This window comes from Leptinotarsa decemlineata, unplaced genomic scaffold (assembly GCF_025532065.1).
Source record: "Leptinotarsa decemlineata unplaced genomic scaffold, Ldec_3_MD MMD2_tig00026330_RagTag_RagTag, whole genome shotgun sequence".
Classification (NCBI taxonomy): domain Eukaryota; kingdom Metazoa; phylum Arthropoda; class Insecta; order Coleoptera; family Chrysomelidae; genus Leptinotarsa; species Leptinotarsa decemlineata.
In genome coordinates this window covers 660027-720974 of record NW_027412690.1, presented here as the reverse complement: position 1 = coordinate 720974, position 60948 = coordinate 660027, and the positions used below count along the sequence as shown (strand labels likewise).

The 60948-nt window shown below is 34.4% G+C and overlaps 3 protein-coding genes and 1 non-coding gene across 4 annotated transcripts; all 4 read right to left on the bottom strand.

Annotated features, from left to right (window-relative positions):
- Positions 1-13660: 13660 nt before the first annotated feature.
- On the bottom strand, positions 13661-20345 carry LOC111515132 (uncharacterized). Its single transcript, XR_012467389.1, has 2 exons — positions 20187-20345; positions 13661-14078 (listed from the first exon to the last, which is right to left on the bottom strand). It is a non-coding gene; the product is annotated as an uncharacterized protein (transcript).
- A 4463-nt stretch (positions 20346-24808) lies between these two features.
- Positions 24809-34479, bottom strand: LOC111515133 (uncharacterized). The gene is made up of 2 exons (XM_074182974.1): positions 34218-34479; positions 24809-25228 (listed from the first exon to the last, which is right to left on the bottom strand). Exons 1-2 carry the CDS (start codon positions 34263-34265, stop codon positions 24845-24847), a joined length of 432 nt encoding a protein of 143 aa, XP_074039075.1. The 5' UTR covers positions 34266-34479; the 3' UTR covers positions 24809-24844.
- A 5726-nt stretch (positions 34480-40205) lies between these two features.
- Positions 40206-43544, bottom strand: LOC111511948 (uncharacterized). Its single transcript, XM_023168028.2, has 2 exons — positions 43405-43544; positions 40206-40566 (listed from the first exon to the last, which is right to left on the bottom strand). The coding sequence occupies exons 1-2, from the start codon at positions 43450-43452 to the stop codon at positions 40261-40263; spliced, it is 354 nt and encodes a 117-aa protein (XP_023023796.1). The 5' UTR covers positions 43453-43544; the 3' UTR covers positions 40206-40260.
- Positions 43545-48842: 5298 nt separating this feature from the next.
- Positions 48843-52928, bottom strand: LOC111507326 (uncharacterized). Its single transcript, XM_023162623.2, has 2 exons — positions 49926-52928; positions 48843-49665 (listed from the first exon to the last, which is right to left on the bottom strand). Exons 1-2 carry the CDS (start codon positions 50346-50348, stop codon positions 49012-49014), a joined length of 1077 nt encoding a protein of 358 aa, XP_023018391.2. The 5' UTR covers positions 50349-52928; the 3' UTR covers positions 48843-49011.
- Between the last annotated feature and the right edge of the window lie 8020 nt (positions 52929-60948).

Genomic DNA, 60948 nt, shown 5'->3' with positions numbered 1-60948 from the left:
CAGGGAACATGATTCTCGTACTCAATGATCACTTATCACACGGTGTTGGTAGTGATCGTTGGTTGACAATGCCTGCGCGTCCTCCTGAATGTATCAGAGCTTCGGGGGATAGGGCCTGACTAAAACAAACTCGGGTTAAAAAATAATAATGATAATAACTAACAAAGGAGCAAAGTACTTGGTAACTCAAACTATGCTGACATAGTGTTCGACAGTGATCGATACCCATGATAAATAATCAATCGTCAGTTATTGATCAATTATAAAATAATTTTCATATACCTAAATTGAGTTACATTCTAGAAATCATCCTATAAGGCACGCTTGATATTGCAGAAAACTAAAATTCGAAAGGACAAACCTCTTAATAACAGAGTTCTTTTGAGTTTGTATTCGAAATTAGAAATAGACAGGAATCCTTACAAAATTCTGAAAACATCATTTGTGAAAGACGAGAGGACCTGACTTAGTATGAAGAGAAGAAGCGAATCGGGGTTTAAATCGAACATTGAGAGGGTGAATATCTGACGAATTTTTTTGGCAAAAGTAATGCGTTTTCTTTTTTTGGAACATCTGTCCAAGGGCACCGAAAATTATGATTCGGAATGAACTCTAGCAACTTTTTGAAAAATTCCAAGAGGGGCTCAGAAAAATTGCGAAAGTTATAAATAATTTAGTAAAAAAAGGGTGGTTTGGTTTTTTGCAAATATCTCGGAAAATATTGTAGTTATCCGAAATTTGAAAAAATATCCTTAAAAAAGAGAAAATTTACTGAAAAAAGTCCCACCTCTCGGAACTCTATCACCAATATTTAAAAGCGAGTGATACGCGTCCCGCACGTGCTGACCGATACGGACCTTTGAACAATTAAAATTATTTTAACCCATTAAATACCATTATTGAGGAAAAAAATGCACATACCTTCTAGACTTGTAAAAAGTATATCTAATGAAATTTTCATGGGAAAAAATGTTTTCCATGTATTTCCGTTTATTCAAAAGTTTTAAATTTATATAAAAACCTCGATAATTTTTAAACTGAAAACCTCAAATTTTGTTCACTTCTTGGAGCTTTTCTTGAAAGCCTTCAAAAAAGATTCCTCTTGAAAAAATTAAAAAAAAATCATTTTCCACTTTGTTATTAATAATCAAAGACGTTAAAATGTGAAAAAATTCAATTAAAGCAATGAAAACATTTTTTTTCAATAGGTATTCGAATTTATTCGTATTCTTATTATTTAAAGTTACATGAACTTATTTCTTATAATTTTCAGCTCTATTTGTTTATGAAATTGTTACAAACTAACTTATTGTTTATGAGACATTTGAAATTTTTTTGGGGGGACTTTTATCAGTGATAAATATAATGATTTTTAAAAACAAAATCGTTTCTTGAAAAATTTGTTTCATTGCTTGAAAACGAATTTGTTAATTACACATTTTTTTGCTATCAAATATAACTATTAAGGAACGAATTTTTTTAAATCATAATTTTTTTTCTCTTTGATATTCTGAGAAAAACTTTTTTTTATATTTTCTTTATTTATTTAATAAACAATTTGTTGTAGACAAATTAATTTTTACGATATATTTTTTCAATACTACAAAAAAAACAAAAACAATCATGTGTCAATTTTTGTGTAACAAAATATTTTTTCTCCATTTCTTACAAATTTTTCAATATTTTACACAGAAAGTGACAAATAGTTGTTTTTGTTTTTTTGGTAGTGTTTGAAAAAAAAATTGAATTGTTTAAATAATTTCAAATATCTTATAAACAATGCATTTGTTTAAAACAATTTTTTAAACAAAAAGAGCTGAAAATTATGAAAAATCATTCTAATGTGAATTTAAATAATGAGAATACGAATACATTTGAGAATTGAAAAAATAATTTCATTGCTTTAATTGAACTTTTCACTTTTTAACGTCTTTGATTATTACAATCACAATTTTTTATTTTTTCCAACGGAAATCTTTTTTGAAAGCTTTCAAGAAAAGCTCCAAGAAGTGAACAAAATTCTAAGTTTTTAGTTTGAAAATTTACAGGGTTTCTATGCAAATTTAAAACTTGTGAAAATTAGTTAAATAACTAAATTATATTTAATAAAATAATCACAGAAAAATTGTGATTTTTTTTCTTAATTATGATATTTAATGTGTTAATAGTTATTTATTATACAAGGGAAAAAAGTATTAGATTTTTGCTCGAGGTTGTATTGCTGAAATCTAATATTGTTCCCGTGTATAAAACACATTATTTTCTGTGACGGGAATAACGACGATTTATTATTGAAAAATTAAATGTCTACCTTTACTGGAGAAGAAAATTGGATTGGATAATTTAGGAAACACTTGCTACATGAATAGCATTTTATAAGTGTTGTTCATGACGAAGAATTTCAAGAACGAAGTTTTAATGATGAACGAGAACGGGAATGTTTCCTACTTATTCATCAAACTCAAACAACTGTTCATGCAGCTGCAGTTTCGTAAGAAGGTATCATCTTTTCCTCTAACCGATTTCCTGGAGTCTTTGAAGTCCACTAGATACTCATCAGGACAACAAGAGGATTGTTCCGAATTCTTGGGATTTTTGTTGAATACTCTTCGTGTGCAAAACAATAGCAAAATCAATACTCCTGACCGCTCTGGACTGAATGATTCCGTACAACCGATCTCGTCTTGTGTTTGTAAATCTTTTCAAATAACCGGAAAAACCAGTTTAGCATATTCCTATCCGTGAAAACTTCAGATTTAATATATATATATATATATATATATATATATATATATATATATATATATATATATATAGAACAGAGAAATTTGTTGACAAGAGTCCATCCAACTCTCTCTCTCCCACTCATTGAGCTTATGGATAGTCATTAGAGATAACACCATCAAACCTGGTATCGTTGGATACCTCATGATCTTCCCTAACCGTTCTTGTGATAATATATAGGATGTCCCATTTGAAAATCAAAAGTTGTTGTCATTTCCGAAAAAGCCGGAAGTTGAATTTGTTTTACAAATATTTCAAAAAGTGCCGTCTAGTGATCATATTCAATGTTCCAAGTTTCAAAAATATCGCTAGAGAAATAAAGGAGAAAAAGTGGGTGTACCATAAGTGTGTGTCATACGGTATATATTTTAATATTAATATGAGTCACAAAAAGGATTTGAAGCTTTATAACTCCTATTTAATTATATGCGAGCGCTTTCGACAGCTGGTTGCAGATTGCTTTTATTGTTCCAAGGTCCGTATCGGTCAGCGCATGCGGGACGCGCATCGCCCGCTTTTAGCGCTAGTTTCGCCTCTAAATTAAAATTATAAATATTGGTTATAGAGTTTCGGGGGGGCATGACTTTTTTTTAGTAAATTTCTTCCTCTTCAAAGATTTTTTTCAAATTTTGGACATCTTCAATATTCTCCGAGATATTTGCAAATAACTAAATTGTTCATAACTTTTTTAATTTTTTCGAGCTCCTCTTGAAGAGTCCTGCAATTTTCGGTTCCCTTGGGTGGAAGTTCCAAAAAAAAATCTTGTGACTAGTCGCCTGTTCGCTATATTGAGTCAATCAATATTTTTAAGGGCCTCTTATCTCTCATGGTAATTTCGATACCATAAATAACATCTGCGTATTTAAGATGGGTAAAGACTAATGATTTTCACTTCTTTTGGGAAGTATCTTCCCTTCCCAAAGTATATTAATTTCATATTGCAGGAGGCACAGCGTAATAAATGGATGTGGGCATGAAATTTGAGTGATGAATCTGAAATGACTCTGAAGATCCTTGCACAATTGAATCAGTTGATGGTGTCATCTCCAATTTTGATAGCCAAAGAGATGCGATATCGATAGCGCGAGAGCTTTCAGCCAAACATCGCTGTAGATTTTGAGGAATTGATGGAGAGACAAAATTTTTTGGATATAGAGACAGTGACTTTCATATTTGAAATCAACTGAAGATTTGCAATATGTCAACTCGAAGATTCTCACGGACAAAGTATGATGAGCTGTTTTTCCGGGATTCGCTCCGTGTTCTGTGTTTTTGATCCTCACAAGGAGGATTTTATTTTTCCCAAGTCTTATTTGCCAGAACTAGATTGATTCCCTCGAACTCATTTCCTTAATCTATAGGGGTTAATACCATTCACCTGGATTGCTCCCAATTGTTGCTGTCCGATTATCTGTATTGGCCCGATTACCGGCTTTGTTATTATACCTGAATTATCATGTGCTGAGTTTTGCTTTTGTGGTTGTGCGGTCTGTTTGGATTTTGTGGAGTTATAAGATAGATCTCCATATTGCTGGTGGAGCGTTGGCTGTTCTTGTTGATCTTTCACTGCCTGAACCACTGTGCATGCTGTTTTTGGCGAGTGCATTGGCTTGGGATGTGGAGGTTGAGCAAACCGGCCATCGGATACCTGCTTCCACGTAGCCCAGCTGGACACGGGAATCACAAAATCACTTGTGGTTCTGTTATCCCCTAACTGAATGGCATCCCAACGATGGCCTAATCCATCCTAAGGTGTGTGTATCTGTGCCGAGAGGATGAATGGCACTGAGCCTATCAGCTGTCTCAACGGAACCTTCGAGATACTGAGCGCCCTCTCGTCGTAGCATCGCCTTGTCACGGTAATACGGGGGGGCTTTGTCATGATTGACCTTCTTTCCCTAGCTACTCGTGGGACTTTTATGGACAGAATAAATTCAAAAATTTTTTCTGAGGTTGAGTTTACAGAGGAGATGGATGTCGAGCTTACTACTCCAACTGACCTCCCTGTATATTAAGATCAGGAGCGAGAGCTTCTCAACTCTCCAACTCCTAATCCTATAACTGAACCTAAAAAAAGGTTTGGTGGTGCAGCCAGAAAACGACTGAGTCGTCTCCTCAAGAGCGAGGTATCTTATGAAATGCACCAAATTTATGAGCGACGTACACAGAATCTGTCTCAGGTGGAGGAACAAACCCCCCATGAGCAGGTTAGTAAACGTTTGCGCTCAAGTGATGATTCACCAAAACCAGAGGCGAAAAAACCCTGCACGGTTGAATCTAAGGCATCGTTAGGGGTAGCTGACGTGCAAATACCTCATATAAGAAGGTTGTCGCGGGTATCAAGGTAGGAATCTTGCACCTTGACTATTCGACTACCTCATTAACGATGAAACAGCAGAGCATATACTTTGTGTCTGCACCGCTGGGGACCGAATCAGGTTTTTAGAGTTCAGCAGGGCCGTACTCTTACCATCTGACCTGAAAGACCACTCACCATACAAACTAATTGGCTTCGTTAAGAAGCTGGGTTTATTTGGTCGTTTATGAATAGGTGTGAGCCACAATAAACAATTGCGGGTTGTGGTGGAGGGTTGAACACACCCACTCACTTTGGATCTAACCTAACCGAATCATATCGCTGGAAATCTTTGCACGTCATCCCTCTTGTTCATACTACTAGGTCGTTTTTCAATTTTGATAGCCTCTCTGATTGTTCGTGAGTAAAAGTTTTCATTGCTTGTTAGAGTTTTCGTGTTATTAGATTTGACGTTCTGTCCTGTCGCGAATACATGTTGGAAAAAAGAAAACGTGGTGACGTGGTCACTGATAATTTGTGTTTATCCTTGCGTTTATTGATTCGTCTGTTGCTCTGGCCGATGTGAGTCTTGTCACAGTCTTGACATGGTATTTCGTAAACTCCTTGGGACTTGAGTGGTATCTGATGCTTTGGATTACGGAGCATGGACCTAACTGTACGTTCTGGTTTGAATGACGTTGATATGTTGTGTTGGCGGAGAATTCTGCTGATTTTGTCTCTGGATCCTTCAATATATGGTAGTATGGTTGTTGTAACAGATGTATCTCGTGTTTTCTGTTGTTTCTGTGTGATCTTGGAAGTCGCTTTTATGATTTTCTCTGAGTAGTCATTCATTTGTAGAGTTATCTCAATGGTATTCAACTCTTGTTATCTGTGTTCGTTATCTGCCAGTCCCCTTGAACGTGTAATGGGTGTTTTTGCCACAGAGTGTATTTGTTTTGGGTGGTGGTGTGAATTTGCGTTCAGGCGTCTATTGATATGTGCGGCCTAGTGTACCGTCTGGCTTTTTCATTCTGGTTACCTTCTTCAATTTCTTTCGTGAATTTGATCCGTGGATGGATTACATTAACCTGATTGAATAACCTTGACAGTTCTTGGTGTCCCTGTGACCAAATCACGGAAATGACTTATTTCAGCCAGAGTTTTGGTTTCACTTCTGACGTTGCTACTGCTTTGGTTTCGATTTCTTCCATGGAGAGATTGGCAATAATGGGTGACAGTAGCGAGCCCATTGTTGTCACCTCAATTTGTCCGTATCGTTGATAGTACTTTATCGTTGACGAGTCATGTAACTTCAGTGTCAATTGGTTCTTGAAAATGACTTCAAAGTGGAAGTATAGCATATATAGTATTGGGGCCCATGATGGAGCCTTGTGGAACACCATTATTCGTTTCTAGAAAATTGGAACAATTCTATTCGATAGAGGTCTGAACTCTAATATTTTGTAATGATATTATTAACTTCTAAGTGGGTCTAAATTCGAGAGAAGATGATTTTTTTAACGCGTTAGACATCTTGCAAAGTTGAAATATCAGGAAAAGAAATAAGAAAATATTTCTTGCATTGACTAGCCATTAGTTAGTGCAATATTTACTTGTGTTTACATGGATTTTCTACAATTCCATCGCATTTATCGAAGATGATTTTGTATGTTGTGCAAACTGGTGATAACACATATGTGCTAGTGATGTTGGTATACATTTTATACTGTAAAACAATATAACTGAAATTTGTTTTTTTCTCTAGAAAATAATATTTATTAAACATATTTTATATTCTGCCGAAGGTGCCGGTTATTCGTTTTGCTTTACAATAGAAAAACAATAGAAAAGAGGGTCTTGATTCAACATAGCTGAGACAAATCTCAATTTGTTTGACGTTTTGTAACTGGAGATATACTTTCATAATAAGTTGAATGACCTCAAGTCAGGATATTTTGATCCATCAATCTGTTCATAACAGTAATTTCTGCCAATGAAAATCGAGTTTTCCCTTATTTGGTTTCTTATTCGTTATTCATCTTTTCAATCAATATTCGTTGAGTGAAACATTGAATGAATAGACTTAAAGACTATTGTAAAAAAGCCTTTAAGAGAGAGTATCGTCCCCATTCAAATGATGTAGATGAATTCTTCAGAAAAAATTTACAGTTTTAAAAAACTCAAATGCTGTGTGGAAGTTGGGATGAATTTTGGGACAGAAAGTCAATGCGATTCGAAAAGAGCAATTAGTAAATCAAATAGATAAAGGCCAAATCATCAACAAGAAGAATTCGTTCATGTCAGTCTCAACTCATCTATACTGTAGGTTAATGGACTGACACCTATCAGAAAACAACTACTCCTCTGGCTGATACCACGAAGAGCGTTGGATTATATCCGACAGGTGTCAGCCAGTACAGGATTCTTCACTGAAGTTGTTCCTGCATTGTTGTTGTTTTATGATAGGTGTCAGACCATTAACCTACAGTGTAGGTAAGTTGAGACTGGCTGAACGAATTTTTCTTGGTAGTTTGATTTATAGCCAGTCTTCAAGAATGCCCACTTACTTTATGTAAGAATATAGGCCGATAAACTGCAAAAAAAGGAAATAATATTGAAAATATTTTCATTTTGGAAACCTTGAAGACTTTCTGCCGAATAAGTAACTTCGAACAATCTATTCCTGCAAGTTCCACTTCTATGTAGATGTTTTCTCAAGATGAATATAATTCTGTAGTCATCCATTTTACCTCGAGACAGACAATTGTCTCTCTTTGTAACGCTAGTTGTCCTCTATCGCCACTAACCATCAAAGCAAATCCAATTTAGCAGCGAAGGCCACTTTCTTTCGACCGATTTATTTCTGGAATCGCTGTAGTTCAGGGTTACTCCTTTGATATTTAGAGTCAAGGGGTGAGAAATGTTGACACTATATCCTTTGTTTCCTTGTTTGCGGTTCAATATTGAACGTTTCGCCGCATTTCACTCTGGGGAATTTACCTGTGCTACCGCGTGTTCCAGATATATTGATCTTTTAGGAGTTTGGTGGGTTTTGAAGGTTTTTGAATTTGTACACGCGATCTTGTAAACGGAAATAGTTTTGATTTCTTCATGCAATAGCATTTTCCTTCTTCACAAAACTCGTAAAAACTATTTTCGGTCAACCTTTTTTCAAAGTTACTTATTAAACTTTATATACTCGTGGATGGGTAGGGAAGATTGAGATTTCAATAACTTTTTTGAACTGTCACCTTGCTTTGATTTAGTTTCTAAGGTGATGCGGACAACTGGAATTAGTATCAATTCTGTCACGACTTTGTATTTCAGACAATAATGTTTCAAAAAAAAAAGGATTTGGAAAAGCTGAATACACTTATTTGAATTAATGAATCGAAGAGGTTTTGTAATAAAGTGTATAATATTTTAAAATTCTTGCAAAGCGCTTTCGACTTTCGTCATCATCAGTGCTCACCTGAAAGTAAGTGATCTGGTTGAAAAGGGAATTTAGTGATAATTGAAGTTGTAAAATTTTTAAGGTTAAGAAATTTGGAAAAATTGTTTGAGATTACTTACTTGTCAGGCAACAGGAAGTATCAAAATAAGTGAATTGTACATTTGTAATATTTGAATTATATAAAACAAAATAGGCTTATAGCCAAGAAAATACATTTTTGGATTGAGGCCATGTGGTTCGGTCAAAGTATCATATGAAGAAGGACAACTTGAGACGGAATGTGTCAAGTGTCATGTTAAAATAATGGTTCCAACTTGAGGAGTGATCCATTATGGATTTGATTGAATATGTAGAGGAAAAATATTGAATAAATTATATTAATAAACTGTGATTAATTAATAATTCATAATCCTCTTATGAAGGGGAAGGAAATCTCTGTTTAAGTTTACTTGAGTATTCAAACAATGATCATTGTTGGAAAGTTCTTCAGATATCTCCAACTCTTCAAACAAGTCAAGTCTAAGGAAAATTTTATTATCTATTTTATGTAATACTTTGGAATTTCTATTGGAACTAAAGTTGTGATTGTGAAATTATATGTGGTGGCCAAAAGCAGATTTGTCAGGTTTTTTTATATGTTCATTAATACGAGTGAAAAGAGGTGTACAGGTTCTACCAATGTAAGATGCCGAACAATCAGAACAGTCAAGCTTGTAGACTCCACTTCTGTTTAATTTGTTCAAGCCTTCAAGGCTTCAAACGTTCAAGCCAGTCTCTATATACCTACACAGTAGTTTTAATGGACTAACGCCTATCAGAAAACAACTACTCCCCTGGCTAATACCACGGAGGGCGTTGGATTATATCCGACAGGCGTCGTCAGTGCAGGAATCTTCACAGAAAATATCCTGCATATGCAATTGGCAATACAACTGAAAGAGTCGACCTTCAATTATGGAACGGGCACACTTGCAGACCGGTTTCGGGCTTATTAGCCACTTATCAGTGCAAGATAGTGACCATCATCGACCTAAAGTCAATGATATTCCACAATTGAAAATCGGAATTCTTTCAGAGTATTTCATTCCTCTTCCGAAGTTGGAGCGAACATCGAAAATGTCACTCCATCTAGTGGACGAGTTACTAACCAACTGCATATCCGTAATTTGCCCGATTCCTGGCTTGAACATTTGAAGTTCCATTTGCTTTAGATTTGTTTACTGCCAGTCTTCAAGCATAGCCCATTGACTAATAAGAAAGTTTTTTTTCCTTATTCAGAGGAATCGGGCAAATTACGGATATGCAGTTGGTTAGTACCTCGTCCACTAGATGGAGTGACATTTTTGATGTTCGCTCCAACTTCGGAAGAGGAATGAAATACTCTGAAAGAATTCCGATTTTCAATTGTGGAATATCATTGACTTTAGGTCGATGATGGTCACTATCTTGCACTGATGAGTGGCTAATAAGCCCGAAACCGGTCTGCAAGTGTGCCCGTTCCATAATTGAAGGTCGACTCTTTCAGTTGTATTGCCAATTGCATATGCAGGATATTTTCTGTGAAGATTCCTGCACTGACGCCTGTCGGATATAATCCAACGCCCTTCGTGGTATTAGCCAGGGGAGTAGTTGTTTTCTGATAGGCGTCAGTCCATTAAACCTACTGTGTAGGTATATAGAGACTGGCTTGAACGTTTGAAGTTCCATTTGCTTTAGATTTGTTTACTGCCAGTCTTCAAGCATAGCCCATTGACTAATAAGAAACCTCAATTCTAATTTATCGATTTTTTGAAATATTCAGGTAACTGAATTTTTTAGGTGTACAATTTACGGTAAAGTTTTCATTGTTGAAACTCATATTCTGGTTTGCTTTCAAATAATCGAATTAGATTTTAAAATGTATCTTCCGTTTCGTTCAAAACTTTTTTCTGTACTGAATCACGGGTAATTGAAAATATTTCATCTATAGTACAAAATTTCGCTAACACTTATAATTCTTAAAATATGTTTTTTTATTTTGATTTTCTTTCGAACAACCTATCAAGGAGGTTACATATAGCGCCATCTGCCCGCGAATAGCTCAAGCGAAGTTGATTCTTACAGCTATTTTCTATCCATTCACTTTCATATTTTTATGCTTTATAGTTTTTATATTCTCATATTTACATTTATGTGTTACATGAGAATATTCATTATTATTATTATAAATAATTATTTCAATATGTAGCATATATATTATCACTTTCTGACTACTTTTTCACCCCAAAATGCTGAAATCACCAAATGTTCAAATATTACTTTCAATTTGTATAACTTATATTCTTTAAAATAATAACACTATGACAATAATATTTTATCTTCGACAATATCTTTTAAGTTGTAAATGTAATATTTCTTAGAATAGTAACACTTTGTCAATGAGATTCCATCTTCAACAATAAAGTACATTTTGATTTGATTTGATTGCAATAATTGATAGTTACGTACAGCGCCATCTGTTCGCAAATAGATCAAGCAATAATTGATAGTTACGTACACCGGCATCTGCCCGCGAATAGATCGAAAAATATCAATTAGGTTACGAACAGCGCCATCTGTCAATACAGATCCCGATCTTGAGAGTTACACACAAACATGCATACAAACAATCATACATACATACATACATACAGGTGAAGCTAATATAAAGCGTGTAAAAAAGATTTTCTATCGCGATGAAATAAGTAATATCAGTAGTGAGAATGTATACAGGGTGTTCCAATGAAAACTTGACCTCCCCTATAAGTCAGAAACTGACGTGTAATCGAAAATTTCAAAGAACACGTCAATTTTCATTTCTTTTCTAGAGGGAATAATTTTGATATGGAAATTATACCCATAATGTTGAACGTTTCATTTAAGAAAAAAATTCCGCTGTTGCTCATTTTATTGAGATAATCAACAAATGTAATATCAATGGCCACACAATCAACGGATAAAGTGTTCAAAATGACCTCCATCTAGTTCCATACTTCCACTTTCGTAAGCGTTTCTTACATTATTGAAGATGTCTTCAATTCTCTCTCGCAGGACTTCAAGATTTGTAGAATTCATTTAATTTAGTAAACGTTTTGAAAAACTGTCAGTTTTTTCTGCATTGATAGTTTTTGTTGAATCTAGTTGTCGCAGAACAAAAAGTAGATAGTTGGCCACTGTCACTTCTTCATGAATTATTATTTAGTCATCCTTGTTCACTGTGTTCCAACATGGTTTATTCTACTGAAGAAAGAATACGAATTGTTGCAACCTATTATCGAAATAATGAATGTGCTAAAGCTGCTGCAATAATTTATAATACGAATCATTCAGACCACAACGTGAGCCATCAACACGTTAAACAGAACACCTGCGACAGAGAATTGTTCAGGAATGCCGATGTCTGACTCCGGACATCTTCAGTATACAGATAGATAACTTTATTAACTACGTAATTACAATGTATATTTGTAGCAGGTCCAAAAAGATGTACATTTGTAAGGTCCTGTAGATCTAAACTACACATGGAATCAATAACATAACTATTTCAGGTATTACTACAACTACGCGTATCGCTGACAGGTGTGTCCATATACTCACGAATTGAATAGAACCCATTTTTTGAAAGAAATCTTTTTATTTTTTTTTAATAATGTAAGAAACGCTACCGAAAGTAGAAGTAGACTGTATATTTGTATGAAACTAGTCGGAGGTCATTTTGAACACTTTATCCGTTGATTGTGTTGTCATTGATATTACTTTTGTCGATTTCCTCAATAAAATGAGCGAAAGCGAATCTTCTGTTTTTTCTTAAATGAAACGTTCAACATTCAGTTTCTCAATAACGAATGAACCAATTTCGAAGAAATACCTTACAAATGATTCATCACTCAACACCCCATCCCATTGAAAAAAATAGGGGAGTAGTTACTGACCGCAGGGGGGTGAAGTTTCGGGTATGATTTTCATTATCAGAATTAGTCCCCCTAGAAATAAAAACCGACTTGTTCTTTGAAATTTTCGATTACACGTCCGTTTCTGACTTACAGGGGGATCAAGTTTTTGTTGGAACGCCCTATATAAACGGGTCTATGCAATTCATCATAATGTACTCCATCATAACATCAAAGGAGAGAAATCGCAATGCATCATAACGCTACAAAATCATAATCGTAAGCCGTCATAATCGCAATTCATCATAACGTAAAACATCAGAACGTACTTTGTCATAAAGTACAAAATCATAACGTACTTATAGAAACGTCAACCGATCATAATCGCAATGCATCATATCCACATTGTATCATAAACTCAATGTATCATATCGCTAAAGCGTAGAAACCGCATTGTACAGAATCCGTATTCCATCATAACCGTAATGTATAGAATCCGTAAAGTATCATAACGTAATCATTTTTTTCATATGGTATGGTATATCACCATTTGAGATGGTGTCCACTCCATTGGTGATTTTAATTTTTTCCTAAAAAAATCGCTGATACGATTTCTTGTATTTTAACCTATAAAATATTCGTTGCAGGCCTTGGTTTTTGTAGTAAGAAAATGATACTTGATCTCAAAGTATCTACAGTTTTTTGAGCTCTATTCAAAATCAAGTTCTTCGATATTAGAGAAAAGATGCAAATTTTAGGAGGTGTTCCACTTTTAAGTATACATTTCAATGATTGATGTATTGAATATAAATGTGAAAAACAAATTATGTTTATCGTTTTTGAGGTAAAAGCGGTGATATCTGCAGAGAACGAATTTAGTTCGGCGGTTGATGCCGAAGCTTGGTTTTGCGTACTACCTTGTAAAATCTGTTATCTTTGATATTTGTGGATGTGGATTGGATTGAGGGCCAGACTTAGTCAGACTTGTCTTTTAAGGACAGCCTTGGTTAAACCTACCACTACTGATGAGATCTAAAGCAGTCATTAACAGCTCTGTCCGGTATTGGATTACGAATATTGTGTTTTTGGGTTCTAATTTCAAACATTTTTAATTTTTTGATCTGTCTGTTTAAAAAATATGTTTAATGTATTAATGTATATAATGAATAGCTAATGACAGAGTTTTTCGCCAGAGAGAAAGACAAATCGTTTTGAATATTATTTATTTCATGAAGAAATCATTTACTCAATATGATAGCCATTAGAAAAATACTATGCGCATTATTTCCAAGACTGTAACAGGTGATATTCCCATTATGTTGCCGTCCACTTCGCAAGGCATCCCATCGTACCCATTGCGGCTTCTACAGCAGTAATACCATTTCTTTTACTGCACTCGTGTACGATTCGATCAATTTTGAGTGGGTCTACACCGGCGAATCAGGAACTTTCTGAGTCCTTCTACGTCCACGTCTCCGTTGGGTTTGAATGTTCCCATTTTGACTCCTACGCAGAGAGTGTGGGCGGCAAAGGAGTTTGGACCGGCCCCCTCACCTATCCTTGAGGCAGGATCCTTTTGACATTCTAGGTGGTACCTCTCTGCTTCCTCTCTATCACTCTCACTAGCATGGGCCTAGAAATGAAAACATTTTATGGAATTATATCCAGTTTCAAGTAAATTATCTAAAGATATGTCTCTACGATACGATGAATTCCGCTTTTCTGAGTATTTGCCAAATTTGTATATATGCTAACTCTAAATTACAAAGCGAGCAATATACAATGACCTTGACATTTTTCAATGTCAATAAACGGAAACGAAGTAACTCTGCCATATTATCTCAGATTTTTTTGAAAACATGTTCATTGAAAGAGAAAAAAAAAGAAGCCTCTTCTGCAATAGATAAGTGTTAACATCAAGAGCAAAAACGATAACATTTTATGTTAACATCGTTATTCATCTATGTATAAGACCATTCGGGAAGATGTTCAAAATGATTTCCTCGAACATTCTGACAGTAAAACAGAAATCATTTTGTAATTTTTCTGGAGTAATGCAAGCAGAATTTTCGGTAATTCTGTCTCTGAGTGCCTGTATTTTCCCAGCTTGAGTAAGATAAACATTCGATTTGATATAGCCCTGAAGGAAAAATCGAGAAAAGTTGAATCCGGTGAACGAGCAGTCCTTTCCAACTGATCCCTCACAGGCCTAAAAAATGTGGTGGCTCATCATCTTGTTGAAAAACAAATGAATGAAGTTTTGAAGAATTTTCAAATATAAAACACCAGTCAGATTTTTCTCTAGCTATATGGGACAAACAATATGTTTTCCTGAAATTTCTGACATCTTCCAAAAATATGTGGGTATGTGTTTAAGCAATATCGCTTATTTTTGTTTTCTGAGGTATTGTTCGATGGCTGTTGTTGGGCATCATTCTCACGAGCACCCGTTTTCGTGAACTGCAAGGGCTTATTTACAATAATATTAATAATATCATCTTTATTATGTAGAGATTACAAAATATTACATAATTTGAAGAAATAATATAGGAAAATCTCTTTCTTGCTTGAACATCACGAGGCGAGATTTAGCCTTCGGCTACTCTTACATCTAACCCCTGATGCTCATCTAGAGTTGGTAATACCCTATGGCTCTATAAATTACAAAATTAAAAATATACTAACTAAAAAATCAGACATTACTAAGTTTGTTCGACCAACATTCACCTACATTATTCACTGTGCAGATAGTAAAGATTCTTTTATAAACTTTTTAAATGCTCTCAATAGACACAACGATTTCTATTTGTTTCTCGTCTTGCCAATATCTTCGCCTTCGTCCATGTTATCCCCCCTTTTCTTGTGTGTTGCGAAATGTCACATTCCACGTTTGCCAATGTATTTTTTCTTCCACATCTATTTTTGCTGCCCAAGTCTTCTTCACCTGCCTTTTATTCTCAGTTGCATTATTTCGATAAAATCCACCACTGATTTCATTTCCAGGTATTTCCTAACTTTTATTATTTCCCAATCTTTCTCTTTTCGTGACAACTTCAACTCTTCTAAGATACACAATTTCTACCGCCTGTAGACAGGTCTGTATATTGACTTGGATACATTCATTTTTGTTTTTCTAGATTTATTGTTCAATTGCTTGATATATCAATGTTTATTGTCTCTACTCGATTATCAACTTCTTTCTCTTGTTATCCATTGTGATCTATTTCTACACTCAAATACCCGAGAAAGTTTCTACTTTTTCAATGTTTACTTACATTCTCAAGTTGCATATTTATATACGCCTACTCGCCATTTCATTTTTTTAAATATTCCGTTCTGTACTTCTGAATTTTCCTGTATTTTCATTTTATTTTCTGTGAACAGAACGTCATCTGCGAAAGCTCCAACCCTTTGTATATTTCTGTATGCAACATGTTCGTTTTGGCCGAGCACTCCTTTATTTAAAATCTGTTTCAGCCTTAGTTCTTCCTGTGTCGAAAAAGTTTCAGATTTTCTGTTATGACTTACAATACAGTTGATGTTATCTTGATGAATGTGTTCTAATATTTTTATACTAGCGAGCCACCCGTCTCCGCACGAGCGAAATGCTGGTACTGAATATAAATTCATCCACCGAAAATTTAAGGGCATGCAGAAACAGTGATGAAAAGGTAACTTTTATTTATGAACGTTCCTTTTCCCTTCCCGGCTGGCTCATCAGTTGGAATATTTAAGAATCCTTTTTGCACATCTATAAGATAAAACAAACCTACATACAAAATTTCAGCTCCCCAAATCAAAGTGGTACGTAGAAACAGCTATGAAAAAGGAATGTTCATATATAAACGCGCCTCTTTTATCCCCAGTGGTGCCCCAGTTGGAATATTTGAAAATCCTTCCTCATTACACATCGACAACATAAAATAAACCTACATACAAAAGTTCAGCCTCCGAAAATATAGCGGCCCGGAGAAACAGTGATGAAAAGGTTACTTTTCCCGGCGGCTGGCGCCCCAGTTGGGATATTTAAAAATCCTTTCTTATTGCGCTTCTACAACATAAAACGAACCTATGTACAAAATTTCAGCTTTCAAAAATATAGCGGTACGAAGAAACAGAGATGCAAACGACATGTCGACATGTCTATTGGTCTGTCTGTAGAGTAGGGAGGGTAAGTGTAAGCTCACAGCACTTAGGCCACATGTGATCCATTGTACATCCTCCCGAGGAGTTGTCCTCCTAGGTCATCGTCCATCCTGTCCTTTCCAGAAAGGTGGACAGGTCACTTGGAGGCATCTCCTTCATATCGGCAGGTGTAGGCCAAGACTCGCCGAACAAACACTCTCTTAGTTACGATAACTCCGGGCACTCGCATAGGATATGCCTGACAGTCTCATCTTCCTATTCACACATCCTGCATAGGGGTGAGTCCACTAGCCTCATATTATGGAGGTGTTTCCTTAGTTGACAGTGTCCAGTCAGAAATCCTACTGTTTTTCCTGGTCACCGCCAGATATTTGTTCGGCGCCAGCTTCCCAGGGTCGCCTAGGGTGATCCTGGCAAGATTGCATCTTTTGATTCCATCCCATCTCTTTAGGGATTTAGCATGGGTGTAACATTTGGCTAGTTTCGCAATTATCGAAGTCATCAGGCCGTAGGTGCCACTGGGCTCTAAAATTCTTAGTCCAGCCGCTTTCTTGGTTAAAGAGTCGGCAATGCGATTACCTTTATTTCTGTCGTGCCCTTTAACCTACTTCAGGATAATGTTAATATCTACCGAGGCTTTGGCTTAATCTTGGTGGCACTCTAGTACTAGCCCTGAGGTAACAAGTTGTCTGTTCAAGGCTAATAGGGCTTGCCTGCTGTCAGTGCAGATTGTTTTTGCCAGAAAGTTCTTTCCTGGTTATTTCTTTTGTGGCGATTGAGATACCAGCTAGTTCTGTTTGGACCACGCTGGTATTTTTTCCCATTCCCCACTTAATCCTCAGGCTCAGTGATCTGGAGTACACTCCACCTCCTGAACCTTCTTTGTTTTTCAACCCTTTCGTATATATGCGTATTGCATTTGTAGCATGTGACTCTGTGATCTGTTTTATTTGTATTTTGTAAGGTGTATTGAACACAAACCTGGGTTCAATTGCATCACTGGTTGCCTGCAGCAGAGGTTGCGCAGTAAGAGCTTCTCGCCATAGGCTCAGCCTCAATTGACCCATTCCTACTTCGAGGTCTAATGATTTTTAAAATAGTAGAGGAAAGTCGCCTAATATGGGGGTAGTGCCTAACATGGGGTAGTTCAATTTTAAGCAAGTAATTGTTCCGATACCTATTGTGAACATTAAAAACTAACCACCGACTTCCTAGAAAGCGCCCATTCACGTTTTGGAGCAAACTGCATTTCGATAGTTTAGGTTATGGTAATTTTGTGTATATTTAAGAAAACTCAAAGGTAAGTTTTTAACGAGCGTAGAAAGGTACGTAAAGATGAAGGGAGCGCCTGAAGACATTGTGAATTCTTGTTTAGGATGAAAGATAGTCTATCCAAAAGAAATGGAGTCAATTCTCGCAAATCACTGCTTAGAAATGGAATTTTTTTTTTGAATTACTCGAAAAGACGTGTGCAGATCGGCATACAGCTTATGCAAGGCTAATAGTATAAAAAATCCATTTAGCGTAGCAAAATAAAGTGCTGGAAAGAAATGGTTTTCTGGATTTAATGCAAGGCACAAAGAATTATCATTGAGAACGCCCCAAGGAATATCATATGCGCGCATTGAAACAGAGAAAATGTTGCAACATTTTCTGATTTGAATGATCCACTTCTTAAAAAAATAAATCAAAATCCAGCCATGATCTTCAACTGTGATGAAACTGGCCTAACCATAGTTCAACACAAGCATATCAAAGTTGTGGGAAGAAAAGGAAAAAAACAAATTGGGGCAATTACATCAGCCGAGCGCGGATCTTTGTTGACCACAGTTATGTGTTTCAGTGCAACAGGCCAATATATACCGCCCCTTTTAATTTTTCCACGTCACAATATGCGTGTCACATATCTGGTTGGATCCAAAAAGATATATTTGTACAATGGCTTCGCCATTTTATTAATATAACTAAGCCCAGCGTTGACGATCCAGTGGTGTTAATCCTGGATAGTCATTACTCTCATACGAGAAATTTGGAAGTCGCAACTGAGGCACGAGAAAACCATGTTAACATAATATGCCTTCCACCCCATTCGACTCATCGGATGCAACCTTTGGACGCGCAAGAGATCACAAACTGGCTTGGGCTTAACCCAGGACGTGTTGTATCAGGCTATCAAGTGGGAGAACTTTTTGGGAAAGCCTATATAAGAGCGGCCACCATGGATACAGCTATAAACGGGTTTAAAAAAACTGAAATGTTTCCTCCTGATAGAAACGCATTCAAAGAAAATGATTTTGTGGCAGAAATGCAAGGAGCAATTATTGAAGAAAAAGTAGAGGAAGACACAGTAGAGGAAGAACAATCAGATAACAACGAGCCAAAAGAAAAAATCCCTGAAAAACAAGTTACCCCTCCAAGACAGCAAACCGCTGAGAGACAGGTTACCCCTTAGAAACAGATTACCCCTGTAATCTTGATGCCTGTTCCAACTGCTTCAAAAGTTATTATTAAAAAAAAAGAGTTCAAAATGTGGAAAAGCTGCCGTTGTAACTAGCACTCCATACAAAGAGGAAATAGAGGCCAGTATAGGAAAAAGAAATTTACCTTCAAATTCGGGCGTCAAAAGAAAGATTGAGGATTCAAAACCAAGTTAGCAGAAAAAAAATCAAACACACCCAAAAGAAAAAAAAAACAGTCAGTTGCTATAGAAAAAGCAAACAAACGCAAGTTGGTATCCTGGAGTTCTTCTTAAGATTCGGCCCTGAACCCGAGTATCAAGATTCAAATGACCAACAGGTAGAAAACTTTGAAGAAGATGCTATTTGTGTTTTTTGCGTAAATCTGTACTCCGAAGATGTCAGAGGCGAAGATTGGGTAATGTGTCAAAGCTGCTTCAAATGGGCTCATGTTGAATGTGCTAATTGTGAAACAAATCCGTATATTTGTGACTTTTGCATTTCTAAATAATTTGTTGTATTTTCTTTCTAGATGAGAAATTTTTTATGTTCATAAGAGACGAAACTTTTCATTAGATATACTTTTTGCATTTCCATAAATAAATATTTCTCAAAAAAAACAAAATAATTTTACTTATTTTCAAATTTTACATATTAAATGAGGTACCTCATATTGCGAACATAGTGTACCCCATATTAGGATATCATATGCCTCTAATATGGGGTAGTGCACTTTTTTTTTAATTCTCTATATTTTCATCTGCTTTTTTTAAAAACATGTTTCTTCTTATTGAATGCTTGGTAGTATAAATTTCAAAATTTTGAATAACCGAATATGATATCATCATTCAATTCAATGAATCAATAGTAAATTGAAAGGGGTATATTTTCAGAAGAGATTTTTTTTATAAAACGATGGCGAAGTAGAAATCCAAAATCTTTCTTTCCAAAATATATCGTTTTTCTATTATTTTCAAAAACAAATGTAGAGTGGCCAATGGAACATAATTTCTATATAGATCAATGTCCAGATTATTTCTTTGACAAATATTACAAAGCATCAATTTAAAATTATTAGATAAAACAAGCAACAATTGAGAGCGATTTGTTATTGTTTATTTCGAGCACTGAAAACTCACCAAAGCCAGGATGACAACAACGAAAACTGCAATGCACTTCATGATTCACCTCTTCTAAAATGAATCCTCTACTCAGAGATTTATTATATACCTACCATCGAACGGGTTATTCCCTGGACTGTGCTGTACATTGGAAATTACAGTGTACAAATATGCCAGTCAACTTGTTTGTGGGACATGATCTTTGATTAGAAACAAGAGAAATATGTCGTTATCAAACTTTTTTTTAGTTTCATTTCAGTATAAGAATGAATAATAAATAAATCTATAATTATAAATGCGAAAGTCACTCAACACTCATTCATTTATCTCTGTTTCTCCGTACTGGTAAATCCTAGGAAGCTGAAAGTTGGTATATAGGTGCTCCTTAAGTCTTAAATCCGCACTAAGAAAGGATTTTCAAATATTCCAACTGGGGAACCCCTCGTGGAGGTAAAAGGGGAGCGTTTACATATGGGACGTCCCCCGTAGAGGTTAAAGGGGCGCTTTACATATGAAAATTAATTTTTCATCACTGTTTCTCCATACCACTATATTTTTGGGGGCTGAAATTTTGTAAGTAGGTTCGTTTTATGTTGTAGATGTGCACCATGGAAGGATTTTCAATTATTTCTACTGGGGCGTCCCCCGCTGAGTCTAAAGGGGCGCTTCACATATGAAAATGAATTTTCATCACTGTTTCTCCATACATATTTTCGGAGGCTGAAATTTTGTATGCAGGTTCGTTTTACGGTGTAGATGTGCAATAAGAAAGGATTTTTCAATATCCTAACTGAGGCTCCAGCCGTGTGGGAAAATGGCGCGTCCATAAAAAATTGTCTTTTCATCACTGTTTCTCCCTGCCCTTAAATTTCTGATGGGTGTAGTAGTCAGAAATGAGCTGGGATCAAGGAAAACAAATTGGTAATTTGCTTGAAGAAAATTCATTCGAAAACTTTTCTGGCTCCGAGTTTTCATTCTGAATATTTAATTTTCTTCATTATTTGAAATTCAAAACTTTTGAAAGCAGATTCAAAATTATTTCAATACAATATAATACAAGTTACACACCAATTGCTAATTTATATATATAATATAATATATATATATATATATATGTATATATATATACATATATATATATATATATATATATATATATATATATATATATATATATATATATATATATATCTGAAGCAGATTCAAAATTTCACCAAGTGAACGACATATTGAAAAGAGCTATGTTGTCAGCGGATGTTCCTGCAATTCTGGAACCCTTAGGTACCAGTCGAGATGATGGTAAACGACCAGATGGCATGTCTCTCATACCATGGAAGTACCGTAAACCTGTGGTATGGGACTTTACTTGCGTTGACACGGTCGCGGCTTCCCATCTAGCCGAAAGTTCCAAGTCTGCTGGAACTGCAGCATTGTCTGGCGAGAAATTGAAAAGGAAAAAATACCAAAATCTTGGAAACAACTATCTGTTCCATCCAGTAGCGGTTGAAACTTTTGGTGTTTATGGCCCGGAGTCTCTGTTATTCGTTCATGAACTCGGAAGGAGAATAGGCCAAGCAACGAAAGATCACCGTTCTACCTCTTTTTTGATAGAAAGAATTAGTATTGCTATTCAACGTGGCAATGCTGCTTCAGTACTTGGAACTATTCCTCCTTCATATAATTTTGATGAGATCATGCATTGCCCTAATTTCAGTACGGAACTGAAACCTCTTCGAAACAAGCCAAAATATGTGGATATTTATCAGTCTCCTATCAAGGTTAATTCACAAGTGATTGATCCACCTTCTTCTTTTTCAGTGCGGTCAGTGGACTCAGGTCATTCTTGGCCCCAAAAAATGAGCTGCATTCCTCGTAGAATTGGTACCATTTCAGTGGAAGCGCTTCTTAAAGCAAGAGCCGAATCAATCCCTCTACGAAACCCTTTTTCACTTGGAAGGATCGATCGCAGCTTGAGAAATGGTTCTTATGGAGATTCTGTGAAACGTGTTCTTCCTTACGAATCAGTAGAGAGTTGTCCTGAAAATCTAGAGAAGAAAATTGGATTGGATAATTTAGGAAACACTTGTTACATGAATAGCATTTTACAAGTGTTGTTCATGACGAAGAATTTCAAGAACGAAGTTTTAATGATGAACGAGAACGAGAATGTTTCCTGCTTATTCATCAAACTCAAACAACTGTTCATGCAGCTGCAGTTTCGTAAGAAGGTATCATCTTTCCCTCCAACCGATTTCCTGGAGTCTTTGAAGTCCACTAGATACTCGTTAGGACAACAAGAGGATTGTTCCGAATTCTTGGGGTTCTTGTTGAATACTCTTCGTGAGCAAAACAATAGCAAAATCAATACTCCCAGCCGCTCTGGACTGAATGATTCCGTACAACCCATCTCGTCTTGTGTTTGTAAATCTTTTGCTGGAAAAATCCTCACTTGTTTACTTTGTGGTAAATGTTCAAGAAGTACTGAATGTGAATTTCTGGAACTTCATCTAGCTTTTCCTAATACGACTAATTACCAGTCCGTGCAAAGCTTATTGTTAAATCATCTGAAAATGGAATTTTTAACAGGTGATGATCAACTGTATTGTCAAACATGCGCCAAACTAACTGACTGTTATAAGGAAACAAGTATAGCTGAGGTACCAGTCAATCTAATAATAACACTGATGATATTCAAACAAGACTCAACCTCTAACGGAAGCAAGAAACTCTTTGGAAGGTTCGAAATAGATGAACATTTCAACCTAGCAGACCACTGTTATAATATTCATGCAGTCATTGTTCACTGTGGTTCTGGCGTTGAACGTGGTCATTATTACGCCTTGGTCAAAGAAGAAACGGACTGGTTTAAGTTTGACGATAGTTGTGTCACGAAGTGTTCTGGCGATGCATTGAATTTATTGGAGCCTCTGGAGACACCCTACATTTTGTTTTATGAGAGAGAGGACATTGTTGGATCAAGATCTTCAGATGATGTGGTGCTGCAGGTTTTTCCGGGTTTTCCCGCAGCTGAAAAAGCAAATGCGCCACTGGAATCAATGAAGTCGCCCCGGAGCGCCAATTAATTTTTATTGTTGTATTTATTTAATTTTTAATGTCATAAATTAGACTTGAATGTTTTTAAAAATCATATATTTGATATTTGATTTGAGGGGTATCTCAGTCAAAAAATCAAAAATCAAAACTCTGCTTTACTTTGCCAAGCTTTCGCATGGGAAGCTTCTTCAGGCCCTATAAATCATTGAGTTGTGAATTTTTTTTGGCAATGAATAACATTACAAATCATACTTATAGTAAAAATGAGTTAAAGATAATGAATTGAATTTATAAAAGTGACGAAAGAAAGTTATACATGTTTAACTTTCTCTGCACGTGTGTGGTTTCAAAATCACCATGGAGGCAGCTATAGCTACCTATAGCTACGGTTTCAGCAAATAATACAAATACTAAGGTTATCGAGTGTCTTGATGTGAATAAAGAAGTTATTAATCGGATATAGCACTCAAAAAAGTGGCAAACCATAGACACGTGTTTCGAGCTTTTGTTTTTCTTTCTTCTGGTAACCAAGTGTTGCCTATCCTTACATTTGGCTGCACCATACTGATGATGGGCCGAAACACGTGTATATGGTATGCCACTTTCTTAAGTGCTATGTCCGATCAATAACTTCGTCATCTATATCGTATATATATATATATATATATATATATATATATATATATATATATATATATATATATATGATGAGCTGTTTTCTCGGGTTTCGCTCCGTGTTCTGTGTATTTTCTCCCCATAAGGATTATTTTCACAACGTTTCGGCAAAGTCTCATTTGCCATCTTCTGGTGATGTCTGGTTTTTTCAACTAGACTGATTACTTCGAACTCTGTGTCTCAATTTATAGTGATGGATGTTTCCCTTTACCTGCGTTGCTGCCACTACCTGTGTTTGTTCGACTACCTGTTTTGGTCTTATTACCTGAGCTGCCTCTCCTGCCTCTGTTATTGTACCTGTATTGTCACGTACCGAGTTTTGCCTCTGAAGTTGAGCGGTCTGATTGCTTGTGCGAAGTGATAAAACGGATCTCCATGTTGATGGAGATCGTGAGGATGACACTGTTCCATGTAAGTGAAATTTTACAATTCACTTAGTATATTGTGTAGAAGTCTTGTGAATGATATCTGATATAATTCCATGTATGAATACAAACTGAATACAAACTGAGAGGAAAAAAGTATTTTTTGTATAATTCAGAGTTCATATGAAAGTATATGTTTATATTCAAGTAGCTGTTTCAGGAGGGCTTTTTCTTTCAGTTTGTGCCTGAAAGTTACTTCTTTGCATGATCTACACATCCATGTATAGAGTTACCTATTTTGAAATTGATTACTTCCTTCCTTTCTTTGGAAGATTCCCACATTTTTTTGTATCAAGATGGAGTAGTAGGTAGCCAAAAATTTTTTCCCCAAAAATCAATCACTCCTAAAAATATAACCCTTTCAATATAGAAATGACATTGTTTTTCGAATTGTCCATTATTTGCTAAATCAATGCCAATATCAAAAGTTAAAGGTCCTAGGATTCCCATCACTATTTGAATGTTACGGAGAGTAAATAAGCTATCGATGGAACAACATATGTTTAATCAAATAAGACACTATCAATGCTGATGATGATGATGATGATGATGATTATGAGTGTCAGTATTCGGCCCCTCATATTTTCTGAGACAATTTTTCAGAGCAATCGCCGCTTCAACTGGAGTAGCCCCCTCGCGCTTTCCGCAATCATTCACAATTTCATCCACTTTAGCGACGTCATGGTGTGAATTTTTTCTGATATAATCCTTAAGAATGTCCTTTTGGATGTCTCCATTGGCTGTCATGAGTCCTGATTTAGAAATCATACAGAAGGTGTGTGGGCCCATGTTGGGTGAATTGTAGCCTGACCTCAAAGCGGATTCATCGATTCTAGTATCAGGGTTTGCTTGGCAATCATCGTGGATATTTTTCATTTCGTCGTGGTCCAGAACCCTGGCATGAACCTGGAAATTATTTGAAATTTCAGCAAAATAGTCTTAATTTGAATGGTAGTGGCAAATGTTCCAAGATTCGAATTCCAATAATACTTTTATGACGCTTCCATCACAAAAAAAACAAAATAGGTGTGAAATATGAAATTCATTAGTTGAGACTTCCATTGTCTAATATTATACCAAATGATTTGTTGAAATCTCTAAAAAAACAATACAAACGAAAAATTAAAAATAGTAACTGAAAATAACAATGTTATTAAGCAAAAACCCCTTAACTGAAATTACCTACAGTGAAATAAAATACCAAAAAAATAGAACAATTGAACAGAAAAAAATAAATAAAATAAAGAGATTCCAAGCCATTTTTCGATTGATTATGGGTTTTCATATGTTGTGTTCCTCTACGCTAGCTTGGCTGAATACATTATTGAACAACATGTATGCGACTTCTTTGAATTTCCTCCTAGATCAGTGTTCCTCCCTGTGTATGATCTCAGCTTTCGACCACTCGATATTATGTTGATGGGTCCAAGCATGCTCTGCTATTCCTGATTTGCTGGTTTCTCCTCGACGTGTGTATTTATTGTGCACGGCAGTGCGAACTTTCAATGGCCTCTTAGTTTCGCAGATATAGGATTTTCCGCACTCACAGGGTATCCGGTATATGCAATTCTTGGAATCGCAGTCCGCGATTCGTGGTTTTCGTGAGTCTGCTACGGATAATGTTTCCGGATATGAAGCAGGTTTTGATGTTGAACTTGGACCCAATTCTTCTTATTCTTTCCGATAATCCTCTGATTACAAGTATTGTTACTGGCTGTGACGGCTTCTCTTCCTTACGAGGCTCTTGCTGTCTTTTAGCCAAAGTCTGTTCCACCATCGCTTTGAAGTAGCCATTCCATTGAAGATCAGTTTCGACGTTGTCTAGTTCATTGTCGAGACCTTTCTTCGTATCACAGAATACGAAAGCACGGTCTAATAGAGCCTTGATAATTCCTCTTTTAGTCGATTGATGGTGATTGGATTCGTGATTCAGATACTGTCCCGCGTGGGTGGGTTTTCGGTATACAGATGTTTCCCATTTAGTGTCGGTCCCCTTCACCAATACGTCTAAGAATGGCAATTTGTTGTGAACTTCCTTCTCCATTGTGAAAGTAATGGAAGGTATCACGCTGTTGATGTATTTCAGGAAGGCGTCTAGTTCAGTATTCCTATGGTTCCATATCGTAAAGGTATCGTCAAACGTTTCTCAACCAGACTCGGGGTTTCTTGTGGACTTCTTCAATGGCCAGAGTTTCAAACCACACCATATATATTGGCTTTAACTGGTGAAAGTTGTGAGCCCATTGGCAGTCCCTCATCTTTTGTAAAGAATTCGTCCTTCAGTTGGAAATAACAGTTTCGTACACATCCTCCTAGTAATAATATCGAGAATCATCAAGTCTCTATCAGACCGTGCTTTCGGGCTCTGTAATACGAAGGAAGGTCTCGAGAAGGAACTAGACAACATCAAAACTTATCTTTAACGAAATGGCTACTCCAAAGCGATGGTGGAACATATTTTGTCTAAAAAAGAGCAAGAGCTTCGCGAAGAAGAGAAGCCGTCACAACCAGTGCATGCATTTTCCTACATCAGAGGATTATCGGGAATGATGAAAAGAATTGTATTCAAGTACATCAGAACCTGCTTCAGATCCGAAAATACTATCCGTAACAACCTCACGAAAACCAGGTTAACAAACACGGACTGCGATTCCAAGAATTGCATTTACCGGATACCCTGTGAGTGCGGAAAATCCTAGATCGGCGGAACTAAGAGGCCATTGAAAGTTCGCATTGCCGAGCACAAGAAACCAGCAAATCAGGATTAGCAGATCATGTTTGGACACATCAACATAAAATCGAGTGGTCCCAAGCTGAGATCATACACAGGGAGGAATACTGGTTTAGGAGGAAATTCAAAGCAGCCGCATACATGTTGTCCAACAATGTATTCAGCGAAGCTAGCGCATAGAAACGCAACATATGGATACCCATAATCAAGCGAAAATTGACCAACTCCCGCCAAACAGTCATCTTCTGCTGAACCGGTGAAGAGTGAAGAGGAGAGAGGAATTAGTCTAGTCATCACCGGAAGACGATTGTGGATATTGTAGTAACTTGACTTGGAATCTCTCAATTTTTTATTTTTCATTTTTTGTTTGATTGTTCCATTTTTACTTGTATTTTATTCCTCTGTAATTTCATTCCAGGTTTTCTTTGCCCAATATAATTGTTATTTTCAGCTATTGTTTTTAATTTTTCATTTGTATTGGTTCTTTCTGGGATTTTAAATCATTTTATATATTAGACATAGAAATCCGAACTAATGAAATTCATCATGAAACATTGTAATTACATTCAAACAAAGGTGTGAAGATAATCTTCGAGGATATTTTTTAAACAGCCGTCTTTTCTGTTTATCGAAGGGGAAATATGAAGGAAAAAGGTGTTTGTAATTTTTGGGAAAGTTTTTGGCTTTCTACTAAGACGGAGTAGTAGAAAGCCAAAAAATTTCTTTCCCAAAAATTAGTCACTCCCACAAATGTAACTCTCTTAAAAGTATTTGTGATGTTCATGATGTTCAGTAGTTTTTCTGAATTCGATAGAAATTTCTGTATTAGATACATTAGACACATTACCTTTAACTTCGTTGCATGTATCACACATAATGTCTCTGATACCTTCGAAAATAGAATGACAAAATTATTCACAACCGAAAAAATTAAAATATAGTAATTGCCCAAGTTTTCGAAGTATAAAATTTCTTGCAAGTCAGTACAGAAAGAGGTTAATTTTTCGAAGACGTATGATTGAGTAAAATGTAAGAAAAACACAAGTAGAAAGTGAGATCTCCGGAAAAAAAAACAAGAGAAAATAAAGTATTGAATGCATTTTCATGGTTTCATAATAATCAAATCGAATAATTGGATAATGAAAGCAATTTTTGTTAGTGAATAATAAAAAATCCATAATTCTCTGAATTTCATTAGTTCGGACTTCCATTGGTATTATATATAATTATTCCAAATCCCTGAAGGAACTAATAAAAACTAAGAATTAAAAAAAGAATAGCTGAAAATAACGATTATATTGACCAAAAACACCCGGAAATGAAATAACTGTGAAATAAAATACAAATAGAAATAGAACAATTAAACAAAAAATGAAAAATTAAGAGATTCTAAGCCATGTTTGGGCCCATCAATAAAACATCGAGTGGTCCCAAGCTGAGATCATACACAGGAAGGAACATTAGTTTAGCAGGAAATTCAAAGAAGGCACATACATGTTTTCCAACAATGTATTCAGCCAAGTTAGCGTAGAGATACGCAACATATGGAAACCCATAATCAAGCGTAAAATGGCCAACTCCCGCCAAACGGTCATCTCCCACTAACCAGTGAAGCGGAAAACGGTTAGCGGAGATAAGTGAAAGTACTCGAATGACCCATAAATAGTCATTTCTCGGAGGAATTAGTCCAGTCGTCACCCGAAGACTATTGTGGATACTAACAATCGAAAAGTCGTGAAGTAACTTGGCTTGGCTCTCAATTTTTTGTTTGATTGTTTTATTTTTACTTTTATTTTATTTCACCGTTATTTCATGTCAGGGTTTTTTTGATTATTGTAATTGTTATTTTCAGATGTTCTTTTTTCAATTCTTCTTTTTATTAGTTTCATCAGGGATTTCAAACTCTTCTATATAATATCAGACAATGGAAGTCCGAACTAATGAAATTGATTATGAAACATTGTTAACCACCTTCAAAACATCATTCTCTATATTTTTGTAATGATAATAATGTTTATTCATTGAAATACATAAATTTAAATGTAGTTCAATACACTGTTATTGAATTAACAAAGAGGGATGTCACAGAATTATTCTTAACAACTTGTAGCAGTGGATTTGAAAATAACGAAAATATCATTTTCAACGAAAGTCATTTTTTTGTGGAGGAAAATCAGTTTTTTATCGACCTTTTTTGGGTATTTGTTACCTTCCACAATCTGAAAAATATAAAAATTATAATGGAGAACTTTATACAAGTGTAGAAGGGCAAACTTTTTAGTTAACCCCGATAAGTTACTGCGTAAAAATCAAAGTATTTTTCACAAAGAAAAATCTTTTATTTATCAGTAACTTGTCGTATTTAACAATTTTGCCTATCAAAAAAATTTTAATAAATAATACAATACTTATCTTAACGTTTCGGGGGCAGTTATTCCTTTTTGAATATTTATTCCTTTACTTTTTCGACAGATGTCAAAGGAGTTTTGAAATATGAAATTATGTCAATGTTGTTGATTGAAAACTTATTTCTGAATCTGATGTTTAGCATAAACGAGCTATTTCAGTCATATCGGTCATGAGATGTCATTAGATGGAACTTGAACCTCTTGCATAGAATAAATCCAAAAGCAAGTACATTTCCCTCACCAGAAGTTCAATACTCTCGTTTGGTACGTCAAAAAGACAAATTTCGGGTGACGAACTCAACTATTTTTGTTCATCTGAAGACGCCAGCCAGCTTGGGTGATGAAACTCGTGTCGAGAAGAGTATTGAAGTTCTGATAATTGGGAAACGTGCTTGTATTTGGGAAATACTTGGAAGTTGATTAAAAGAAAATAGAGTACGTGTATAAAACAATCAGTGACATTCAATGACAATGACATTCAATACACCGAAAATTGGTGATCCAAATGTGTTTCTGTTATGGCATAAGGATTTTATTCCCATGAATGATTGTTGGGAAAATTCTGTATGGCATTTTTTCAAAATTAACTTTGTTCGTGAACAGAATGTAAAATTCAAATTGGGAATTCTGCATAATATTTTAGAGATACCACTGACAAAAGGAACATGCATTTGAAAATCCCTGAACTATCGAAATATGGAAAGGATGTGACAAGGAATCCAGTACAATTCTCCACATAATTTAATGGCAAATATTGAACTGTCTAGCGATCTTGCTCGTACTTGTTTCAGTACTTGTTCTCCAATTTGACGTAGCACCGTTTCCTCAAATTAGGCTGTTTCAACCTTTGAGGTCTTTCTTCAGTCTTGTGGATAGTACCAGTTTCCACAAGACGACGATGAAGATTGTAAAAGGGCTGACTACTTAGCAGAGCACGATTTGGATATCTTTGGTGATAAATGCATCTAGCTCTCTCTCCATTACTTCAATTATTTTTGACATCAGTTGGGTTTTGATATTTTTACTCAAAAACAGCATGTCATAGAAAAAACTCAAGGAAAACTGTCTGGTTCAATTGAATAGAACTGGCCTATACTTGATGAAAATCCATATTGAAACTAATTAATACAGTTTATTGTATTATTTTCACAGATTACCACTTTTGAATTGGAGAATTATTTTGTATCGAAAAATGTGCAGCTTTATTGAGCGTCACAGTTCATTGATCAAAAACTGAAGTAGATCGAATTCAATACAATTAAATTTTTTAATCATGTCTCTGACATGATTAACTGAAAAACGACGTATTGTAAAAAAATATGGGAACTTTTTTATCTCAAATTGAACGTAGAGTTCAACTATGAATTTTGTTTGAGAAAAACCTACAGGCGTATTATTATTTTCTTCAAATATATCGAAGTCAATTCCTGTGCCTATGCCACTATTGAAGTTGAAAATTATTTTTTCACAGAAAAATATTAACTCTTAGAAACTGTCCCTGCTTACCAAATATCATTGAAATATCTCAAACCGTTTCGGAAATGTTGAATAATTTAAATTTTATTCAAAAACTTCACGTCGTATTTTTGTAAGGGAACATTTTTGGACACTATGATTATATTTTCAGGTGGATTTACTACTTTGAATAGATGCATACCATTAAGGAATACCCATCATCATGAGGGAAGGGTTTGCTCTTTGTTTATTGTGAAATTCACTAGTTCATAAATACAGCGTAACTTGAAATTTTCAAAAAATAATAAAATTTTTATTGGGAGTTCATGCCTTCGTATTGAAGCTTTCAATTTCTCAAAAAATATTTTGCAAAATTTTCTGAATTGATGGTACTTCATTATCGAAAAAAATTAATATTTCTGATTCCCCTGTCTGCTTCATGACTTAAAGCAATATCATAGGTTAGTGCAACATGCACTGTCCTATAATATTGCTAACTAACCAATGATAATATCCTTATGTTGACAAGAAACATTTAAAAAATGTATGAATCATGGGAAAATTAGAGTAAATTCAAAATAACTATGTTTCTACATTTATTTCAAAGCGGTTGACAATGTTTCATGGAGAACTTTACTAGTTTGGACTTCTATTGTCTAATATACCAATTTGATTCAAAATCTATGGAAGAATGAGTAAAATTAGAATGAATTGCTAAAATATCAATTATATGTAAGGAATAAAACCTGAAATGAAAAAAAAATCATATGTTGACTATTCTATTTTATTAATTTTATTTCACGTTTCATTGCTCATACATAATTGATATTTCACCATTTATTTTGATTTTATTCGTTTTTCCATAGATTTCGAAACATATTAAGAATCATATGAGGTAATGGAATCTGAACTATTGAAATTCACCTATTTTTTTCATGAAATGTTGAATCATCCAATATTAACTTTATTTCACAACCTGTACACAAAATATTCATGATAAAACTGTTGTACTACATTAAAAATGAAGAGTATTTGATATGGAATCCCATATAGAAACTTCTGGATAATTGCATTGGTTTTCCCTTCAGCGCCCAATTCATACAACATTTTCCCTAATTTCTAGAACTATACAGGGTGTTTCAAATTCGATCCTCACCAGTGAGATCTCGGAAACTATGAGAGATACGAAGATGGTTAAATTGGGGTAAAGTTGCAAATTTACCTGACAAACAATATGCCGTTGACAATGTTCTGAAATTCCGCGTATATCCGGATATATCCGGAAAAAAACAGAAATTTTGGAAAAAGGTTTTAATTTTTTTCTGGATTCATTTTTCGAAAGATTCAAAAATGAATTGCACTTTCACATTGCCACTTTTTTCCTGTTACATAATGGTGTTTTGAGATTTGCCATTTAAGGTTTGGTTTTTCGGCCACCATTATCAACTTTATTTTTTCTTATGGGCACTACATTGGATTCTTTCTGTTTTGAATAGAACCAGATTTTACCAATGATGTATAATGAGTTATCATTTATTTTCGAAAAATTGGAGATATTGAAAAAATTAATTCTTATCATAATAGGCTTTGACGTTTCTAAATTTGCCTTCCAATTTGTTACACTCAATGAAATTTTGTTATTGTACAAGTCATTGATTTTTTGTCGAAAAATGGGTTTCACGAATGAAGAAAAAACAGAAAAAACAGAATGATACAAATTTATTACAAATACGATAAAAACAGTGTTAGGACTTCGGAAATGTATTTAAACTTGTATCCTAAAAGACGACAACCACATCAAATTATGTTCGAGTTATTGGATCAAAATCTCACCGAATTCCCTATCCATTTATCACCAAACTTGTCAGTCAGGTTATTAGATACTCGTCTGGTAGTGTTCGGTAGAGCACCATCAGGTTGAAACTAGATGTTGTTATAGGTAACCAAACGTAGATCATCCAAATAGTCTTCGAAAATCGATATTAAAAACTGGTTTCTTCATTCAGAATTCCGTCAAATGAATGAGAACCAAAATACTATCTTTGTAAATTCCTGTCCACACGTTAATACTAAATCGCACTTGAGGTCGAATTTCTCGGAACTGCCTGGAGTTGTTTATGCTCCAAATGTGTTCGTTATTTCGGTTGAATATCCCTCAATTCGTAAAAGTGTTTTCATCTGTCTAAATTACATTTTCCAGGAAAACAGGAAAATCAAGTCTTCTTATTAGCACTTGTATGACAATCTACAAATTATTAATTTTTATTGAAAAGGACACCATGTCTAACTTACCTCATACATACCTCATTTTCTTTAGTTTTCTGGTCCATTCTGTCTCCGTATTTTTTTCTCCGCTTTTCAAATGAACCAAACTTGGTGAGATTTCGATTCAATAACTTGAATATAGTTCGATGTGTCGTCTTTTGGGATACAAGTTAAAATACATTTCCGATGTCCTAATACTGTTTCTATGGTATATGTAATAAATTTGTATCATACAAGATATGATGAGAATTAATTTTTTTCAATATTTCCAATTTTTCGAAAAATAATGATAACTCATGATACATCATTCAAATGTAGCGCCCATAAGAAAAAATAAAGTTGATGATGGCGGCTGGAAGATGAAACGTCGGATAGCAAATCTGAAAACACCATTATGTAGCAGGAAAAAGTGGCAATGTGGAAGTGCAATTTATTTTCGAATTCTTTGAAGAATAAAGCCAGAAAAAATAAAAACCATTTTCGGAAATTTCTGTTTTTTTCCGGATATACTTGGAATTTCAGAACTTAGGAATCACACGTTAAAAGGTAAGACCTCGTTAATCCTTAGCTCGCACAAGTTTCGACTTCTGAGGGTTGTCGTTCGTAGGGGTGCGACAGCTGGTTAACGGAAAAACAGATTTTAAAACAGATTTTTTTACTCAAAGGTATAATGTTAGTCAGGTAAATGCGCAACTTTGCCCCGATTTAACCATCTTCGTATCTCTCATAGTTTCCGAGATTCCAATGGTGAGGATCGAATTTGAAACACCCTGTATTTAGATCCCAACTCTTTGCTAGGATACTTCAGGTCAATGACATTTTATACACCATCAGTTTATCAATTATATATTGATGGAATTGAACAAAGCAAAATTAGTTGTTTCGTAACCAGATATAAAGTCAGGATTGTAGTTGTTTCCGGAAAATATACTGCTATTTTTGTATTTGCATTTTTTCTGTTATTTACAAGTTGGAAGTCCGAAAGTTCTCCAGATGGTTTAAACGTGAAATGTAATAATCTTTTTGAAAAACTCACCAGGGCCAAAAAGGCGACAGCCAAAACGAGAACAGCACTAGTCTTCATAGTTGAAACTGAAGAAGATCTTCAGAGCTTTCCGTATATATGATGAAGTAGTCACCCGCTATATCCAAGTATTATCTAACTAGGAAACAACGATTTCTTTCCTTCTTCTTCTAGGGTCTTTAGATTGAAATGGAAAAACTTGAGTCTTATCCAGTGGTTTGTTTAATTAAACGGAATCATTAAGGAAAGTAAACTAAGATAGCTGGTCTGGTTAGGTTCAAATGTTCAAATAAAGTTAGAACAGATATCGGCCTGTTTTGATTTGTTGAATGATGTTTCTAAAACATTGACATGATATGAAGTTCTCATTGGGATTAAAAAGAAAACATTTTTTTCTGAATTTGTTTAACTTTTGATATCAATAATTAATCAGTTTGTAAATCGATACCATTGGAAAAGTTTTTTGAAGTTTTTATTATATTTCTCAATATTTGATATTGGATATACGAAGTATCAAAGGTCAACATACCGTGGCAAGATTATGTTTTTTTAAACGGATAACCATTCAGTCATGAACCGGGTAATGACCATAATGGTGATAGACGACATGTCGATTTGAAACTTGTAATCATTCATCTAATTTCTATAATATATTCACAGAAATCAATCAAAAAAAACAAACTTTTCTCCACGAAAAACTCTTTCAAACTATATGAAATATGAACTTCATGTAATAGTATTTGACAAAAAAAATATATATTCCACCAAGCCTGAAACGGCAGTGAACCAGATGATAATCGAATGAACTTTCAGGATTGAAGAGCAGTAATTATGAAACACTCAACCAATTGTTTTTCATATATTTAGAAGGTTAATAACGAATTAAGATATACTAGCATTTCAAACATTAATTTACACAAGATCATAAATGCAATATTTCATTTGAATGTCGCGGACGGGTCCACATATCTCAAGCATTTAGTAGTTATTTTGTCGATTCAGTGGAGTCATTAGTAAAAAAAACTGCACCTGGTGGCATTGAAAATCGTTGTGTAAAAACTGAGAGTATTTTCCTCTATCCAAAAGATGAAACTGAACTCTTGGAACTAATTAAATTCGCATGTTCGAAAAATTCCAGTGGGGTTGATGAATTGCCAGGCAATGTTTTATTAAAGGCTGCTTCGAAAATAATGGAACCTCTGATTTATCTAATCAATTTATCTTTCTCTGAAGGTATTTTTCCTTCTCGGCTTAAGCAAGCAATGGTCGTCCCAGTCCATAAAAAAGCGATAAGCATGTAATGTCGAACTATAGAGGTATTGCTTTACTATCTCCATTTTCGAAAATATTTGAAAAATCATATCAAAATAGACTTGTGTCTTTTTTAAATAAATACAATATCGTATCTGACAACCAATATGGGTTTCAAGTAGGCTTGTCAACCCAGGATGCCATCCTTTCTCTACATAATCATGTATTATCAAACTTCGACAACGGTGAAAAATCACTTGGTGTTCTTTTCGACTTGACACGGGCGTTTGATACCATACATCATGGTCTTCTTCTTGATAAACTGTTTGACATGGGCGTCCGTGGTCCAAGTCTGAAATGGATTGAAACCTATTTAACTGGTCGTACACAGGTTGTTGAAGTTAGGCTTCAGACTGGGTCATTTGTCTCTGAATCTCGAAACGTTGTTACAGGTGTGCCCCAAGGTAGTGTTTTGGGGCCTACACTATTAATGACCTTTCAAAAATTAATCATCCACAGTGCTCTATACAATTTGCTGATGACACATCTTTTACTGTCAGTGGTTCGGAATGTGAAACATTGTCAGTAAGAGCAAATGATGCTGTATCCAACATGCAAAATTATTGTTCTAAAAATGGCTTGATTCTAAATAATCTTAAAACCAACACCATTCTCTTTACAATTCAGGAAACTGATTGTAGTGTATTGGTTGTATCTAGTTTAGAGATTAAAAGTATTGAACAGGTAAACTATAAAAAATTTTTAGGAGTTTTCATTGATTACCAACTCAATTGGAATCATCATGTTGATTTCATACTGAAGAAATTAGCGACACACTGTTTCGTTATATGGAATCTGCGTAATTTTGTGTCTATTGAAATTCTTAAAAGTTACTATTATGCATATGTTTACTCTGCCCTCAATTACTGTAGTATTTGTTTTGGCAACTGCAATAGAATCAGTGACTTATTAATTTTCCAGAAAAAGATTATTAGAACAATTTGTTTTAAAAAACCACTCGATTCCTGTAAACCACTTTTTGCAAAGTTGAATATATTAACTGTTACTTGCATGTATATTCTTAATTGCGTAATCTACGTTAAATCAAATTGCTCCAAGTTTCAGAACAGAGATGATACATGTCTTCTTTCGGGCTTCTCCCTGAGAAAAAACTATAACATTTTAATTCCTAGTCATAAGTTAGCCAAGGTCACTAATGGACCTCATATCATGTCAATAAAACTGTACAACAAGCTCCCAATATCCATTAAAAAAATAACTAGTGTAAAGTTCTTTGAACAAAAAGTTCGGAAACTATTATGTGAAAAGGTATTTTATTCGCTTGATGAATTTTTTCAGTCTGATTTGGAATTTTAAATTTTAATTTTTGTATCCCTTTTATGGTCTAAATGTTATATAGTATAACTTATAATTATGTTGTTTTATGATTGTGACCTCATTGTAATTGTACTGAGTAATGTGATTTTTTCATGCCTTCCCTAGGTCTACGGAAATAAAGATTTTTTGATTTTGATTACAATATCCTTTCCATTGAAGTCCTCTGGTCTGGATTCTTGGCCATACTGGCGTGTGAGGCAATGATGCTGCTCACTCCCTTGCAGAGGAGGGTACTGGAAGCAGCGTCATCGAACCAGAACCTGTCATTGGCATCGCTTTAGGCTTTGCCAAACAAACATTGAATACCTGGATGGCAAGAATATTTATGGACTTCTGGCAAAATCTTCCAGTATTAGCTCACTTTGAGGCGTTCATTCACCCTTCGAAGCTTGATACCAAACAGTTGTTGAACTACAGTAGAGATCAACTACGATGTCTAACAGGCCTTTACACAGGTCACTGTCTTCTGAATCATCAGTGGCAAGACAGTGTGTGTCGCCTCTGTTTGGAAAATGATAAATCAGCAGAGCACATACTATGGAATATTACTGGAGCTTTGCACAACACCAAATCGTTATTTCAACACCTCGACACGTGTTTCGATCATCAAATGATCATTTCCAAGAGGGAGATCAAACTATCATACTCACCAAGCTCTCCTTATTTATACCTTACAGGTATTCACGTATACCATACAGGTATACCATATATAGACGCAGGTACCTGTTAAAGGTACCTGCTTCTTTAGTGTCTTAAATTGATTCCACAATTTGCCTCATCTACTCGTCTTGAATTAATTCTACAATGTGTCCTTATGTAATAGTCAGGTAACTCTAAAATTTGAAATAATATAAAAAAAATATATTTTTCCGTTAACAAGCTGTCCCACCCTTACGAACGACAACCCTCAGTAGTCGAAACTTGTGCGAGCAAAGGATTAACGAGGTCTTATCTTTTAACGTTTCATTCCTAAGCTATATAAAATCAGTTGACTAGTTTAGCGATCCTATAATTTTTTTTCTGAAAAAGGGGTTGGTTGGGTGACAGGATCATTTTTTTGCCGATCAATTGTATTCTTGCCGACGTTTCGAATTTAATTAAATTATTCTTCAGGGCTCTGTAAAAATGAATTTTCATAATTATACCTTCCATACCTTATACGATTATTATCGTCACAATTTCACAAGAAATAATGAGTTCTTAATTAATCTGCGGAAGCTGACACAAATGCTTTGTTGGTCAAACCGGACGGAATCTTAAAACACGAGTTTCAGAAAACATGAGAGACTCTAAGAAACTGAATATAAAAAACCCCACGGCTCTCGTTTTTACTTTGATCATACATCTATTCTGGATGTTCAACCATATTTATCCAGATAACTTTTGAGCGAAATGATACATATCCTCAAATACGATAGTGTTAACACTAGAACCGTTTCGATGGCCTTAATACTGCATATTTCAATTTGATATGTAAAATACCTGAATAAACCGTTACCGTAACCGAGAAACCGTTAGTGGCTGCTATTTCCTGTATTGTACGTTTTTCTTTCGTGAACCTCTCATGTGTTAGAGGGAAAGTCAATAGACGATGCACTAGAAAATTCAGCCCAGTACGTTTGTGCTGTCCACAGTGATGTGAACTGTCAGAAATATGCCTGCTCGTTCTTGTTTCTTTTCTAGTCACTAACTAGCAGTCACTAATGGTTTCTCGAATGGCATAATAAGGAAGAAGAAATTTAGATTAAGAATGAACGAAATCTCGACTTTTAGAAAGGACAAAAACCAAGATAAATATATCTCATTTCCATACACCAACTTTGGAAAGATTTTCAAGACCCCAGGTATGAAGGTGGTTTTCGAAACAAGCTATACACTATAGAGCCTTTCGGGAAGTCCGAAAGACAAAGTCGGGAATTCGGAAAAGTCTGGAATTTACGAAATTGAATGCAAGGTCTGCGATGCAAAATATTATGGACAGACAAAAAGATCTATTAAAATAAGATATAAGGAACACTTAGCACACTTGAAATATGGAAGATCTGAAAAATCAGCAGTCGCCCATCATATTATGCAATAAAACCATTTCCATAGACTTCTGTTCATTAAGATTAGTTAGAAAAGTCAACATCAGGCATCTAGATGCATATGAGAGTGTAGAAATAAGCAAACATAATAATATTATGAATAACGATGGTGGACCAATACCAAATAGTGTACTATATAGCATGTTAAAATAATATTTTATTATTAGATTTACCTGACTATTACCTAAGGACACATTGATAAATTAATTTAAGACAAGTAGATAGGGGAATATTGTGAAATTAATTTTATATAGATTATAACATTTCAATTATTAGATTCACTTAACTACTACATAAGGACAAATTGTAAAATTAATTTAAGACAAGTAGACAAGGCAAATTGTAAAATTAATTTAAGTCTCTCAAGAGGTACCTGAAATAGGTAGGTACCTGCGTCTAGGTATGGTATACCTATATACCTGTATGGTATAAATAAGGATAGCTTGGTGAGTATGATAGTTTGATCTTCCTCTTGAAGATGATCCCTTGGTGATCGAAACATGTGTCGAGGTGTTGAAATAACGATTTAGTGTTGGGAAAAACTCTAGTAATATTTATTACTACACGAAAGATTCCAAACAGTGCATCACAAGCACATACTTTGGGCCTGCTCCGCGGCGGACCGAATCAGGTTCTCTGAGTTTGGCAGAGCCGCACTGTTACCATCTGACCTGAAAAATCACTCACCATATAAACGAATCGGCTTCGTTGAAAGGCTGGGTTTATTTGGTGGAGTGTGAATAGGTGTGAGCCACAATTAACGTTTGCGGGTTGCTGTGGAGGGTCGAATACACCCACTCATTTCTGACCCAACCCAACCTGAAGTCGGTTTTCTTGCTCGAAATATGATATATAATTTGAAATTACTAGATTTTTTCTGAACCAAGTCTTAATGCTTTTTCCGATTGTTGGCCTTTCTAATCTACTGTTTGACTATTATTTTCTTGTACATCGTCAATAAGTCTATTGAAAATTCTCACATCAGAACTAAATTACTGTCCCTCAATATGCGTTTTACTAAACAAGTAAGCATTATAACTTTCTCCTAAACCGAGTTCATTTCTTATTCAAGACTGTTTTTATTCAGTTCAAACTTTGTATTTGCTAGATCTCATAGAGAATTGTGATGATAGTAACATAATTTTGAAGAACCATAACAGAATTTCAAAAAATTTATGTCAATGTTCAAATTCGTGTTGACACTGGTTGATACTTTCAAGATGTTAACACGCAATAGTTCTTGTTCAAAAAGGAAACACAAAAATTATTGTACTTGAAAATTCCTTTATTTTCTGAGAACAATTGAGAAGTTTGAAAAATTATTCTACTTCTGAATATACGGGGGCAAGATACTTGCGAATGCACTGACTCAAGGCATCTCCAGCTTCAGCAGCAGTATTACCTTTTCTGACGCTACATTCATTTATCATTTCGTTAAGTTCGTCAGCACTTATTTTGAGATTTTGACCGAATTTCGCTCTCAAAACATCTTTGTCAATGTCTCCGTTTTCTTTCTGTAAACCAAATTTGACGTTCATGCAAAGGTCATGGGATTTAATTGCATCTGGTTTCTTGCACTCGCTGTCGAATCTCAGATATTTTTCCTTGGTGGTTTCAGCATTGGCCTGAAATTAGAAAACGTATTTACCCATTGCTTGAGAGGCGATTTATTCATTTGGGTTTCTTCGAAATGGGGGATTTTCTAAATGAAATGGCGAACATTATAGAGACATCGATAATTTTCCACAGATTATAGTACTCATGATTATTAGTTGAATAGAATAAAATCCGTCTGTAATATTTTTTTTTTCTGAGAAATGAAATTATCACCATGAGAGAGAGAGATAAATAATATACTTCATTGTCATAAGAATAATCTTGTGGACAAAGTTTAACTTAATCTATGATACAGTTTTTATTTAAAAACAAAGTGCATTTAAATTGATCAATTTTCACTTAATATATAAAATCAGTTTGTATATATAAAAACATATAAGTCATACAGGGTACTGGCAAATAATAAATAAAATTTAAAAAAAGTTTTTATATATAAAAACATATACATCTTACAGGATTCTGGGATATAATAAATGAGTAATTTTTTTGTATATATAAAAACATATAAGTCTTACGTGATGCTGGTAAATGATAAACAAATAAAATATTTTTTTAAAGATTATCATTATAAAATTCTTGTATATTACAGTATGGTCTATCACTTAAAAAACCTTCCTGAAGCATTGTAAAGACTTTATTTCTGTTACATTCTTTGGCAAGTGGTTGACCATTTTATAACGATTATAGACAATGGAATAATTTATGACTGATGTTATTGGTATTGTCAACTTGATGTTGTTGGATAGCGTTGTCACATAATGAGTTGGTGAGGATTGAAATTTGTTCAAATATTTCTTAATTAAACACACTGTTTCCAATATAAAGAGTAATCTGCAAGAGTCTGTACTTTTTAATTTGCACATACATCTCACGGCTCGTTTATGCAAAATTAAAATATTTTGTAGTAGATAACCGCTACATACGCCCCAAAATGGAATTTCATATCTCAGGTGAGATTCCATCAGAGAAAAATAAACAGTCTTAGCTGCTGTTAAACCAAGTTCATTTGCGACTACTCTGACTGCATAACAACCACTGTATTACACAAGGCATAAATATGGTCTTCAAATTTTAGTTTTTATCGATATGTACTCCTAAAAATTTCAAGCTACTTTTTTTTCTCAATGATGTCATTCCCAATGGGTAAATTGTCAAATTCACATCTGAAAGTTACTATGTTAGTTTTCGAAATATGGATTGAAATTGAGTTTTCCTTCATGAACAGACAGAAAGTGATAAAGAGCAACTGGCGATATTTTCCAATGAAGACCTCGAAAAAAATATTTGTCAGTCTACTCATTCTGACATATCGAATAGTTTGACACTAAAGTTGCAAATAAATTCGAAAAATTAAAAATGTTCAGGACATATTTCCAATGAATGAGGTATCATTTACAGGAACGCTATAAAATGTAATATATGAAAGAATCCGTGTTGGGAATTACACGTTGAAAGGTAAGACCTCGTTAGTCCTTAGCTCGCACAAGTTTCGACTTCTGAGATTTTAAACTCAATGTGGGACATTGAATTCGATATTTTTTTCCTCCAATAACCTTAAGTTTGAAAATTAAAGGCAGGTATTTCCGATTTATCGAGATTTTTCATTTGACGAGACCTACTATCAAAGAGAGAGTTCAGAATGATGAAATTTTTTGAAAAATTCTGTAACTTGTAAGTTTGCCTGTCTGTTCATTTGTGTTTCTGTTGTTCACAAAGGTATGGCCAGAAATATCGACTTGAAATTTTCAATATTCATTGGAATCGTAATAGACTACAGGTGGATATATTTTGAGCAGAATCTGAAGACGGAAAACTCAATTTTCCAGTACTTTTTCGAAAACCTTTATACTTCGCATGAAAGAATGTTACGGAGAATGTTCGATGATATTTTTTGATACTTTCACTCGTACGGAAGACAAAGGAGGAAATGACTTATTTTTCGAGTTCCTTTGGGTAATCCAAGAACAAAAAAAATTACTAATTATCCAGAAGTTGATACCTACAAAAAAGTTCTATGAAAAAATAATGAATATGTTTTTATCACCACAAAAGTTTTGAGATAATTTGAGTAAAAGAGAGTTTATATACAGAAGTCAAGTTAGAACTAAAAACTGAAAATATCTAAAGACTATGAAACATTTTTATTGTATGTTAAGAAGGTAAATACTTCAATTAAATGATATAGATAAAATACTTTGTCTAATTTCCACTTACTTAATGTATTGATATTAATATGACCAAGATTTCGGTTTTTACACCATTCTCAAGTATCTCAACTTAAGATATATCGTATTAATATCAATATATTAAGTAAGTGGAAATTAGACTAAGTATTTTATCTATATCATTTAATTGAGAATGAATTTACACAAAATAAATAAGTCATCAATATCACAAGGTAAATACTTCATTACATTTTTTCGACTATCACTATAGTTTAGGAAATATTGAAGACATTTTGCATTCACGGGAATTGTCTTAGAAATGATTATGTTCATCTATGAGAAATGTAAAAGTTTTCCTCTATTACTTATTTCTTTTGATATTATCGACTTAGAAAGTTTCGTCGATAGGAAAATAGTTGGACTGATAACTGAGAAAATCGCAAATATCGAAAACTACTATATAGCATATAGACTTTTTCTTAGCCTTTCTTGAGGATAAAAATCGAAATCCAAGCTCTCATGAAAAATGAATCTTTGAAACATACTCTCAACTTTGATCCTTCACTCCGAATGTCCCTATATTGAATGAAACATTACAAAAACCCACAATGGAAAAATATAGTTCATTTCAAAATACAATTAAAAAATCTTTCAGCTTTGGGAAATAATTTCAAATCTTACCAAGACCAAAACTGTAATAGCCAACACGATACCAAAACAGAGCTTCATGATTACAATGATAACGAATATGCAGAACCAAGAAATCTGGCTCTTATATACATAATGAGAAGGGTTATCTGATAGGTCAAATTTCAATTAAAAGAATACTGATTGGACTTGTGTTATATAAGTGTTCATGTTATCAAAGATGCTCCTTAGAAGACTTTTTTGTTGGGGATTCAATATTTTTTACTGTTTTTTTGGGCTCATAACCTTCCTCAATCTGAAAAAATATTAGGGTAAATCAATAAAGAATCTGCTGAAGTATAATAAAGAGCAAAATGAAAAGTTCATTCCGAAAAGTTACTGCGTAATATAAACCATTGGAAAATCCAATCAGCCAGTAACTTGTCGTATTTATGAATTTTGCCTACATATTGAAAAAATTAACTGAAAAATTCAAATATTGATACTTAGCTTCCTGAAGTGATTGACGATTCAGAAAACAATTCTTTCCTATTTTCAAAAGCTCAAATTCACTATAAAAATCTCGCCCCAAACTGTGCTAGCTTCAATTTCTTTTGACACAAGTCAATAGTGAATTTCAGATTTTCAAAACGGAAAAAAATTGTTTTCCTTAACGTCAACTACTTAAGGAAGCTGAGTATCATAATTAATTTTTTCAATCGATTTTTTCAATTTGTAGGCAAAATTCATGAATACGACCAGTTACTGACCAATTGGTTTATATTACGCAGTAACTTTTCGTGGTAAACTATTCAGTGTGCCTTTTATTACACTCAAGCAGATACTTTATTGATTTATCTTTTATTTTTTCAGATTGTGGAAGGTTATAAGTCCAATTAAACAGTAAAAAAAAATTAAAGATGCACCTAATTAAATTATTACCATTGTTGCACCTTATTTTAGTAGTGTGAAGTTACCCACAACATCTTATCCACAGTTTATGACGAGGGACAATCGAACAGGATTCAGAATGAAATTTGCCAACAGTGTTGCCAGATTGCAAATAACAAAACTTTCACCTGTATTTCGATGTTATCATATTAAAAACACGATATATTATTGAATCATGTCGAATAAATGAGTCAGCATTCTACATAAACTCATTATATCAGCCAACTGTCCCAATACAAGCATTAATACCAAAAAAGATGTAAAATATGAATACCTATAATTGTCAACCACCTTCAAATAAATGAATATGATACCATTCAGGAAAAATTCATTTGTACCGAAACAGGTAGTATGGAAATTGGAAAATTGGTTTCTCGGTAAAAATTTTATGACTTTTAACTCAACATATCCTGCGTTGAACAATATCGAATGTCCAGGAAAAACTCATCAAAAAAAATCAAATTTCTCCCTTATCGAATATAGTTGACGTGTTTGAACAGATTTGCATACCATACGTTCCCTTCGGTGCGAAAAAAATAGTTCCTTATATTCGAAACTTAATTATTGAAAGAAAGCCAAATTTCTTACTCATCAAAAATAGTTTGTTGATGAAAATTTCAGAGTAAATTCTCCGAGATTATGTCTATTGATGTGTTCGAACGAATTTGCGTACTATACCTTCCTTCCGTGCAAAAAAAAATTCCCTACATTCGATACTTATTAAATCTAAAAAAATAAAATTTCCCCCTCATCAAAAATAGTTTGTTGATGAAAATTTTAGAGTATATTCTTCGAAAGTGTGTCTATTGATGAGTTTGAACAGATTTGCGTACCATACGTTCCTTCGGTGCGAGATAAGATACTTCCGTATATTCGAAACTGAATTATTCAAAAAAGTCAAATTTCTCACTTATCAAAAACAGAATTCAAGGAAATATTTTTTTTCGCACCGAAGGAACGTACGGTACTCAAATCTGTTCAAACATGTCTTCGAAAAATATACTCTGAAATTTTCATCAACTAACTATTTTTCAGAGAAAAATTAAATTTTTCTGGATGAGTCTTTCCTGGGCATTCGGTATTTTTCAACGCAGGATATTCCAAATGACATATTTTTGAGTTACAAGTCATCAAATTTTTTCCTAGAAATTAATTTTCCAATTCCCCCTATACTACCTGTTTTGGTACAAATGAAATTTTTCTGAGTAATATCAACTATACTGTTATTTCACATATTTTTTGGTAATAATGCTCGACTGATGAGTTTATGCATTCGACATGTTTCAATAATATATCGTGTTTTTAATTTGATAACATCGAAATACAGGTAAAATTCTCATTATTTACAATCTGGCAACACTGTGCGCAAATTTCATTCTAAACCCGGTTCTATTGTCCCTGGTCATAAACTGTGGATGAGATGTTGTGGCTTACTTCACACTAATCCTTATTTTTATATTGCCGCATCCAGATTTCAGTTCATGAACTGACGACTGAAAGGTTTTTTCCAAAAAACTGATCTCCCGTGATCACGAAGCGATCTTTTGTGATAATTCATATATTCATATATATTTATTTTTGCAATTTTAGGGGTAATGGTTACTAAGGAGCGGTATGGAATTGTAGAAATATGTTCTCTTTGATTTGAAAATCGACCACTTTTCCTCTTTTTCATTCAACAAATGTGTGCAATATCCGGGAGAGGTTGAAAATAGATGTATGAACTGAAACTGAATTGAAAAATGAGAATTAAAACTTCCTATGTTCATATACCACTTGTATTTGTAACTGACGTTACTGTAGTTTCGTCCTACAAGGACGTTTTTGAACGAATACAATAAACTTATTGTATTTGTTCGAAAATGTCCTTGTAGGACGAAACTGCAGTAACGTTGAAAGTAGTATAAAAACACTCTTCATGATGATCTCTTATCACTTAGTAACGGCGACATCCATCAATCTATCAAACTGAATTCTCGGAAGACATCCTGCATGTGTATTCATGTCGACTATCGAATGTGACATATGGGCATTTTATTTTTTTGACATTCGTTGAAGGAAATACACCTGTTTTTGGTCTGAGGTGTTTTTAGAAATGAATGTTTTGAGAATGTAAAGATATTCCTTTTCGAATCGTCATTCAAGTGAAGAAACTACTACACTACTTACTATGTACTACTTACATAAATACAGCTTATACATTGGAATAACAAATAGGCTACAATTCACAAAGGTATTGTGTAATTCTGGTCATAATATAACGATATGTATTAAGGAAGTCGTGAAAAGTCTTGCTGCCTGCTGCGCTGCCTATACCGTTGGAGTTACATGCAGATAATGTAGATACCGTAAGAATGTTTATCTTAGATAGTTCTAAATAAAAGTCTGCGATAGCATATATCTACCTCTTATGAGGTTGCCTTTTATATTTCGGGAATAGAGAACAAAAACAAATATTAATCATAGAAAATAACTTCATTGTTTTTCAAAATATTCCCAATGAAGATCTATACATTTTTGCATGCGTTTGAACCAATTGTCTAACACTTTTGCCACTCTGTTGGAGTATCTAAAAAACATGCATTCTGAATGCAGCAACCGCTTCTTCAGGCGTCGAAAAAAGTTGACCTCTCAGTATGTTTTTCACGTGCGGAAATAAAAAGAAGTCATTCGGTGCCAAGTCAGGACTATATGGCAGATGACTCATCAAATCGATGGTTTGGGTACTCAAAAATGCAGTTGTTTGAGCTCGCATTGTCGTGGTGAAGAGTGATCCGTTTTTTGGCGGTCGGTTTTCCTGATTTCTTGGAAAACAACTGGCTAACAAATGGTTGTGTACCACTCAGAATTGGTTGTTCTGCGTTGTTCTAGTGGTACGGTTGCGACATGTCCAGTTTTTCCGAAAAAACAGGCGATCATTTGCTTGGAAGTGCTTCGTGCGCGAACAACTTCTGTTGGATTTTTCTTATATTGAAACACCCATACAGTCGACTGCTGTTTACTTTCGGGCTCATACGCGTAAATCCACGATTCATCACCTGTTACGATGTCATGGACATGTTTCGAAGCACCGCGATCGTATTTTTTTAGCATTTCCTTCGACCAATCGACACGAGCCTTTGACAAATTGTGTGGGATCCAACGCGAACAAATTTTTTTTACAGTCAAATGTTTATGCAATATTGAATGTATGCTAGTCCCGCTAATGCCTAAGGTTGCCTCATTCTCACGATAGGTCAAATGACGATCTTGCAATATCAGTTCACGCACATCATCAATGGTTTTCGGAACAACAACTGATTTTGGACGACCTTCACGAAATTCGTCTTGGAGTAAACTGCGACCACGATTCAATTCATCATATCATCGATAAACACTGGTACTTGATGGAGCTTCATCGCCAAAAATTGAATTCATCCATGCACTGTTGCTGAGTTAATCCACGTCGAAAGTTAAAAAAAATAATCGCACGAAAATGTTCACGATTTAATTCCATTTTTGGGAAGAGATGAATCTTTTAAGTTACTTTAAACATCACAAATAGCGCGCGTATGTCAAAACATTCTGAGTACGTATAGCTCAAAAATATCCAACTTTACGATAGAGCTGTCAGTTGCCAGATTGCAACACTAGGGTTTCCAAATCCCGAAATACAAAAGGCAACCTATCGTATGTGGAAGCCACTATATGCAAAATACTGAGCCATCAATACAATTAAATTCGATACTTTTTTTACAATGAATATCAGTCAAATTCTTATAAAAATTGATACAATTGTCGTTTTGAATATTCAATATAGATAAACTTTGCGCTTTACACTGAGTAATTTCGACAAATCGTTTAAAAGTTATCACGATAAGATTAACTTGACGCAACGCAGTGAGCCATTACGCGCCACGTCTACTGTAAGACGACGCGACGGGCGTCGATGCGCAGGGGAAGATGGGCGGTCTGAGCAGTGAAGGGCCATCGCCGAGAACGTGACCCGAACGTGGGCAGACGCGTGAGGGCAGACGTCGTTGACGCTTGTGTTGGTTTTGCGAATTTCTTTATAGGTAACATAATTCGATTCTCTAAGCTATTCATTACTTAGTGCAGTTGGCATATTCTTTTAGTTACTGTATTTTCAAAGTAAAAATATAAATTACTAGCTGTTGCCCGCTCTGTTTGTAAGTAAGTACATGTACATGTAAGTAAGTACGTTAATGTATAAGTTTGAAAATGTCCTTATAAGATGAAACTGCAGTAACGTTAGTTACAAATAAAAGTGGTAAAAAACATAGAAATTTTCAATTCTCTTTTCTTCATTATGATTTCCTACCACATAGTAACGGCTGCATCCATCAATTGAATATAGCTATTTGTATAACAAGGGAGGAAAGTGTTACTTTTCCTCCCGAGAATGAAGTTTACTGCCCGACGCTTAGCGGAGGGCAGTAATCATTCAAGGGAGGAAAATTCACTTTACCCCCATGTTATACATATGATTTTTCCGCCTCCCTCAAATTTTCAAATAATTCATTTATGAATGTTCCAAAAAATAATTTATTTATGAAACTTACAAACAAAATTTATTAAAGAACTAAAACTGAGAAGTAGGTACAGTATAACTCATAGGGACGGTATTTTCATACTTGCATCCTACATATTTTCAATTTCTGCTAGAGTAATTATTTATAGTGATGTTAAACGTGCAGTTTTGAGCAGTGGTTATTTGAATACCACTATAGAACTGAGAGCTGGATCCAACGCAGTTTTCGTGATATTTTCACTAACTATATTATTACACAGCTGGTATCCCTCGGAAATACTCGTACTTAGCTGATTACAATCAGTTTCATTAACTTTAGTGACTCCCATAATTAGGTTCGAAATTTTTTGCTTTTTTGCAAGAGATTGCTGCACATATCCTTCAGCGATATTTGTAGACTTCCAACCTCCGTGTTGCTTTAAAGTAAGAATGTCTCCTCCAGAATTTGCAAGTAAACTTGCCGAGGTTCTTCTGAAACTATGCCCGGTATAATTTATGGCATTAGGCAGTTTTAAAAATTCTGCAATTTTTGTAGGAATTTTAGCTATAGTATTTTTCCCAACCATTTGGTTGATACATTTTCCTGCTCTATAGCAGACAAATAAACGTGTCTGATCTATTTTACGGCGTAACGATATATATTTTCTATAAATATCAATATAATTAGGGCCATTCCCCAGTGAAGCATTGATTACAAACGTTCTCTGAATATTTGTTTTAGAATTTGGTATATTTACTATTAATATTGAACCTTCATCTTCAATATCTGTGGTGGCCATTTTAAGGAGCTCGTCACACCTGCATGCTCCTGAAATTCCGAAAATGAGGAGAACCTACAAAACAAAGAAAAATAATTTAACAAAAAAAGAAAAAAAACTGTCGACGCTGGAATTCGAACCAAAAACTACAAGGCCGTCAAGAATAAATTATTCATGACTGATTATTCAGAATAATGAGCGGTGCACCAACTCACTGCGCTACTGAGCCTAATGAACTAATTATGCGGAATCATAAACATAGCGTAAAACTTTAGCTCTATTATAATATTCAACTTTTATTTTTTAAATATATTTACTTCTCGAAAATATCTTACCTTCATTAATAAATAATTATTATCGGGGGCTTCTAATAAAAATTTATTTAGTTCCTCTCTTGAGAAGGTTTTTGCCTTATTAGGTTTATATCCTTGGTTTTGCCTTTTCAAGAAAGCAATTAATTTTGGGTATTTAATATCCATATTTTCTTTTATTTGAAGCATGGTACGTAGCATCGAATTCTTGGACCACAATGTAGAGGCTTTTAGTGTATTTGCTGATATCGAAAAATATCCCAACATAACATTTTCTGAGTAAATACGAATATGCTTTTCTTCGGCCCATCGCTTGAAATGTAAATATTGTTTTTCGTATTTATCTTTAGATTTTTGGGGCAATAAAGATTGTACCGTTACATTAACTTGTTCCAAAATAGCCGGTGGTGTATTATTTATATCTTCAAAATCCATTGAATCACTCATTTTTGAAATATTCTTAATATTTTACAGATATACCTATTATGTATGGTGAATCACACTTTGAAACTGTCAAACGACCATAGCATGCTATAAAATTTGTCATAAATTATCAATGAAAAAATCGTTAAATTACAATACTTACTAATTTGTACCATATTGCAAAATACCGGTTGTTCTATAAATAAACGGTATACTTTATATTTATATAATAGAATATAGTTTAGGTTGTCAATGCCTTATAAATTATTTCATTGATTATGTACCATGACGTCGCTTTTCCTCCCTAGTGAGGAAAAGTACGACTTTGCTCCCAACAATGAGGCCAGGAAATGTATACTTTGGATAGAGGTAGGCGGAAAAATTATTATCACAGCCCAGTTGTATGGTATGACAAAAGTTCAGGTTATTTCGAAACTATACGTCATCAGAGCTACTATCGTTGTCAATTTCTTCCGCTAGGTCAATTGGAGAAGAATTCTGGCAGTTGGCCACATAACATGTCCCACATATTGCGTTTCAATATAATACCCCTTTAGGCAAAACATCCATTTCAACAATTGCAAATTATCATTCTACGAGTAATTAACTCTTCTGAAATACACATTTTTTAAATTTTAACTGTATGTGAAGCTCTTTCAGTTTTGGGAGGAAAAAATTCTTGGAAATCTAGGATTATACATACAATATTATTTTAGGTTATGGATGCAAATCCATAATATATGTAGGTTATGTATGTATACAAGTTTCCTGATTCCTTTAAATTTCTTTTGTGAATCTATAAGGATCTAGAATTATCAACGGTGTTCAACATCAAGTGTGTTTACCATTTTGTGTGTCTTGCGAATGAATTTTATCCATATGGGAATAATGAAATGAAAATATTTATATGACGGTGAGAAACACGTTTGCTTTTCTGTTAACCTATGAAATGAATTACCTAGATGCAATCAAACAGAAACCCATTCAGAAAGTTAGCGAGATAAGGGATTTGGGAATCATAATAGATGACATGCTTGGTTTCAAAGCACATATAAATAAAATTCCAAACGAAACAAGTGAAATGATGGGATTTCTCATCAGGAACAGCAAAGATTTTAAAAACCCCAAATTATTAATTTCGTTATACAATGCATATATCCACTGTAAATTAAGTTTTCACTCTATCATCTTGAACCCAATATATGCAATAGATATCAATAGACTAGAAAAGAACCCAAAACAAATTTTCAGGATTCCTGGGAACAAAACCAATTCCCCTGTACAGGATAGCGACTATGATATCATCAGGAGAAAAATCAATAATCTCCGACTGGCCGATAGAAGAACTCTCGGTAACGTATTATGTTCAAACAAAATCATTAAAAACCAAATTGACTCGCAAGAATTACTGTCACCATTACAATTCAATGTTCCACCAATATTGGTACAAACACCTCTCATACGATCGCAAAAAGAATTTAATCTATGTATGCAAAAAACTATGTAAATATATTTTCCAAAAACTAATTATCACTAAAAAAATTATCAAATCTTCATATTTTTAACTTTGGTACAGCAACATCATAACTTATGTTTGACACTCGTCGGTTTCGTTGAACTTCGAAAATTTATATTTTAAGATATTTGTATCAGTATCTCTCTACAGTGTGCTTGAAACTGTTTCTAGGATAGTAAAGGGAAACTAAAGTGACATGAAAGAGAACTCACCCCCATCAACCCCCTAGGCCCCACCCACCAAAACACAAAAAGTTAAAATAGCAAAATCTTACTAGTGATACATCATTGAAAAGACTATAAAAAATGCTATCCAATGGTTTAAATAATAATTGTACAGGGTGAAGCAATAATTGTGAAACGTTGGCTTGAATGGAATATTTAATGAGGTTTAATGAGGTTGGAAGTGCAGCAAAGTACATACATCACTGAAACAAATATTTTTTAACATTCTCGGTTCAACGCGAATTCTTTCAGCCATAAGTTCACAAAACTCAATTCGTCGGTCTGGATCGTCATCGCCTAGTTCTTGAAGAATTTGTGTTTTGTACGGGTGAAACTTATGTAATTTCAACACCTTTCTAACCGACTCATGTGAAAGTCCTGTCACTGCAGATACTTGACGTGTTGATGCAGTAGGACCTCAATTTGGGTTGCTTCATTCAGTAATCTTGGGGCATTTATTTTTTTATTTTGCACTGATCCCGTTTCTCTAATTTCACAAACTACACCTAAACGATTTGATCTCCACAGACTTTATTAAAAAAATATATCACAACATGTTTCGCAAAACATAGCTTTTTCAAGTGATTAATCCGTTTCTCTAACTTTTCAACTAAATCGCGGACGTACACGTGACTTACATTTTTGTCCGGATGCCTTTCATGACACTGCGGTTCTGGGAGGCAAATATGAAAATTATCTCCACGCGCTCAGGTATACTGCAAACCATCATGACAACTACAGCTTATGGAACGCCGTTTTACTTTTTATTTTCAAAAATATTCATTCCTCAATTTATTCACCTAAATGACACTTGATTTAAAATGTTACATGAATAAAATTGTTATATGAATAAAAAAGACCAATGAATATATATATATATATATATATATATATATATATATATATATATATATATATATATATATATATATAAAAGATAGAGGGATATTGAGTGAAATGGTATTATCAATGGAAAAAGGTTATTGGACAAAGCACTCATAGGAAGGTGGGCAAACCGCAGACACGTGTTTCTGGCTATTTAGCCTTCGTCAGTACGGTACAGCCAAGTGTAAAGGATAGACAACACTTGGTTGCAAGAAAGGGGTCAAACAAAGCAAGCGGATTCATTATCAGGGGCCAACTGCGATTTCATGTCATCGTTGGAAGATCTTCTGATGACATGAAATCGCAGTTGGCCCCTGATGATAAATCCGCTTGCTTTGTTTGACCCCTTTCTTGCAACCAAGTGTTGTCTATCCTTTACACTTGGCTGTACCGTACTGACGAAGGCTAAATAGCCAGAAACACGTGTCTGCGGTTTGCCCACCTTCCTATGAGTGATTTGTCCAATAACCTTTTTCCATTGATAATACCATTTCACTCAATATCCCTCTATCTTTTTTTTATTTATTTTGGACCCGGATGTCACGCAGGTTGCTATAGCTGCTCCCGTGACGAAGTTGGGAGTTAGTCCTTGTAATCACAAGATCTTCCAACGATGACATGAAATCGCAGTTGGCCCCTGATGATGAATCCGCTTGCTTTGTTTGACCCCTTTCTTGCAACCAAGTGTTGTCTATCCTTTACACTTGGCTGTACCGTACTGACGAAGGCTAAATAGCCAGAAACACGTGACTGCGGTTTGCCCACCTTCCTATGAGTGCTTTGTCCAATAACCTTTTTCCATTGATATATATATATATATATATATATATATATATATATATATATATATATATATATATATATACGTTTTCCTTACAAGATGAGATCTTATTAAAATTAAGACAACCCGAGATCTACCTGAAAGAGTGTAAATTCTGAAGTATATTTATAATTAGTAGCATTATAATGACTCATCAAACCTCTATCCCTTGAGAGGGGAAACAGATTTGAATTTTGGGTTTTTGTTAAAAAAGTTTCGAAACGAGATCCATAGAAAGAGTTATCCACGTGTTGTATTAGTTTTGTATGTTCTGTAAACTCACACCAACGTGAGATCCGTCGGTAGTGCGCAGCCATTGTTGAATTTGGCACTAAAATGCGAACCCTTAGCAGATGCTTGATAAAAAGACCACGTGCTAGACATTAGTTCGCATCGGAACAGGTCAATTTTAGTTGCCCTTAAACACACAATTGAATTTAAAGATATATTGAAGACAAATGCGAAATGTCGCGGGAAAAGTATATAGTGAAGTTGGTGGAATTACAAGTGGAAACAAATAAGGAAATTGATAGTTTCTATAATTTTGTTATTCCTTTTCACCAAGGACATTATTACTCCGTTACAGTCTAGAGAATTATTACCATTTCATCATCGACTAAAAGACTTAACCTTTCTACTCTACTTTTACAAGAGAACGCGAGCAATAATATGAAATGTGTCTAAATAAGGATTTCTAACATTCAAGAAAAAGTTTAATTATGACTGCAGTAATATAATCACATTTTGTTGATTTCATAAAAGTTTACGCTATTATTTTCCTGTTGACGATGTGCTACTCATTATCAACCCATGCTAGGTGGCAAAAAATTATTTCTTTTTTTAACACGCTTAATAATGTTGAGAATTTTGAAATTTGATTTTTAGCCATATCTCAGCCTCCGAATAATCTAAAATTTGGCACACATTTCAAAGACCAATGAAAATATAAGAATTTCCAGATATTTGAAGTTGAATAAGTGTATGCGTATGTTATAGGGATACTCATTAGTTGCTATGTAAGTTTTTCTATATCGGGAAATTTTTGTAAACAAAATCCCTCAAAAATGCCAACAATATTCTATATACTTGAAGTCATACTCATTGCAAGGTACGAAATCTGTTGGTTATAATGTTATAAATAGTAACCCACATATTCCTTTAAAAAATCAGGAGATTTTGATACGCACGCACTTATTCAACTTAAAATATCTTGAAAAGCGTTGATATTTGTGAAACAAAACTCATCCCTTTTTTGTGTAGGAAATATTTGGGATTAAGAAAAAGAAGACGAAATCGATATTAATCCAGTGTTGTGAAATTTGGGGAGGGGCGATTAGGGGCACCCACCTGCCGTACGCTCCTGTTTGAAGTTACGAACACATGATTTGCATTGAAATTTGGAACTGAATGCTATCATGTGACATACCAAATTTCATTAAGAGAAGTTGAGCCGTTATGGAGTCAATCTGAAAAATATATTTTTTGTCGCTTTCAACACCCAGTAACTCGGTTATTATTCATCTTAGGGTATATGTTTATTGGAACTTTTATCCCTAAAATCCCTACCATCAAAGTTTGTCCCCTTTATTGTGGGACACCCTGTATATGGGCATACAAATTTTACCAACGAATAATACATTCTGATACACTGAACAAAAATTCTGTCAATTGCACAAAAAAATCATATCGATAATTCAATAAACAATCCACAGGAACATAGACAGAATTTCTCATAAGAGGTGACCGACATTCAACAACTTTTTTGGACAACCCTGTAGACATACGAACGAAATAAATTTTTTGAAGGTGATTGACAATGTTTCATGATGAATTTCACTAGTTCGGACTTCCATTGTCTACTATATGAAATGATTTGAAATCCCTGAAACAACTAAAAAAGGAGAATTGAAAATGAATAGCTGAAAATAACAATTATATTAACCAAAATAAACCTGATTCCTCCGAGAGATGACTATTTATAGGTCGTTCGAGTACTTTCACTTATCCACGCTTTCCATTTTCTGCTTCACTGGTTCCGTGGGAGATGACCGTTTTGGCGGGAGTTGGCCATTTTTCGCTTGATGATGGGTTTCCATATGTTGCGTATTTCTACTCTGGCTTGGCTGAATACGTTGTTGGACAACATGTATGCGGCTTCCTTGAATTTTCTCCTTAACCAATGTTCCCCTCTGTGCAAGATCTCAGCTTGGGACCACTCGATGTTGTGTTGATGGGTCCAAACATGGTCTGCTATTCCTGATTTGCTATTCTGAAGATCATTTTTGATGATGTCTAGTTCCTTCTCGAGACCTTCCTTCGTATTACAAAGCCCAAAAGCATGAAGGAAGGTCTCGAGAAGGAACTAGACATTATAAAAAATGATCTTCAACGGGATGGCTACTCCAAAGCGATGGTAGAAAAGACTTTGGCTAGAAGACAGCAGGAGCCTCGCAAGGAAGAGAAGCCGTCACAACCAGTGCTTGCACTTCCCTACATCAGAGGATTATCGGAGAGGATAAGAAGAATTGGTTCCAAGTACAACATCAGAACCTGCTTCAGATCCGGTAACGCTATCCGTAGCAGCCTCACGAAAATCAGGCCACCAAACGCGGACTGCGATTCCAAGAATTGCATTTATCGGATACCCTGTGAGTGTGGAAAATCCTATATTGGTGAAACTAAGAGGCCATTGAATGTTCGCATTGCCGAGCACAAGAAACACACACAGCGAGGGGAAACCAGCAAATCAGGAATAGCAGACCATGTTTGGATCCATCAACACAACATCGAGTGGTCCCAAGCTGAGATCTTGCACAGAGAGGAACATTAGTTTAGGAGAAAATTCAAGGAAGCCGTATACATGTTGTCCAACAACGTATTCAGCCAAGCCAGCGTAGAAATACGCAACATATGGAAACCCATCATCAAGCGAAAAGTGGCCATCTCCCGCCAAAACGGTCATCTCCCACGGAACCAGTGAAGCGGAAAATGGAAAGTGGGGATAAGTGAAAGTACTCGAACGACCTATAAATAGTCATCTCTCGGAGGAATCAGTCCAGTCATCACCCGAAGACGATTGTAGATACTAACAATCGAAACGTCGTGAACTAACGTGACTTGGAATCTCTCCACTTTTTATTTTTATTTTCTTTTTTCATTTCTTTATTTTCATTTTATTCATTCAATTGTTCTATTTTTACTTATATTTTATTTCACTATTATTTCATTTCAGGTTTATTTTGGTTAATATAATTGTTATTTTCAGTTATTCATTTTCAATTCTCCTTTTTTAGTTGTTTCAGGGATTTCAAATCATTTTATATAGTAGACAATGGAAGTCCGAACTAGAAATTCAACGAAATAATTCTTCTAAAAAGTTCGATCAGATTTGTCTGAAGAAAATAAAATCCAAAAATCAACAGAAAATACGCATGTGTAGACAAATTTCTTGATATATATTACACATTTAATGCTTTTTGTGGCTCGCCCTGTCCAGTTACAAAAAACTTCTACGAACTAAAATTGTTTTTCTTGATCACTGAAATAATACCTATATCTAAAAATTTAGAAAATCTGACGACCTACAGAATTGCATGTATCAAGAGACATGTCCTTTTCAGCATTCTCGTTCGACAACGTAGAATGACATATTTCACCATTTAGCAAAAGCACAATTGCGAAACAAATTATAATGAACACAAAAGATTAGGATGTAATGTTAACATATGTCTTGAGGAATGCAAGGTGATACGAGATCCACAATAACGCCAAAATTACCGGATCTCAGGTTTACCGTAAAATGCATATTGAGCTGATACCGGTGTATGTTACTGCCACACCCTCTGTAGGCAACATCGAGGAACTTCTGAAGTATAAAATTGCATAAATTGGGTCCAATGTGAGATCCCAACAAAAATTCAATCGTGCCTTTCCCCACCCTTCCTACACCTGATGAACTCTATATACACAGGGATACAAGACGAGATCCGAAATCGGATCTCGCCTTGAAAAATGGATCTCTACTTGTATGTTTTATATCTTAAAAGGATCTCGATTTGTTCGGAATATATATATATATATATATATATATATATATATATATATATAATTCAATAAACGTTATAATTTTAACCTTTGAATAAAATGTTAAATATTTATATGACTGTTGAATTATAATTAAACTTTAAATTCACTTTCTAAAAGTAAGTTTGGAAATAAAATTTCAATGAATATATTTGAATGACTGTAAAAGTTTTCCCATGAAACTTTGTTGGTTATAAAAATAGACTTTCGTTTGTCTGAAAATATAGCAAATTAACTTTACAGACTAAATATTTTTCTATGAATAATAAAGATTGTTATATTTCAATTTTATTGAAAATATTGAATATTTCCAACATTCACTTCAATGCATTCAATTTAAAATTTGGTTACAACTTTTTTGCAAAACATTCTCAAGCAAGTATCATTTCATTTCAATCTTTTCAAAAAGCTAATTTCTGACAAAGAATAAAATTTTTTGATGATTCAAAATGTTTGTTGTATTTGAAAGATACATTTAAAACGATTGTTGATGATTTTAATTCGGCGCTGGTATCGGGCGGATTTATTAAGAACTTCAAGTGTTACATATGGCAACATGCTAGTTCATTTATAGTACGACAAAACGCCGTTCAACCGTGGCGCCGAATAAAAATTATCAACAATCAATTTAAACCATGTATCTATCACCCAAATGAAACAATCAAAACAATTCTTTTTTACAAAACACTAATAGAAAGTAAAACGGCGTGCCACGGCAGTTTTACTATTTATTATTATTCCTTCGAAAAGAATTGAATTATTGTGTTTGTTGAATTTCAGTGATACATGAATTAAATTGTTTGTTGATAATTTTTATTCGATGCTTACGTTGGGCGTATTTTTGCGGAACTACATAACTGCATATAATATGTATGTCATTCGACTGCAGCGCCGAATAAAAATTATCAACAAACAATTTAATTCATGTATCAATGAAATTCAACAAACAAAATAATTCAATTCTATTCAAAGAAATATTAATAAAAAGTAAAACGGCGTGGCACGCCGTTTTACTTTCTATTAGTATTTTGTGAAAATAAATTGTTTTGATTGTTGCATTTAGGTGATACATGAATTAAATTGTTTGTTGATAATTTTTATTCATCGCTGCGGTCGAACGGATTATTACCGTACTATGACAAATGACATACATATTATATGCAGTTATGTAGTTCCGCAAAAATACGCCTGACGTCAGCGCCGAATAAAAATTATCAACAAACAATTTAATTCATGTATCACTGAAATTCAACAAACACAATAATCCGGCTCATTTCAAAGAAATATTAATAAAAAGTAAAACGGCGTGGCACGCCGTGGCACAAGTAGGGGTTTGCAATTTAAACTTTTTGTATTTTGGTGGGTGGGGCCTAGGGGTTGATGGGGGTGAGTTCTCTGTCATGTCACTTCAGTTCCCCCTTACTATCCTAAAAATGATTTTAAGGATTTTCTGATATCAGCTTTCGTTCGTGAGATATAGCCCATTGTAAGTTTTAAAATTGTATATTTGTTATAATCTCCATAAACACTATCGATTCACTGTATCTAAAATTAGTGGACACTATTTTTTGACTTGTTTGTATGTGTTCCCAAGCTGCTGAGGAAATAAATAACGTAAAGACTATTATTGATCAGAAATATTAATGAAAACCCTCTCTCAGTAATCATGCTCTACGAAATAATTCACATCGTAAATAAGGTTCATTTGTGACTGATATATAGTTTAGAAAAAGTTTTAGTCCAACGTTCCTATAAAATTTCAACGTGGAATCTATAAAATAATATTAGTTTTCTTTCAAAAAATTTGCAAAATAATGTTTTGAACAATGAATCATCTATTATTTCAGTAGAATGATATATATTGGGGAAACCAATATATTTCATTTCATAAAACGCTTCTACTCTATACGGTGCCCAGTATATTCTTAAGAAGTTTCCCACATTTTTTGTTCAACAAAGGGGATTATGAATGGACTGACCCGTTAGGTACTTGATGAAAATTAATAACACAATCCGAAATAATGATCAAAAAATTTTCACAGATTTTTTAATTATTATCATGGATAATAATGGAGAAGTAGGAAGCAACAAATTTTTCCGTTTACTACCCAATATTTCTCGAGTACTGTAGGATGTTCCATTAGTGATAGTTCACAACTAAGGAAGAAAATTGACCAGACAATTTTGCATTATTTTAATTTTTTAATCCATTCGAGAAACGTGAAAAATTATTGTCGTGAAATTCTAGCTCCAACTTTATTGCGAATGCACTGGCTCAGAGCATTTGCAGCTTCACCAGCTGTACCACCATGTCTGTCTCCACATTCATTCACAATTTCGTTAATATGATCAGCGGTCAATTCAGTATTTTTCCCGAGATTTGTCCTCAAGGCCTCCTTGTCAATGTCTCCGTTTTCTTTCTGTAGACCCAGTTTGACGGTCATGCAAAGGGAAATGGGTTCAAGAGCATTTGGTTGTATACATTCTTCGTTTAGTTTTCGATAATTTATTTTGGCAGCATTGGCCTGAAAATGAAAAAAATACAAAAATATTCATTTGCAACCTGAAAGAAAAAGAGAGTTATCAGCTTGTTTGCGTTTTCATTAGATATGGAATAACGAAAAGAGTTAGAAAGTTTTATTGTGAAGAAACATGATGATGATACATCGTGGATAAATTGTTGCATTTTGCATAGGTTATTTATCAAAAACTTGCATCCAAAGCATGATGATATTAGCGGTTGATTGTATATAGTAAAAATTTGATTGACCCCACCATTTCATTTTAGTCTTATCAAAACTCTAGTTATTTATTCAATCTGTTACCAAATTTTGTTGTTCAAGTGCTTCTGATCAATTACGTTTATGCATTTCAATCATATGAGGTATTGACTATCTGATTTGGTCGTAGAAAGAAAGTTAATGAACAGCAAAAATATTATTTAGCAAAAAAATATGTATATTTGAAAACTTATATTTGGATATCGTTTCAGCAAATATAGCCTACCAGTTTCCACTATTTTTTTTTAATTTTAAGGTCCGGCATATTTTCAAATTACCTAGGAACTTCGAAGAATTCGAAACTCAAAACTATAAT

Coding starts and splice junctions, on each gene's coding strand:
- LOC111507326 (XM_023162623.2), bottom strand. CDS start 50,348: ATGAGTGATTCAATGGATTTTGAAGATATAAATAATACACCACCGGCT. Junction 49,666..49,925: donor ATAATTATTTATTAATGAAG/GTAAGATATTTT, acceptor TTTGTTTTGTAG/GTTCTCCTCATTTTCGGAAT.
- LOC111511948 (XM_023168028.2), bottom strand. CDS start 43,452: ATGAAGCTCTGTTTTGGTATCGTGTTGGCTATTACAGTTTTGGTCTTG. Junction 40,567..43,404: donor CTATTACAGTTTTGGTCTTG/GTAAGATTTGAA, acceptor TTCTAATTTCAG/GCCAATGCTGAAACCACCAA.
- LOC111515133 (XM_074182974.1), bottom strand. CDS start 34,265: ATGAAGACTAGTGCTGTTCTCGTTTTGGCTGTCGCCTTTTTGGCCCTG. Junction 25,229..34,217: donor CTGTCGCCTTTTTGGCCCTG/GTGAGTTTTTCA, acceptor AATAATTTCCAG/GTTCATGCCAGGGTTCTGGA.